At 37.2% G+C, this 71,622-nt stretch overlaps 4 protein-coding genes and 5 long non-coding RNA genes across 14 annotated transcripts; 8 read left to right on the forward strand and 1 right to left on the reverse strand.

Annotated features, from left to right (window-relative positions):
- Positions 1-5,818: 5,818 nt before the first annotated feature.
- Positions 5,819-7,186, forward strand: LOC127152073 (uncharacterized). The gene is made up of 3 exons (XR_007825028.1): positions 5,819-5,845; positions 6,078-6,098; positions 6,509-7,186. It is a non-coding gene; the product is annotated as an uncharacterized LOC127152073 (long non-coding RNA).
- Positions 7,187-9,603: 2,417 nt separating this feature from the next.
- LOC127152072 (uncharacterized) lies at positions 9,604-10,794 on the forward strand. Its single transcript, XR_007825027.1, has 3 exons — positions 9,604-9,700; positions 9,803-9,829; positions 9,932-10,794. It is a non-coding gene; the product is annotated as an uncharacterized LOC127152072 (long non-coding RNA).
- Positions 10,795-12,894: 2,100 nt separating this feature from the next.
- LOC127152074 (uncharacterized) lies at positions 12,895-14,343 on the forward strand. Its single transcript, XR_007825029.1, has 3 exons — positions 12,895-12,994; positions 13,464-13,548; positions 14,015-14,343. It is a non-coding gene; the product is annotated as an uncharacterized LOC127152074 (long non-coding RNA).
- Positions 14,344-19,908: 5,565 nt separating this feature from the next.
- Positions 19,909-24,286, forward strand: LOC127152083 (protein Hook homolog 3-like). Of its 5 annotated transcripts, none has more exons than XR_007825032.1 (7): positions 19,909-20,070; positions 20,267-21,460; positions 21,900-22,001; positions 22,772-22,915; positions 23,058-23,451; positions 23,571-23,609; positions 23,944-24,286. XR_007825032.1 is itself a non-coding variant. In XM_051092496.1 (7 exons), the coding sequence occupies exons 1-6, from the start codon at positions 20,049-20,051 to the stop codon at positions 23,597-23,599; spliced, it is 1,608 nt and encodes a 535-aa protein (XP_050948453.1). In that variant the 5' UTR covers positions 19,909-20,048; the 3' UTR covers positions 23,600-23,609; positions 23,944-24,286. The 5 variants fall into 5 exon arrangements, 4 of the variants coding, with proteins under 4 accessions (XP_050948453.1, XP_050948454.1, XP_050948455.1 ...); XM_051092496.1 differs by having other exon boundaries at positions 23,058-23,174; XM_051092497.1 differs by having other exon boundaries at positions 23,058-23,135.
- A 5,496-nt stretch (positions 24,287-29,782) lies between these two features.
- On the forward strand, positions 29,783-34,480 carry LOC127152698 (uncharacterized). Its single transcript, XR_007825126.1, has 5 exons — positions 29,783-29,896; positions 32,306-32,417; positions 32,771-32,812; positions 33,180-33,282; positions 33,875-34,480. It is a non-coding gene; the product is annotated as an uncharacterized LOC127152698 (long non-coding RNA).
- Positions 34,481-37,184: 2,704 nt separating this feature from the next.
- On the reverse strand, positions 37,185-40,550 carry LOC127152880 (CD59 glycoprotein-like). The gene is made up of 4 exons (XM_051093760.1): positions 40,497-40,550; positions 40,291-40,404; positions 37,852-37,983; positions 37,185-37,657 (listed from the first exon to the last, which is right to left on the reverse strand). Exons 1-4 carry the CDS (start codon positions 40,543-40,545, stop codon positions 37,524-37,526), a joined length of 429 nt encoding a protein of 142 aa, XP_050949717.1. The 5' UTR covers positions 40,546-40,550; the 3' UTR covers positions 37,185-37,523.
- A 20,266-nt stretch (positions 40,551-60,816) lies between these two features.
- On the forward strand, positions 60,817-62,942 carry LOC127152066 (histone-lysine N-methyltransferase, H3 lysine-79 specific-like). Of its 2 annotated transcripts, XM_051092469.1 has the most exons (3): positions 60,817-60,835; positions 61,223-61,278; positions 61,707-62,942. In XM_051092469.1, the coding sequence occupies exon 3, from the start codon at positions 62,044-62,046 to the stop codon at positions 62,728-62,730; it is 687 nt and encodes a 228-aa protein (XP_050948426.1). In that variant the 5' UTR covers positions 60,817-60,835; positions 61,223-61,278; positions 61,707-62,043; the 3' UTR covers positions 62,731-62,942. The 2 variants fall into 2 exon arrangements, with proteins under 2 accessions (XP_050948426.1, XP_050948425.1); XM_051092468.1 differs by lacking the exon at positions 60,817-60,835 and having other exon boundaries at positions 61,142-61,278.
- Positions 62,943-62,995: 53 nt separating this feature from the next.
- On the forward strand, positions 62,996-63,804 carry LOC127152988 (uncharacterized). The gene is made up of 3 exons (XR_007825157.1): positions 62,996-63,252; positions 63,392-63,415; positions 63,691-63,804. It is a non-coding gene; the product is annotated as an uncharacterized LOC127152988 (long non-coding RNA).
- A 528-nt stretch (positions 63,805-64,332) lies between these two features.
- LOC127152199 (ribonuclease Y 1) lies at positions 64,333-65,821 on the forward strand. The gene is made up of 3 exons (XM_051092696.1): positions 64,333-64,876; positions 65,197-65,334; positions 65,568-65,821. Exons 1-3 carry the CDS (start codon positions 64,333-64,335, stop codon positions 65,603-65,605), a joined length of 720 nt encoding a protein of 239 aa, XP_050948653.1. The 3' UTR covers positions 65,606-65,821.
- Positions 65,822-71,622: the final 5,801 nt, after the last annotated feature.

The following is a 71,622-nucleotide window of genomic DNA, read 5'->3' on the forward strand; positions in this document are numbered from 1 at the left end:
TTCAAGCAACAAAAATGCTTAATTTTTATTAGTTCTAGTTAGTAATAACAACAATGTAAAAGTAGGCAAACAATTAGTAAGCTTTGCTTTTGCATTGCTTTTATATTTATAAATTCATATGCCATCCATATGCTGCAGTTTTTCTGAAAACATGTTTATGGATAGATGACATAGTTATGCTGCAGTTAATCTGCAGCTATTATTGCAAATATTGTATAGTACTGTATACACTTATGTCGGTTTTAAAAAGTTTTAATGCTCACCAAGGCTGCATTTATTTGACCAAAAATTCAGTAAAAACAGTAATATTGTGAAATATTATTGCAATTTCAAATAGCCGTTTTCAAATATGCTGTAAAATGTAATTTATTCCTGTGATCAAAGCTGAATTTTCCACATCATTACTCCAGTCTTCAGTGTCACATGATTCTTCAGAAATCGTTCTAATATGCTGATTTGCTTCTCAAGAAACATTTATGATTATTATTGTAGCATCTGGACCAATCAGACATACAGTTATTTGTTACATTTAACAAATAATCTTCAAAACCAACAACCCAGCTATATGCTGGAGTTTTGGAGACAACCCCCCAAAGCAGCTAACACCCCAAAAGGGCGTAGTTGCCAGGGTGACCATCTGATATCACAGGTTTTATTGCCCAGAGGAATGCACTTTTGCCCATGCTACATAGGAAAGACACAATGCCTATAGAAATGGACTCTTTCCTATTCATTCACAGACAAACCTCTCTTTGACCTTCCTATCACACATAGCCCAGGTCATTGTGTACAGTATTACCGCATTGTATTTTAATTTTGTCTGTTGTATTTGTATTGGTCTTTCTACTGTTTTATGCATGCGTTATGATAGATGACTAGTTGTATAACCCACCTATGCCATGTTTGGTTTCTTTGAATTTTGATGATCTAAAAGATGGTGTATATTATATGTTATATACCTATGCAACATATTAGTGTTTTAAGAAACCTTAGTAGTTTTTGCATCAACATCCAATGGAATTACATATGCAAAATACCATGCTCACAGACAAAGCGTCGTAAACTTTCCCTCCAAAGGTGAAAGTTACCATTGGTTCATGGACCTCCTGGAGGCACAGCCTCCAGAGAGCTTAAAGGCATCAAATGATTGATCGCCTCCCTCTCTCTTCACTGTCTTCTTCGTCTGCAACGTCTTCCGACTGCTGCCCGTGTGGAGGAACCCACGGGGAGCCTGAGCCGGCACGGGGCGTGCCCGGTGGGCCCGACAGGCCCGACAGGCCCAACATACAGAGCTGTGGCTCTTGACCACAAAGAGCCAGACAGTTCCACTCAACCCTGGAATTCATCTTCATGACTCGCCTCAGTCAGTCAGTGGTTCTTTTAGAACCCAAGAAGATGAGCTAGAACTCTTCAGGACTTCCCTAAGCACGCGCCAGGCCTTGCGGCCTTGTCTTTCCATTCCCCAGAGATTACAGGACCTCAGCTGGGTCCCTCTCAGCTCTTGGTTCTTCTTCAATTTTCACATGGGAAGAAACTCCCAGTCACCATCAAGTCAGAACATCTTTGGAGTTCATCACTCTTCAGACCCAGAAGAACGTGATCACGATTCCAAAACCACCACTGCTCCAACCATCAAGACTTTCACCCGAGACTGCATTCGGACACTTGTTCAACGACCAAGGCAATGCAAGTATCGTACACTTAACTAAACAAACAGAGGTTTAGTATAAGCTGTAGACAGCACTGATGGTTTCACTCAGGTGGTTAACTGACTCTTTTCATAGCTTAATTTCCTTGTCTCTCTCTAACTGCTTCTCACTGGCCCTTCCCCCATGTATGAGTGATTTCATGTTTGTTTGTTTAGATTAGTTATGTGTTAGTCCTTCGTTAATAAAACTCTTGTGCACAAATTACATGAGTGTTGATTCTGATTCTGCTTTGCAAATTAATGTCCCTTCACGATTCCAATTCGAGCTACATGCTCCAATGCAATGGTACTTTAAGAAAGTTATTTTCTGTGGCCAAAAAAATATAATTTCTTAGAGTTGATATAAAAATTATACTGAATGTTCGCTGTGCGAACAGATTAGTTGATGGAAAATTAATTCTGCTAGAGTTACTACTGGCAGCTGATATAAATAATTGTAATTAATCATAATTAATTGTAATTATTCATATACATTTCCCTTTGAGCTAAATTCGCAACATTATCAATGTTGAAAACCGTTGTGTTGCATAATATTTTGTGGAAATGGTGACTTGTTTTCAGGGTCAGGTGTTGGTCAAATGGTCACACACAGAGTTTCTCTGATGCTTTTCCTTCTCCTGCATTTTTTAACTTTTCCTCTCCCTGTTGTTTTTCTCTTCTGTCATTTTTAGGTCCACACACAGTTTTATATCTTATATTTCCTCGCCCCTTATCTTCTGGTGTGCATGTATTTCTTGGCATGTGAAGAAACTCCTGCTAATTGAAGTTCAGAGGTCAGAGGTGTGAATCTGCAGTCAGTGTAGTGGAATGCATCATTTCTCTGAAAGCCGAAGAGATTTGACATGAACCACCCAGTTTGTTGCTTTTTTAGATGCTTTGTATCTTCTTTGAATGGAAATCAGGCTGAATGATTTGATTTGGTTGGTGAAAAAGTGTCTCTATAAATGTTTTTTCTTCATAACATCATGCATTGATGTCTCATTCATAATGAGATCAGAAGCATGTATATTGAAGTAAATAAGGTACGTTTGAAATTTAAATGAACATCAGGTTGTGTCGGGTCACAGGATGAGGATGTTTGTGTGGGATAATCATTTTTAACCTCAGATTCCTGTAACAGGCTCATTCCAGTGGTAATCGATTGATTGGCTGATGGGAAGGCCGTTCCATCTGTTTTCAAGCATCTCAAAGCACTCATTGTGTCGGGTTGACTTCATTTCTTTTGCGTGCCACGAGTTTTCGGACACGGGTGTTGTTTTTGACCAGATAAGACTAATGGCAGCAAATTCCTTCTTGGGAAATGATAATAATTATTCCCTATTTGCATTTAGGGCTGTAGCTTTCAGTGAATCATGTGCACTCTTAAAGGAACAGTTCACCCAAAAATTTAACTTTTACCCCTTCAGGACATCCAATATGGTGATGAATTTGTTTCTTCATCAATTTTGGAGAAATGTAGCATCAGTTGCTCACTAAAGGATCTTCTGCAGTGAATGGGTGCCATCAGAATGAGAGTCCAAACAGCTGATGAAAACATCACAATAATCCACAAGTAATCCACATCACTCCAGTCCATCAGTTAATGTCTTTTGAACCCAATAGCTTGTTTGTAAGAAACAAATCCATCATTATGGTGTTTTATCTTTAAACCATTGTTTCTGGCTAAAATATGACTCCATAATCCATAATAACGCTTCCTCCAGTGAAAAGTAGTCTTGTCTGAATCAGGAGAGAAATATGCACAGATCAAGCACTGTTTACAAACAAAAACAGTCCAAAACAGCTCTAAACAAATATGTGGGTGTGTTTTGATGTGAGAGGACAACTGGAGATGGACTTGAGGAAGCGTTATTATAGATTATGGAGTTATATTTTGGCTAAAAACAATGGTTTAAAGATAAAACGTCTTAATGATGTATTTGTTTCTTTAAAAACATGCAGCTTTTGGCTTCTCAAGATGTTAACTGATGTTTACTGGAGTGGTGTGGATTACTGTGATGTTTTTATCAGCTGTTTGGACTCTCATTCTGACGGCACCCGTTCACTGCAGAGGATCCATTGGTGAGCAAGTGAAGAAATGCTGCTTTTCTCCAAATCTGGAGAACTCATAAACATCTTGGATGGCCTGGGGGAGAGTAAATGTTCAGCAAATGTTCATTTTGGGTGCACTATTCCTTTAAAAATGGTTCCGAAAAAGGATTTTTTTGCAGCGATGCCATCGAAAAACCATTTTAGGTTTCCAAAAGAATTTCTAGATGGCAGTTTCTAAGTGAAAACATCCTGTTTTCCATCGCATGATATCAGATCTTTGTGTTTTATGAGAATCCTGTGACACATGAGACCTAATTACAAACAACATCTACTCTAGTATGTTCTCAAATGTTAATTTTTGGGTGCACTATTCCTTTAAAAATGAAGGTTCTGAAAGAGCATTTTTCACAGCGATGCCATAGACGAACCATTTTAGGTTCCCGAAAGAACTTTAAGTTAACAGTTCCGAAAAGAACTATTTTCTTTCTTAGCCTAAAGAGTGTTTTAATTATCTAAAGAAATGTTTGTTGATAATATATGTTCTTCACGAAACCTTTGATGCCATTTAAGAGCTACTAATTTTATTAATGATTAAATAAATGCTACTGTTTCCATGTTATGTAGGGAGTTAAGCGGTAAAACAAGAATTTAAAGATGAAATACTTCTAAAGGGAGTGTTTGAAAAGAAGCAGATCTGTGGAGGAAAATGTTACGCTAGAGCGGTCAGTGCCTTAAATGTGTGCTTGGACTGTACAAAACATCTTGTGTTAGAGAGGCTGTATTTTATACTTCTGTAGCATTTTTTTTCTCATCAAGATCTCTTGCACCAAAATGGTTGTAATTTAGTTAAACCTGATCATTTTCAGCCCTCTCTCTGACCTTTTAAACTTGTGAGCTCAATTCCAAGTGCACTGTTTTCCAAACCACAGCTCTCAAATCTCATTTGCACTTACTTTTAGTCTATTTCACTCACATATATTAAATAGTGATCATGCACAATGTGATTTTGAATATGCATTAATGCAATTAAGGCTGTAAAACTCTGGTGGTGGGGAAAAATATGTAATAAATTAATTATAATTAAAAAAAAAAATTATACTTGCCTGCCTTTAGAAGTCTTTGAATATAAATTGTTTAAAAAGTTTTGGTGTTCTACTTCAAAATTGCATATTTAATTAAATGTATTTGCCATTTTTGTGTAATTACGCACTAGCAATTTCTGAGTGAAAATATCCTGTTTCCCAACACATGATACCAGAACTTAATAAAAAACTGGCAGGATCTGTATCTTTGTGTTTTATGAGAATCCAGTGACTTTCTCTGTTGGTGTGGTGATGAACCATATGTGATGTTGTTACCAGGAAGACACATGGGACCCAGTTGCAAACAACATCTACTATAGTACACTGACTCATGGTCATTCAGGCTGACCAGGATTCATTGTGTTCTTTAGTGTTACATTGTAACATTGTCCAGCATTCTAAAATGATGTTCTTTAGTGTTACAGCCTATAGGGGAGACTGTGGACGGTCAGTTGTAATACTTCCAGTTTATTGTGTCTGTGTAGATATTTTTCATGCAAGTTGTTAGTCCAAATGTTTTCCTGTAAGGTGAGCTACAGTAGTTCATGGATTGTTACATTGAATTGTTACATTTCACTCCTCGTGTTTGAAACTAAACCATGCATTTTCTGCTACACCATTTAATTGCAGACACTTGTAACTAGTTTGAAACACATTTTGAACGCACTGGCTTAAAAGAACTCCAAGATACAGACAGAAATGTCAAAAATGTTACAACCAACCCTGGTCTCCCCTATAACTACTAATGCAAATATAATATAAACCAGTGGTTCTCAACTCCAGTCCTCGGGGTCCACTGCTCTGCACATTTTGTGTGTCTACCTCATTTAACGCATCTGATTTATATCATCAGCTCATTAGGAGAAAGATCCATGAACAGAACTGAGTGTGTCAGATTCAGAAACATACAAAAAGTGCAGAGCAGTGTGCCTCGAGAGCTGGAGTTGAGAAGCCCCTGATATAAACAACAAACCTTGATTATTATTTTTTTATTTCGCAGGTCACAAAGATGAGACTGAAAGAAGTGAGTTGTAATTTCTCAAATAATTTATTTCAAACAATAATAGTCATGTTGTATGTATCTCATGTGTTTATTTATAGAACCTTTTAGTCTTTACAAAGTGTGACATGCATGTACAAAAACATTCACATACAAAAGAAAGCAATAAGAAATATTTTTCAAATCAATATATGAACATTAGAGTTAAATATACAAAAATCAGGCTGTTCTTACACTGTCTTACTTTCTTCTACAGGTCTTCTCTTGAACGATGATGGTAAGTTGCCTAATTTATAGGAACTTTTTTTTTCATAGGTTTAAGAACTTAATTTGTTTCCAAGTACCATTTTAGAGTATTGCTGACTCTATAATAATTTCAAACAAGAAAAGACACATTCTGAAATATTTGCTTGTGCACAATCTGACAAAATAACACAAGTTAAAGTAGTGAAGAGAAAAGATCCTACAGGTCACTTTACATAAACACACACAAGTGTAAATAATGGAATTCCATTCAAATTAAGTGTCAGTATAATTCATACATAATTTAAAGTATAAATGTAAATTACATGCATCCAAGATTCTGGTCTACACCAAAAGCTCTGTGTAATAGCCAAATACACCATAAATAGAACCATAGGTTTCTATTTTGTCTTGCAGTTTAGCTTTCTATGCTCTTTTCAACAGATGATATATTGACAGATGAAGCTGGAAGCTCCACAGCATCCAATGAAAAGCTGAGATTTATGCTGCTTGGAGGTGATGATGTTCTTATGGATAAAGCATGTGCCACAATCCTGGGAGAAAGAGAGAACAGGGATGCATTTAAATTTGGAGAATTGATGCCCAGGAAGGCTCAAGTTTGTGGACGACAGGTTTCTGTATTAAAAACTCCATCCTATTGGCTGGAATGCTTGAAATCATATTTCTTTTTCAGCAAAGGAGTCAAATCTTTAAAATATGACCTGGAGTTCCCTGAATCAATGATGTTTCCTGGGCCTCATGCCTTACTGTTTGTACAGAGAGATGTGAAAAACTCTGGCAAAGAGAAATGCCTTTTGCATGCTCTCATTGAAGTGTTTGGGGAGGAGGTTTTGGACTATTGCATGGTATTATTTATAGATGAGACTGTGCACAAAGATCAAAAAAAGAACTCCTGTTTGAAGATGTGTGGAAATAGACACCACATTTTACAGAACACTGACGAAAGTGTTTAACATTTATTTAAAAAAACAGCGAAAATGACACAGTGGAAAAGCAGTGTTTTTTTCACAAATCATTTGGAGTGTTTCAGAAAAGCTGAAAATCATTTTGAAGCTGAGTATAAGGAAAAGGAAAATAAACTAAGAAGAAGTTGAATGATTCCAAAAACAGAGAAAGACAATTAAAAGATGACATTGAGAAACTTCAAAGACAAATGGAAACAGCTCCAACACAATGAAAAACAACCTGAAAACAAACTGACTGAAACAACACTTAAAGAAGATTCTCTGCCTAGTGAATATCAGAGACCACTGCAGCTAAAAGGTGAGGATCTTCAACTGGAGGAAATCTGTACATCTCACTGGATGAAAGACTTACTTATATACATCCATTTATTCTCTATATTGTTGGAGGGACATTGTCCCTGCAGAGTTTAGCTCCAACCCTAATCAAACACACCTGAACCAGCTAATCAATGTCTTAGTTATCTGTACTTGAAACTGGACAGGCAGGTGTGTTAATAAGCCTGTCATTATATAATTATACATTACTACAAATTCAATTAAGAGACCCCTGCTCTTAAATGTTATGGGACCCTCAGTGGGCCACATCATAGATTCACCTGAATAACCTTGGTCTTTCATTTTTAATCTATGCAGCCAGGGATGCAAATCAAATTACAAATGTTTTGATAAAAAGCAAAACTGAACATAACAGAAAACCTGAACAAACTTAGTTGTTCCTGAATAAAAACATTTATTTTGAACCAGGTAATAACTGGGTAATTCTATTGTAATAATTTTTCATGAAATTAGAGGAGACTAAATAAATTGCTCTAAAAAAAATGAAAATTTTCTCTAGAAGAGATTCCAGTGTTGACAGATATGTTAAATAGCCTGTTGAGAGTTCTGTGGGCTATTGCTTATTGTAAACAAATAAAATGAATATTAAAATACAAAAACAATATTAAGTAACTTCTGTTTCTGACTGAAGCTGTAATGGATGTCACTGAATCACAACACTGTAAAATCGAATGAAATAGGAATAGTATATTGTACTGACAAATGCTTAGTTAGTATAGTTTACTTACACGAGAGTTCTAGTAACTAAAAAAGAACTGTAGGGGGTACTTGATCCTTTACTTTAGACTTAGTTTAGACTTAGTATAGCTACTCACTGACTCCCAGAGTGCATTGCGGCATGAATAAATTATGCAATTGCTTTGTTTTACTGTTGTTGTTTTTATTTGCTAATTTTATTTACTGTTTTGTGTCAGTAGTAGCACAACAAAAAAAGAAAAGAAAATAATAAAATAGTTATTGCCACAATTAATAAAAATAAATAAAATTGAATTGTTACCATTGTTGTGATTCACGTGCTGAATGTTAAAGTCTCACTTTGACTAGAGCACATTACCACAAATATCAAAGGATTGTCTTACTCTAATTAAGTTTCTCAAGGTGTTTATGATGAACATTGAAATTGTTAAAGATCATTTATAAATATAGTAAACAATATTAGCTAATTAATTAAGTTATTAATTAAGAAAAATGAGTGGATTACCTTCTAAAAGTAATGTACTTATTATTTTTCTGCTCTTGAAATCAAAAATTATGATTTCATGTTGCATTGCTGCATCAAGAGAAAAAAAATTATAACAAGATAAACAAAAACAAAGACAAACCCCCCCACATTTTACGAAAATCAACATCAATTTATGAAGTCAGCTTATATGATGTTCTACCAAATATTTCAGTTGTATTGAAACAACATTCAAGATGACTTTGGGAAATGAGTGAATATAACTAGTGAAAAATAATTGCAGATTAAAAATTGCCCCACCTCGAAGACTTTTCTTCTTCTTCTGTTTTTATTTTGCAAATTAGCAACGTATTAGTGCACTGCTGCCTCTCACTGGTTTATTAATGTCATTGGTTCCTTTGTGGCTACTTGAATATTTTAAGTAAGCGTCACTCAAAGTAGTAAGTAAATTGTTTTACTTGCCTTGAAAGTAGATGTAACTTGCTAGAACCTAGTAAGTATAGCATTTAAGTAAAGATAACTAATTATATCTAAGTAAGGTAAACTATTGGATTTTACAGTGAAGTCTCATTTCATTTAATAGGAACTTGTAGGCTAATTAAAATAATTTTATATAGGCTATACAGTTTATTAATATAATATAATTTTATTTTAGAAAGCTGAGGAAAAAAATGGGTTGAATCCAAAGATTTTTGAAATTGTTATTCGGAGCCTAAAGGTGCGATCTGAAGGCACATGTCTGTGCTATTGACACTATATAACGTAAAGTGTTAAATATACTAAAATATTTGGTTACAACTTTATTTGTCTCTGAAAAAATTAGCAGTGATTAATTTTATGCAATTTTTATTTAAAAGCAGTGTATTAATGCAATGTAGTACTCATTATAAAAAGAAAGCTATCAGCCTTTTTTTAATCTTTTATTTTGTTGTAACTGATAACCTTTTGGAAGAGAAACTAAAAACAGCCTACCATTAAAAATATTACTAAGAATAATTTGAAATGGAAAACTTCTTCTAATTCTTGATGTTGCAACAGGTGCTGAGCTGAAGAGCACAGATAGTTCACAAGCCAGTGGATCACTTGAGATCCAGAAACCTGTAAGACGAAACAGCATGGAATTTCCACCTAATAGTAAGAAATCTATTAAAAATACAACTTAATGTTACTGCTGAATCGTTCCTTCAAAAGATTAACTAACTGCTGTAACATTAATACAATTTTCTTTTTTTGTAGTGTCACAAGACATAGATTGTGCTAAAGGTGAGTTGAGTAGTTCACACAAAAAGAAAAGTCTGTAATTTACTCACCCTCATGTTATTCCAAATCTGTATGACTAAGAATTTTTGTGACACTCTTTTCTAGACAAGAAGTTCATCGTTAAAACATTTGACACGCTCTAAAAAGGACAAAAAACACCATGAAGTGGCATAACGGTGGTCCATCTGAGAGAACTTGCCTTCATGATGCTATGTGTGGGTTTGTTAAAGGGAACATGACTCTCATTTTGTTCATATGTGACTGCTGGTGAACACAGGTGTTAAATTTAGCCCCTCCCACACTATAAATCACACTTAAATGTGTGTCAATCAAATTCTGCATAAGATTTTCTCACAATGTACTTTCTGAAGTACTTTTGCAATGACTTTTAACCTGCTGTTATCAGGGTAATTTTTCCATTCCATTCCATTCCAATGGCATTTAATATTCCAAGAATGTTCTCTGTTACTGGATAACCAACTGGATAACTGTAACATAGTTCTGTTTTGTTGACACCACAATGTGCTTTAAAACATCAAAGCATTTTAGAATGCATCCTGGAATAACTGTTTTAGAACGGTTAAAAGGGAGTTCATTCTTCAGTCATAAATGAACTGTGTGTAAGTCAACACTGTAGACACTGCAAATAAACAATAATGTTTATGATATAATGAATGCTAAGAACGTAGATATTTAAATTGTGTTTAAAATATAGATATTTTTATTTGATCATTGAACTAATCTGAATGTTTGTAAAGTTTATTCTAATATTCACTTTAAGAAAACCTGTAGTGTAGCTTTAATTATACAATTTTTAATGGAGCAAAGAAGAAACTCCAGTGTGGCTATCTACATTAAAACAACACATGCTTAAGACTAAAGAAAAAATCTAAAAATATGTTTCCAAGTTTGTGCTGTTTAATACTAAAACTGTTTATGTGATATTATGTAAATCGGAGTTATGTGAATGTAATTATGTCATGTTTATTAAAATAAAACTTTTGTGTAATTGCTTTGCCCCTTTGTATCTCAAACTAGTGTTAACTACTACTACTCACAAATCAGGTAACCAGCTGGACCTTATTTACACACGAAACTGCTCCACTGATCATGTGCTGGTTACTCCACTGCACACCTTGGATCACATCCTCCTCACTCTTAACCTCAACATGTTTACTGACAGATCACATTTTTCAACAGGGTTACGTCTTGTTTAGACACTGCCTGCTCCCTGTCTTCCAGGCCAGCTTGTACCATCCCTTCTGCCCGTGGACTATCTGATGTTCTCCGCGAGCACTGTTCTAAGCTCAGGGCTGCTGGGAAAGTGTGCTCTAGGTGCATGTTTTCAGCTGGGGCTGGACCACGAGACGTTGCAATGTTCCTGTGTGTGAGTATCCCCTGACTGAACTGATTAATCTGGTTAATTCTGTTGTAATCATTTTTCATGAAATCAGAGACAAATTGCACTTAAAAGTGTATTTTTTCACCACTTCCTTATGAAGAGATTCCAGTGTTGACAGATTTGTTTTAATATGCTATTAAAAATATTGAAGGAATTTTTTTTTTGTAAACAAACAAAATGAATATTAAAATACACAAACAACATTAAGTTACTTCTGTTTCTGAATATAGCAGTAATGGAGGTCACTGAAACATTCTTATTAGATTTAGTAGGAATAAAAATCAAAAACACCTACATGGCACTTGTAGGCTAAATAAAATCATTTTATACAGTTTATTAATATATAATATAATTTTATTTCAGAAAGATGAGGAAAATAAAATGGGTTGCATCCAAAGATTTTTAAAATTGTTATTCTGAGCCTGGTGCCATTCATCAACTGACGGCACATGTCTGTGCTATTGATACTATATATATAATATAAAATGTATACAATTATACAATTATATAATTTCACTATTAAAATATTTAGCAACAGGTGCTGAGCTGAAGAGCATAGACTTTTGGCAAGCCAGTGGATCACTTGAGATCCAGAAACCTGTAAGACGAAATGGCAAGGAAATAAATCCACCTTATACTAAGAAATCTATTTCACATACAACTTAATGTTACTGCTGAATCGTTCCTTCAAAAGATTAACTAACTGCTGTACCATTAATACAATTTTTTTTTTTTTTGTAGTGTCACAAGACATAGATTGTGATAATGTCACGACCAGGACTGTTAGAGGGTCAGAGTATTAACCCTTACGCTATGGAACAGTGTGGACCCAAATTTGCAGAGAGTCACTAGAGGCAGGATTTGAGGAAAACAATCAGTCTTTACTTAACACAACAAATCACGCATCAAAAGCTGGACTGAGGAAGGTACAAATCCCACTTGCAGGCAATATCCAATAACAAAAACTAGTTCTCAAACATGCAGGTCAAGATCTGGGAAGTCCTTCTAAATAATCCAAGCATGGATTCCAAGAGAACATGCAATAATTAAAATGTATCAGACAGGGAACTTCAAGACTGAGCAAAGTTACAAACTTGATACTGGTCTTAAATACTCTCTCTCTCTCTCTCTCTCTCTCTCTCTCACACACACACACACACACACACATGTTGTGTTTACATGTTTTATGGGGACATTCCATAGGCGTAATGGTTTTTATACTGTACAAACCCTATTTTCTATCGCCCTACACCTAAACCTAGCCCTCACAGGAGACTGTGCACACTTTTACTTTCTCAAAAAAACTCATTGTGCATGATTTATAAGCCTGTTTCCTCATGGGGACCTCACAAATGTCCCCACAAGGTCAAAATTTACTGGTATTACTATCCTTGTGGGGACATTTGGTCCCCATAACGTGATGAATACCAGGTGCACACACACACACACACCCTAACAAGCCAGGCCAGGCACAGGTGATATCACGGAGGATGTTGTGAAAGGCCTTGTGCTGTTGGTTTCCCTCTGCTGGACAGATGGTGGTGTGACAGATAAAGGTGAGTTGTGTAGTTCACACAAAAATAAAAGTCTGTCATGTACTCAGCCTCATGTTATTCAAAATTTGTATGACTAAGATTTTTTGTGACACTCTTTTCCAGACCAGAAGTTCATCACTAAAATGTTTCACAAGCTCTAAAAAGGACAACAACAAACAAGAAGTGGCATAATGGTCGTCCATCAGAAATAACGTATTTGTGATGCTTTGTGTAAGGAACATACTAAAATACACAGCATTCCAATTTGTTCTGAACATGTGTTACATTTAACTCCTCCCACACCATAATTCACACATAAATATCTAAGTTGATTTGGGAATTGCCTGAACTTGCCTTTGAGGACAATGCTACTAGCTTCCAATACAAAATGTTTAGTAAAACTGGCATCATATTGAGAATAATAAAGGAAACAAAAACATTATCATTCAATTCTTAGGCACGTCCTGGCATTTGAGAAGGGTAGAAAAAAAAAAAAAAAAAAAACAAAAAAAAAACATTTAAACTATAGGTAGTTAGCTTTGAGATTTGAAAACCTCTTATATGTGTAAATATCATTTTTTTTTTCAATGTCATGACCCTTTTATTTTCACTAATGGGAAATCAAGAGCAACCTATATTCTAAACTCTTGAAATGACAACTATGTGAATATGTCATAATCACAAGCATTTTCATTCACAGGAAATGATGACAGAGTTTGAAGATACATCACATGCAGGGCAGTCGACAAGGGTGGACAACTGGAGACATGTTCAAGGAAACCAATGTATGCCTTTATTTATTTGATGATAAAACCTAGAATTTACAGTATTAGTTTAAAGATAACTTGGGCCCCATGAATTGAAATGACAGCCCTGAACATACTGTTTTACTTTCTGTTAAATTTAACACATCTTGCTCAAAAATGTACTATTTAAATATAAAAATTCTGCTGAATATACAAATTGCAAAACTATCAAGAAAAATATTAATTCATCTTTGTATTTTGTATAAGACAGTTTGATATTTGTATTTTAATTGAATTTTTATATTTGAATTATATATTTTCCTGTGTCTGGTTTTATTGAAAATTATCTCCACAGTTGAAGAAAAAAATGACAGTACAATTTTAAGTGTGAGTAAAATCACATTATATCCCATATCCTTAGACGTCAAGAGAAGATGCTTTCTAGCTTTGCTCTCTAAATGCATTTGTCATTATATTTACTTTTTCTTTCCCCCTTTTTTATCAGATGGGGCATTTACACATGAAGCAAGACAGTATTCACAGAAAAGTTTTTTAAAAGATTTATACTGCTTGATGGTGATAACAATCTGGTGAATCAAGAATGTGATACAATCCTCTGGATCACAGAGAGAGATGATACCAGTCATCACAAAGCATGTGAGCTTAGAGTGGGTCATGTTAATGGACACCCGGTATCTGTGTTAAAAACTCCATCCAATTGGCTACAACAGTTGAGATCAGCATTATTTTTCAAGCGTGCATTAATTTTTAATAGGAGCAACGAAAACTTAAATGATTACTAAATGAAATAAAACTGCAGTTAGATGCAATATTTTGAGCAATTCAACAGTATCAGTAATCTTAGAAAAATATAAAGCAAAAACATAAAAGCTGAAGAACGGCTTTGATAGGCCTGTGTAGCAGAGGGCAGGTATGTGACAGAACCGGTAAGAACAGGCTTTAGTCTCATTTCTAAAGTGAAAAAGCATGTTTTCAGAAGATTGTCTGATTACTGTATTATTAAATTTTCTTTGAGTTCTTATTTTGTTGCTTCATTTTTGTTCATTCTCTGCAGTATGGCACAACACAGCACAGGTCAGTAAAAACCTAATAGACTTTTTCTCTCACTTTTGATCGATCATAATAATTCCTGGTCATTATGGCATATATAATGACTAATGCAAGTATATCAATTAAAAAAAATTGCTTATTCTGTGTCTGACATGTTGACATTAAATATAAATTAGGTAAAAAGTAATCTAAACGTAATCAAAAAGTAGTCTGATTATATTATCTAAAATGTGTAATGTAATGGATTAAGTTACTAATTACATTTTTGTCATTTTGTCATAATTTGGAATCAGTAACGGATTACAGTTTTAGAGTAATCTACCCAGCTCTTTAGATAAAAGATTGTTCTTTAAGTTCAAATTATTTTTGTTGATTTTTTTTCTCTTACACTGTAAAAAACAATTTGTTGAGTCAACTTAAAATAATTTGTAACCTGGCTGATTAATTTTAAGTTCAGTCAACTCAAAAAAAAGTTTATTCAACTTGAAATGTTAAATTATACTAAGTGACAACTTAGATATTTGAGTTGAATCAGCTTAAAATTTTAAGGCAGCTGGGTTAGTTTGGTCATATGTTAAGTTTAGCAAACACAAATATCTAAGTTGTTACTTAGTACAATTTAACATTTCAAGTTGACTAAACTTATTTTAGTTGACTGAACTTAAAATTTTAAGGCAGCAGGGTAACAAATTTTTTTTTACGCTGACTCAACAAATTGTGTCTTTTATTTTTTACAGCGTAGGCAGTGTTTTATGCATTTGCTTGGTCCACAGGAAGCATTGAGATGCTGAGATTTATGGTGCTTGGAGGTGATGATGAACTTATGGATAAAGCATGTGCCACAATCCTGGGAAAAAGAGAGAACAGGAACACATTTAAATTTGGAGAACTGAAGCCCAGGGAGGCTCAAGTTTGTGGGCGACAGGTTTCTGTATTAAAAACTCCATCCTATTGGCTGGAACACTTGAAATCATACTACATTTTCAGCAATGGAGTTAATTCTATGAAATATGAACTGCAGTTCTTTGAATCACTGTTGTTTCCCGGGCCTCATGCCTTTCTGTTAGTACATCGAGATGTGAAAAACACTGGTAGGGAGAATTACCTTTTACATGCTCTCATTGAGGTGTTTGGGGAGAAGGTCTCAGACTATTGCATGGTATTATTTATAGATAAAGCTAGGTATAATGATCCAAAACAGAACTACTGTTTGATGATGTGTGGAGGCAGATACCACATTTTACACAACACTGACGAAAGTGTTCAGCAGTTATTTGATAAAACAAATAGAATGACACACTGCAGAAGCAGCAGTTTTTTTATAAATCATTTTGACTATTTCAAAAAAGCAGAAAACTATTTTAAATCTGACTATGAAGAAAAGATGAACAAACTAAGGAGAGAATTAGAAAAAAATAAGGAAAACCAAAAGAAGGAAATTAATGATATGAAAAAACAGCATGCAAAGAAAGTGATAGAACTATGTGAGAAAATCAAAGATGATCAGAAGAAGTCCAAAGACAAAGAGAATGAGTTACAAAATGACTTGGATGCTCTCAAAACCCAGATGATGAACGACAAAGAGAAATTTCAAAAAGACAAAGAGAAACTTCAGAAAGAAGTGGAACAGCTCAAGGACAATGTAAAAAACCTACAAAGTAATCTGACTGAAGCAAAAGTTAAAAAAGAGCTGCATGAGGAAGAGACAGATCTTTATAGAAGTCTCAAGGAACTGGATGACAGACAAAGAAATCTGGATGAATGAGAGAAGCAGCTGGAGCTCGAGAAATGAAAGAGAGATTGTGATGGCTGAAACCACACTTTATATAAAAATTAAAATCAAATGCACTGTTTTTTTTCTTTTGTTATTGTTTGCTTGAAAGTCTGTATTTAGTTTGATTTCTTTTAGGTTATTTACCCAAATATTTGTTTAAGAGGTGGGAGGCTATGTTGTCTATGTTGCAAAATAAAGATGAAGAGAGATAGCACCCATGTATAATTTGTCACTAGAGAGGTTAATAACTGTCAATAACTGCAGCGTGTACCTGCCTGTTATTAAAAGGTGTCATTTTTGATGTCCTTTATATCTTTGATGGGAATTACGGAAAATGTAGGTTTTGGAACTATGTGTGTGGGATTGTTAATCAGTAGTTTGTGTGTTTTGATATTTATTCATTTTTATTCATTTTTTATTTTTTATGACATTTTCACTATTGCTTATGGCCAAGTTGATCCTTGATTTAATCTGGATGTAATCTGAATGATTATTCAGTTGACTTTAATATTGCAAAAGTGTTGTATACTTTAAATAAAATAATAAAACCAAGCCACACTTGCTGTATACTAAATATTAAATATATTAAAATGATTTTATGTGGTTTAAAGTGTTTTATTTCATTTATTAATAACTATAGCTATATTTTACACAAATGTGACAAAAGTTTAAACCAGTGCGGTCTTCCGCTACCATCCAGTACCACACTATAGTGACTTTAAATAGTTTAAAAGATCTCATTTTAAAATACTGTACTGAACACAGACACACACCCGGAGCAGTGGGCAGCCATATTGCTGCGGTGCCGGGGGAGAAGTTGGGGGTTCAGTGACTTACTCCCACCTCAGTTTGTGTTATTGAAATTGTTGATATTTGATTGGGAGATGGTCCTATTTATACCATGGATTCATACAACAATATACAGGATGTCTTGGGCATCCAAGTAAAATGTGCGTGCGAGCATAAGCATGTGTGTTATGGTGTGTCCAAGATCTAGATCTTATTTTATCTAGGTATGTCTGATTTGCAGATAACAAAAGTAAGTTACACAGGTTCAGTTAAAAATGGAGCCTATGAAATAAGAAAATATTACCAATTTTGGAACACTACCACTCGCTAGTTTGGAAAAATACACACAAAATTATGCCAAAATATTTTGTCTTAAGCGAACGTAAACAGTTGGTAAAGATAATGATTGTAACAAATGCATTCTGTCTTAAAGTGACAGCAGCATAATAATCCTGCTGCTGTCTGTGTCATGCTAGTCAAAAAAAAAAACTGAAGAAAACCACACACTGATCTTGACTAAACTTTTATAAGGATTATATTAGTTAGTCCAGTTGTGTTTGTTTCAGTAATTTTGATAAAAGTTCCTTGCGTAAACAGGCTGCTGATTTTTTTTTCAGTGTTCATGGTATTTTTAACCTTAACGGAATCTAAATGTTAAGAATTTCAAACACTACCCAAACAATAGCCAGCCCTACCATTTTTATTTTACAGAATATAAAGTCTCCAAATGCCTTGGTGTCCTTTGTTGTTACTTGTAATATGATATGCACATATATGTAACAAGAAGGAAAACAAGGGTTTGATTCTCAGAGGTTCACATTCATGCTTTCTTCAAATGCATTTTACAGCTACCCTTAAATACTGTTGGTAATTTCACTGACAAATACTTAAACATACACATACAGTGGATAAATGCATGATTCTTTCAATGAATGAATGTAAATGTAAAAGTATCCATAAGAAACACTTTAAAAAATATAATTGTAAAGCAGTCAAGCGGGAGAGCGATGGAACTGGATAAAAGAGCGAAGGAACTGGAGACAAGAGCTCCCAAGTGTAATAATTATGTTATTGATTCACATTTTGATTATATGATGACAGAATAATAGAATTTCATAAAACACACTAGCAATTTCAACCAAATAATAGACACGGTGTAAGGCTAGCGACAGTCATCTCTTTGATACGTTGTCTTTCAGAATGTGTGCTTATAATAAAAACAAAGACAAGATTTAAAATTTACTTTCACACACAGACTCAGAAACAACTCAGGCCAAACATTACTTACATTACTGTTTTTAATTTTATGCATTTTTGATAAATTTATCATGCAGTTCAAACAGTGTTGTTTTGATGCTCTTTCATGTTGTGTGTGACAGGTAACAGTTGCTGCATCATTCAAATAGCATCACACAACAGAGATGATTCAACCAGCATGATCAATTCACAACAAGTACCAAAATGAATCCTAAATTAAAGGTAGGGTAGGTGTCATGATCACACCAAGCTCTCCCTCACTCATCAGATGGTCACACTCACCAGACTGCTGATCACAAAATACATCCCTGGGACCTAACCATGCACACCTGATACTCATCAGCAACCATCAACAGCATCAACACAATTTCTGTCATTGTATGGCCTTGGCTGATGCTACAGGCCCCTAATAAACCAGTCTGCTTGAATTAACTTGTTTCTGGTTATTTTGGTTTGTATTTGTGCCAAAACCTTCTTCAGTTAAAAAAGAAGGAAACAGCAGTCATTGCATTTGGGAAAAAAAGATGAAGTTCTCAAGGTGAATGCATACCTTGACTCTTAAAAAAAAAAAAAAAAAATCAAGTCAGGAATCTTGGTGTGATTCTGAGGTTAGACCTTAGTTTAGTTGTCATGTGTCAAAGCAATAACAAAATATCATCACATAAACATTGCAAATATTAAATGTTTTGTTTCCAGTCAAGACTTGTTTCCTGTAATGGACTCCTGACTGGTCTAATATAAATAAAAAAAAATATTAGAATGCTGCTGCCAAGATTCTGACTTGAACCAAAAAATCTGAGCATATCACACCAGTCCTCGGGTCCTTACACTGGATTCCACTTGAATCTAATTAGGTCCTAACTCAAAACACATCTGTTTGTCTTTCATTTACTGAATACATTTAAATTTGACTGATTGAACTGTATTTCATTTATGTATCCTCTTTCTTATCCTATTCTTAATTTTTTTTAATTAATTTTACATTTTTTTTAATATAATTGTTATTCTCTATTTATATTTTGTATGCATCTGTTGTTTTTAATTGTTTATATTAATTCTTTTTTATGAAAAACACTTGAATGTGCCTTTGTGTTTGAAATGTGCATATAAATAAACTTGCCTTGTCTTGCCTTGAAAAACATAATATGGTGCAGAGTGAGGAAATGACCATGTGAAAAGCAAAGTGTTGCAAAAGCATGTGAACAAGTCAGACTTCATCTGACCAACATGATTCAACAATTATACCAAAGCAAATGGAAAATGGAAATGGAAATTTACTACTTCACAACATCATCCTGTGCCGTTAAAAACCTTGAGATGGAGACATTCCTTTTTGAAGACAACATGGCACAATATTTATGATTAAACACCAACAGAAAAATTATATACATTTAAATTAAACTCTCTTGATGCCACACAGTAATGCTTCCTACTTCTTGGTTTGACGTCTGTATGTTCACACCAAACCACATCCTGCTACTTCAGACTGTAGAATGAACATGGTTTAATTTTCCTAACATTTGTCTTGACATCAGGTGGATGGAGTGTTCATTTTGCTCTTTCTGTTTCTTTTTTTTTATTATTTAACTAATATTAATTTATTAATAGCTTTATCTGACTTTTTATAAGAATTTTTTTCACATTCAACATGGCACAAAGACAGAAGAGAGGTAAAACTTTCAGTTTGACTTGTTGACTTTGTGCATTGATGTATTTTTTGACAAGATAAAATGATTACATTTTATTTAGACTTTTGAGTTTCTGAAATCTATTTATTGGATATCAGTCTATTGAGGCACTGAACATTACATTGTTCAGATTTTAGATTATTTTTACTGTTATCTGGTCTTATTCTCTTTGTAACAGATGGAACATTTTCATATGCAGCAAAACAATCCACAGACTCTATTACAAGGTTTAGATTTGTGGTGTTTGGAAGCGATGAAGTTCTGATAAATGAAGCTTGTGATATTATTCTTAGGTCAGCAGATAGAATGAATAGCACTAAACATGGGACATGTGAGTTTAGAGAGGCGTGTGTAAGCGGACGCCATGTCTCTGTAGTAAAATCTCCTGCTTATCAGCTGGAACACTTGAAAATGTACCTGTCATTCAGCAGAAACAGGTCTATTAAAAGAGACATGGAGCTTTGTTACTCACTGGTCTTTCCTGGACCTCATGCATTTCTGTTAGTGCTTGGAGATGTCCGTAACTCTGGAAAAGAACATTACATTTTACAAGTTCTCAGTGACGTGTTTGGCCAGGAGGCATTAGACTACAGTATGGTGTTATTTATGCATGAATACAGGGACAGTGATATAAGCAGGAACGTGTGTGTGAGAAAGTGCAGAAAAAGGTTCCACATTTTAAAAAACAATGAGGAAAATGTCCTAAAGTTATTCCATGACACTACTGAGACGATGATAAAACAGAGAAAGGGGAGCTTTTTTACAAAGCATTTTGACTTGCTAGACAAAACTGAAGCTTATTTTAAGGTAGAATTTGATGCTAAATATGAGGAGAGGGAGAGTACACTAAAAGGAAATTTGGAAGAAATGAAAACATCAGAGGAAAATCTAAGAACAAAAATGACAGAAATGGAAAAAAGGAATTCTGAAAACACTAGAGAATTACAAGATCTGCATAAAGAACTGGATGCTCATAAAACCAGAGAAATTCAGTTAAGGATGGAATTAGATGCTTCCATAAGCAGAGAGAATCGTTTAAGTCAACAGATTGATGCTTTAAAAAAGAAAAAATATGAATTGAAGGAGGAGCTGTATGCTCTCAGGTATTATAAAAGACAGTTAAATGAAGAACTGACTGCTTTCAATGAAAGAGAAAGAGAAGAATTCCTGCTCACAAAAATACAGTTACAGAGGAACAGACTTCAGGAGCAAAAAGAAGTAGGCTTGCAGGCTTCCGCGCAAAAGGTGCATGACAGACAAAAACCTTTGGATAGAAGAGAGGTGGAGTTGGACGAAAGTGAAAGAAAACTGCTGCAGACCACTGGATCACAACACGGCGATCACATCTCCACAGCTGGTCCTCTCTCTCGTGGTGAGTTTTTCACCAAAGCGATGGCCGCTTTCGAAACACTTCATTGTAACACAGCTTTCAAACCTTTGCTAATCTTTTGTTTTGTTTGGATGTTGTATAAACATCATACTGTATATAATGGTTTTAACCTTAACTGACCTCTGTTCAGTTTTATAATGCTATTAAAAGTTAATGAATTATAATGGACATTTATTTATACTGATACAATAAAATTCATCTTCAGTGCTGCATCTAATGATGTTGTGCCATTTAAAACTCTGCAAATTTTTAGCAAATGTTGTCCTTATGAAGTGGCCATCTTTCTTTATAATAAATGGTCTTCACTTTTATTTTTTTTCAATTTAATGAAATTTAGGGATTTTGTGGTTAAAGTGTCCAATTATTCGGTTCTCATAAAATAAGTTTTTGGTTTTGAATACAAAATACTTTTCCATCATAGTGTCTGAAGACAAACTCAAACCTCAAGAAGACACTGGATCACTTGAGTTTGAAGGATTAAAACTTGTGAGACAAAACAACAAGAAATCAGATCCACTTGATAGTAAGAACTCCTTTGTGTATTCGTAGAAAACTATGCAAATCAAATGGCTAATGATTAGAGATGATCATATGATTAAAATTAATAAAAACAAAGAACATACACTACCGTTCATAAGTTTGGGGTCAGTACATTTTTATTGTTTTTGTTTTTTTTTTAAGAAATTAATACTTTTATTCACCAAGGATGTATTAAGTTAATAATTAAAAGTTTATTAAAAGTTAATAATAAATAATTTACATTGTTATAAAATATTTATATTTTGAATAAACACTGTACTTTTTAAACTTGTTATTCATGAAAGAATCCTGGGAAAAAAAAATCACAGGTTCCAAAAAATATTTGGCAGCACAACTGTTGATATTATCCAACACTGATCATTCTAATAATAAATCCGCATATTAGAATGATTTCTGAAGGATCATGTGACACTTAAGACTGGAGTAACAGCTGATAAAAATTCAGCTTTTCATCACAGGAATAAAATCTATTTTAAAGTATGTTAAAATAAAAAACATTATTTTATATTGTAAAAACATTTTGCAATATTACTGTTTTTTTCTATATTTTTAATCAAATAAATGCAGCCTTGATGAGCATAAGAGACTTCTTTAAAGACTATTACAAGTCTTACTGACCCCAAACTTTTGAACGGTAGTGTATAACAAGATGATCTCTTAAAGTAACGCACACACATGTGGGCTGCTATTGGGAATCCTCAGGTCCTTCAAAGTACTGTAACTGAACTCAAGATGTCACTGTGTTTTAATCAGTGTGTGAAAGCAAAATCAAGCCTCTGAGTGAAAGAGAATGTGAGATGGAAAGTGAAATAGCAGACTCACAATCCAGCAGATCACTTAAAGGTGAAGGACTGAAACCTGTGAGACAGAACAGCAATCTGCAAGATCGACCCAGCAGTAAGTATATCAGTACAACTGAACAAGAACAACCCCCCTTCATATTTTGTATGATGACATTCAGACATTTTGTGGCCTAAAATGTTGCAAATACTTCCAAATAAGTTTTTAGTTTTAAATATGATGTTCTTTTCAATCACAGTGTCTGAAGACAAACTCAAACCTCAAGAAGACACTGGATACCTTGAGTTTGAACGACTGCAACTTGTGGAACAAAAAAGTAAGGAATTAGATAGCGAGGAATCAGATCCACCTAATGGTAAGAATACTTTCATGTAGAAATATGTAGAAAATGTTAATTAAGTAAGATGTTGTTACTCATTTCATGGGGGTAGTGGTTCCCAACCACGTTTCTAGAGCCCCCCAACACTGCAAATGTTTTCCATGTCTCCTTAATCAAACTGATTCAGATCATCAGCTCATTAACAGAGACTCCAAGATCTGAAATGGGTGTGTCAGACAAAGAAGAGATGGGAAATGTGTTGGGGGGAATTCCAGGAATGTGTTTGGGAACCACTGACATAGAAGTCCTAAAGGTAGAATGTATAAAATGTTGATCAAAGCTAAATCACTATTTTCATCAAGAAATCTATTCTAAAACATTTGTAGGAAAAAAAAGATACCTAAAATATTCTGTCTGTCTCTTCCTCTTAAGAACTAAGTAATTCTATAAGTGGACTGTGACTGAACTACGGTGAGTTTTCGGGATTTTTCACGTTCCCTGTTAAGTTTTAATTAAACAAAATGGGCAATATAGACCTATATAAATCAGTTTAAAATTAAAAAAAATGTTCTCTACACAGTCTTTGCAACATCCTACAAACACATGAATGCTCTACTGTGCTTGTAAATTGTTAAATTCTTATGCTTAACTCTTGCTTTCTCATCATCGACAAAATTTTCCGACATTTATGACGCAATGTTTTCCGGCAATCCATTTTGTCACTGATAGGGGGCATTCTCTAACACCATAGTTAAGTGAAAGTATGTGATGTTTTTTTTCTATCTCTCTTCCTCTTTTTATTCAGTTTCCTGGAGTGCAATGTGCCAGTATCCCTCAGTACTAAATTAACATGTGACTGATGGGAAACACTTCATCTGATGGCAGTGCATGTGTTTCATAACTAACTGTATTAGTTTTCTTCAGCCAAGTGGTTTAGAGATTAAGCACAAAGTGAAAATCACATGATCACATTCCTGTGTAACGGTTCACATCACTGTGAAATAGAAAACCTTGTCTAAAGTACACTCACGAGTTTTAAACTTTTTTTTTTTAAACTAAACTGAGCATTAATGTAATGTGAATATTTTTATAAAGACTGTCACAATTTTGTATGATTGTACAATGAACCTATTTGTATATAAGCAATGTAATAGGCACTAATAAACTTTTTGTTTCAATCTATTGTAAACTTATCTTGCTTTTTTCTGTGCAGATTGTAAACATCATTAATGCATTCTAGAATAACTGACATTGGTACAGTGCCAGAAATGAATGCACAACTATTTAGAAAGAGTATAATTTATTTTGTCTGCCTTTTTCAGAAATTTCAGCTGTGAACACAACTGCATTAACAATGACTTGAAAGAAAAATACAGAAAACCATTATTAAGAAAGACACTGAACTGTCAAAGACACAGCACCTATAAACAATGAGTAAAAGTACAAAACAGTGTTGTTGTCACGTTGTTGCTGCAGGATGGAAGACAGGATACAACGTACGGAACAAATCTAATTTTAATTACTTTCACGAGGAACAGACAGGAACACAGAGCGATATCCACACACGTAGAAACACACTAATCAACAATATGCAACAATACTAAAGACCGACCGAGAACTCAACACAAGGTGGAACTTAAATACACAAACTAATCAGAACATACACAGGTGAAGACAATGAAACACTCAGGAAGAAACAAGGAGGGCGTGACTAGGGTGACGAGAGGGCTGAGTCCAGGGAGCACATGGTGAAATCACAACAAAAACACACGATGACAATAAGGATACGTGACATTACCCCCCCCCCTCACAAGGCGCGACTCGCGCCGTAACACATACACTGGGGTGGGGGGGTGGGCGCCCTGGAGGTCCGTGCTGGACAGACACCGGGTACTTAGGGGCGTACCTCCAGGGCGGATCAGGGAGTTCAGGAGGCCATGGTGGATCCGGGAGTTCAGGAGGCCATGGCCGGGTAAACAGTTCAGGTGGCCATGGCGGATCTGGGGGCTCAGGAGGCCATGGCCGGACAGACAGTTCAGGTGGCCATGGCGGATCAGGAAGTTCAGGAGACCATGGCCGGACCGACAGTTCAGGTAGCCATGGCGGATCTGGGGGCTCAGGAGGCCATGGCCGGGTAAACAGTTCAGGTGGCCATGGCGGATCTGGGGGCTCAGGAGGCCATGGCCGGACAGACAGTTCAGGTGGCCATGGCGGGTAGCCCCCCCCCAAAATTTTCTTGGGGGAATTTACAGTACTGCCAGCCCTAGGGAGCGCTGGATGAGGTGCTGGCTCAGGAGGGCGCGCTGAAGGAGGAGCCGGCTCAGGAGGGCGCGCTGAAGGAGGAGCCGGCTCAGGAGGGCGCGCTGAAGGAGGAGCCGGCTCAGGAGGGCGAGCTGGGCAGAGCTCCGGCTCTGGAGGGCGAGCTGGGCCGAGCTCCGGCTCTGGAGATGTAGCCGTGACGTGACTTGACTCAGCCGTGACGTGACTTGACTCAGCCGTGACGTGACTTGACTCAGCCGTGACGTGACTTGACTCAGCCGTGACGTGACTTGACTCAGGAACCACAGCCGTGGCTTGACTTGGCTCAGTAGCTGCAGCTGCAACTTGACGTGACTCAGAAACTTGACTTGCCTCAGGACATGCAGCTGCAATTTGACTTGATTCAGTAGCTGCAACTTGACTTGACTCGGGGAACACAGCTACAACTTGACTTGACTCAGGAAGGCTGGGTGGAACCAGCGGAGGGTTAGGAAGGCTGGGCGGAACCAGCGGAGGCTCAGGAAGGCTGGGCGGAACCAGCGGAGGCTCAGGAAGGCTGGACGGAACCAGCGGAGGCTCAGGAAGGCTGGACGGAACCAGCGGAGGCTCAGGAAGGCTGGACGGAACCAGCGGAGGCTCAGGAAGGCTGGACGGAACCAGCGGAGCTCAGGAAGGCTGGACGGAACCAGCGGAGGCTCAGGAAGGCTGGACGGAACCAGCGGAGGGTTAAGAAGGCTGGGCGGAACCAGCGGAGGCTCAGGAAGGCTGGACGGAACCAGCGGAGGCTCAGGAAGGCTGGACGGAACCAGCGGAGGCTCAGGAAGGCTGGACGGAACCAGCGGAGGCTCAGGAAGGCTGGACGGAACCAGCGGAGGCTTAGGAGAATTAGGGGAGATAATTGGAGCCGTGAACTCAATTGGGATTGCCCTGTCCATAATGTTCATACCAGTTATCATGACTGGGGACTTAGGCGTGGCGGCCATCTTGCGAGCAGGCTCTGGCGTGGCGGCCATCTTGCGAGCAGGCTCTGGCGTGGCGGCCATCTTGCGAGCAGACGCTGGCGTGGCGGCCATCTTGCGAGCAGACGCTGGCGTGGCGGCCATCTTGCGAGCAGACGCTGGCGTGGCGGCCATCTTGCGAGCAGACGCTGGCGTGGCGGCCATCTTGCGAGCAGACGCTGGCGTGGCGGCCATCTTGCGAGCAGACGCTGGCGTGGCGGCCATCTTGCGAGCAGACGCTGGCGTGGCGGCCATCTTGCGAGCAGACGCTGGCGTGGCGGCCATCTTGCGAGCAGACGCTGGCGTGGCGGCCATCTTGCGAGCAGACGCTGGCGTGGCGGCCCGAGGGACAGGGCTCTGGGCGGTGGCCGGCGGATTTGAGCGCGGGGATGCGGCCGGCCGCATCGGGCTGAGGACAGCGGCGGAACTTCGGAGGAGGATAGGAGATTTGGGACTGGGCAGGCGTCTTGAGTCGTTGGTACGGTATGTGGGGGCTCTTGGCTCAGGATGAGCTGGCTCGATATACTGTGTCTCAGTGGGGACTGAATGACGAGACCCACCAATATTCTTTACTTCCTCTATTTCAAAATCTGAGCCATTTAAATAAAGAATAAGATTGAGAAGTTCACTTAAGGAGTAATTACAGGAGGGAGAATCACAACGAATAGTCTCGTCACTCAGCCCCATCAGAAACACAGCGCCGAGAGAGGCATCGGGCCAGCCCACCTGATCGGATAGCTCAATGAAATCCTCCACATACCGCTCCAACTCCCGGTCGCCCTGCCGCAGTCTCCACAGTCTTTCCTCAGCCCGATCCATCTTCTCTTTAAAGGGTCGGTCTTTCTGTCACGTTTGCTGGTGCTGGATGGAAGACAGGATACAACGTACGGAACAAATCTAATTTTAATTACTTTCACGAGGAACAGACAGGAACACAGAGCGATATCCACACACGTAGAAACACACTAATCAACAATATGCAACAATACTAAAGACCGACCGAGAACTCAACACAAGGTGGAACTTAAATACACAAACTAATCAGAACATACACAGGTGAAGACAATGAAACACTCAGGAAGAAACAAGGAGGGCGTGACTAGGGTGACGAGAGGGCTGAGTCCAGGGAGCACATGGTGAAATCACAACAAAAACACACGATGACAATAAGGATACGTGACAGTTGTGGCACTGCTAATATTGTTGGCTCTTTTAGGATAATTTACTATAGTTTTCTCCATTTGCAAGTCTGGTCAGTCTGGTAAATGAATAACTGTCAAATGTAATGTTCTTGTTTCTGGTGTGACACTTGATCTGTATGTTTTGTGTACTTGATTGTTTCTCAGAATCTACCAAGGAAGTACATTTACATTTAAAGCACTCCATCTAGTGGCCAACATTATGCTTCTCAAGCCAACTGGCTTCACTGGATACTGGTGAAATTAAAAAATTCTACATAAACAAACAGTATGCCAAAAAAGTGAATTGCTCACGAGAGTCTACTGAATCAAGAATTTTAGAGGCTTGTGTAGACTGTCAGATCTTGATAAATATATTTTCTTCTAATGCTCATGGATGTATCTACTGTGAAAATGAATTAAACTGAAGTATAAGGATTCGGAACTTGGAAAAAAGTGCTTTAAAAAAGTGTTTATCCATGTTTGATCATCGCATTCAATTTGAGAGGCCAAAAGGGACAATGAAAAGCTCCAAAATGAAGCTGAGCAACCCAAGACCATATAAAGTGAGCTAAAACAGATGAGAATGGAACAAAAATAAAGAGGAACATCCCACATGGAAAGAACCTATATGAGGATATATGCGCATATATGAAACCTATATGCGGTATATATGCACATATATGATAATATATATGCTGCATATATGCGTATATATGCCACATATAGGCAAAATTGAGGTGCATATATGTGCATATACAGGCCATATAGGTCTCCTGTATTGCTTCTTTATATGCCCTATATGTACATACAAGATATGTCTCCTATATAGCTCATGGCAGGATCTGGTCATTTTAGCTCATATCTCACTTTGGCAACTGTCATACATGATGCCTAGCTCATATTTTCTATTATCAAGGCAATAACTAAGAACTAACTAAAAAAAAAAAAAAAGAAATGCAAAAAACTTATGTGCGAACACGTGAAATTAGTATCACATCCCACACGGAAATAACCTATATAAACATATATGTTTTAATATAGGTTTTGATATAGGTTTTTAATATATGTGACATATATAAAATTGGCCGTTTTCCTATATTATATGTACATATATGTGTAATTGTTTTATATTAAAAACAAAGAATCAAGCCCTGCCCAGATTTTAAAAGTAACGCAAAAGTAACGTAACACATTACTTTCCATAAAAAGTAACTAACATAATTAGTTACTTTTTCAGGGAGTAACGCAAAATTGTAATGCATTACTTTTAAAAGTACCTTTGCCCAACACTGTTTATATAACGAGACTTGATTATGATCAATTTGTGTGTTCTCTTGTGTTTTATGTAGAAATGGTTTATTCTCTTACTAAATCAGTGAAACCCTATTCACACACGCTGTCTCCATTGTAGAGGTATGTTGCTAAATGTGACCCTGGACCACAAAACCAGTCTTAAGTTGCTGAGGTATATTTGTAGCAACAGCCAAAATACATTGTAGGGGTCAAAATTATAGATTTTTCTTTTATGCCAAAAAAATTAAGTAAAGATCCATGAATGTTCCATGATATTTTGTAAATTTCCTACTGTAAATATATCAAAACTTAATTTTTGATTAGTAATATGCATTGGAAAGAACTAAATTTGGAAAACTTTAAAGGCCATTTTCTCAATATTTAGCATTTTTTGCATCCTCAGATTCCATATACTGAAATAGTTGCATCTCAGACAAAAATTGTCCTATCCTAATAAACCACATCGATGGAAAGCTTGTTTATTCAGCTTTCAGATGATGTATGAAGCTCAATTTTGAAAAATTGACACTTATGACTGGTTTTGTGGTCCAGGGTGACAAATGTGTTGTTAAATATTTGTGTTAAATTGTTGATTCAAAATGAGTTGCTCAAGTTGTTCTCCGCTAGGTGGGGATGTTTCCCGTCACGGTGAGTTTAATTGTATTTCATTGAGGATCTGTATTCATCCATTTGTGATTTATAATTAATTGAAAGTGTGTATCAGCCATGTTCAAACTGTTAATATTTAGTTTTAAAGAATTTAAGTGACAATTAAAAAAAGAGAACTGTTTTAAAATAAACAATGAAGCATTGCTGTGGGAATGGTTTATTCTCATACTACATCAGTAAAACCCTATTCACACATGCTGTATCCATTGTGCAACTACACAGATACGGTAGAGAGGCCGCCCAGGCAAGACCGTCACACAAGCGCAAGGAAGTGCACAGGCTTGAAAAGTGTTTTACTGCTGCTCCTCCACTGCATAATTGAAAGAAACAAAGCCTGTTCATATGCGACATTCATCAAGTAAGTTAACATTTCGTGTATATTCTAATCTAATAATAGAGATATAGTAAGAAACAAGTATCATGATTTAGAACAATGCTTACTGTTAGTATGTTTATTTAGTTTAGCTTTTTTTACTGTATTTTAAAGTCAGAAATTTTCAGCCTGGTTGCTGTGGTTGACAGTGCGTGACAACAACATCCTGTGGTTCTGCGGAAAGTAACAGGGATCCATTTAAATTTATATCACTGAAGCTTAGAACAGCTCAAGTTTGTGACCGACAGGTTTCTGTATTAAAAACCCCATCCTATTGGCTGGTACACTTAAAATCATCTGAGGATTTCGGATGAAATATGAACTGCAGTACTTCACTGCTGTTTCCTGGGCCTCATGCCTTTCTGTTAGTACACAGATGTGAAAAACTCTGGTAGAGAGTGTTATATTTTACGAGCTCTCGTTGATGTGTTCGGGTGGAGGTCTTGGACTATTGCATGGTACTATTTATAGATGAGGCAAAGCACAATGGTCCAAAAAAAAATCACTACTGTTTGAAGATGTGTGGAAGCAGACACCACATTTTACACATGAAAGTGTTAATCAGTTATTTTAAAAAATGCACTGGCTATGACAGAGAATAAAATACAATAAAAAAAATTTCACAAAACATCTGGAGTGTTTCAGAAAAGCTGAAAATTATTTTAAGAATGCATTTATTGTTGTGTATGCGGAAGAGGAGAACAAACTGAGAAGGGAACTGGCAGAAAAGGATGAAACTGCTGATAATCTAACAAAGGAAATTAAAAATATGAAAGAACAGAATGCAAAGACATTGACAGATCTACATGGGACAATTGAAGAAAATCTAAAGGACTTGGCTGACTCCAAAATCAGAGAGAATCAGTTAAATAAAGAGTTTCATTATTTCAGAGAGAGAGAGATTCAGTTAAACAAAGAATTGAATGATTCTAAAGACAGAGATAATCAGTTAAAATATGATAATGAAAAACTTCAAAGACAAGTGGAACAGCTCAATGAGAATAAAAGAAAACCTGATGAAGCAAAAGTAAAAGAAGCCTTTGTGCTTAAAGAAAATCTGGATGAAAGACACAGTAAATTTTAACTGTGATGTTGTCAGGGTTATGTTTAGTTTTTGTCCCTGTGTTCAGTGAGTTTTCAGTTGGCCTGTGACTTAGTTTTCCTTTGTTTCCTGTTTGTTATTCTGTGCACCTGTGTATATTAATTAACTTGTTAGTTCCTTTGATTGCTCCCCTTCTTAAACCCTTAGTTCTCCAGTAGTCTTCGTCCGTTGTCTTTATGAGTTGTGTGTATACTAGTTGTCTTTTCAGTTATTATTAAAATTATATTGTTTAAAACTTCATTATCTAATCTTCATCTTCCTGCCTGCTACACACCGTGACAGATATGAAGAAGTAAAAAACAAAACAAATAAAAAGATATAGTATAGATATAGCCTAATATATGTTACATCCTGGAATTGGACAGCAGAAAACTAAAAGTTAATATTTGATCTCTGAGATAAGAAACTTTGCATTGTTTATTTATTTATTTTTGTGAGAGTTGTCTATATATCACATTAAGTATAATATCACAAATATCAAATATAAAGTACATTAATGGTAAATCAAGAGCGACTCATACTCTATACTCTTGAAATGTCAACAATATGAATATGTCATGAATATAATGCGCAAGCATTCATTTACAGAAGATGACAACACAGATTTTGACAGCTCTTGACACCTCTAATTTTTAACAGATTTAGGACCTGATTTGTACTGGTTGAACTGATACATTCATTATTTTTATGCGTTTCTTCTATATCCGTTAGGAGTTTTTAGCCTCAAGATATTTTGTGACATTGCCTCAGGCATGTAACATCATGCCTGGACACAAACTGATGGAGATTCTAACTGCTGATGAATTCCAGTGTATTGAAGGATCAAGTATCAACTTGTAGATATATCCCACATTCAACTCTTTATGTGTGATATGATCATGTTTATGAGGCATACTGAAGTTATGCTTAAAATGTCTAAACATTTTTTGAATTATTTGAACCTTGAATTACTCTGAATGTTTACATAGTTTATTTTAATATTACTTTTAATACGTTTAAGTGATTTTAGTACATTTTTGTGCATGTAACGTTTTAAAGGATCCAGCTGAGCCACACTCATTGTACCAAACAATAAAGATATGAAACAATGCAAAAGTATTTTGATTTGAACGTTTCTGATTATACTGTTAAATATTATAATATGTATTTGATTAGAAGATGGGTCCTACCACAGGTTCATACAACAACACGCAGGATGTCTTTGGCATCCATTCAAAAACAAACAAGTACAATGTGTGTGTGAGGATGTGTTCTGGTGTCTGTCCAAGGTCTAGATCTTTTCCTTTTCCTAGGTACGTCTGTGAAGGGCACATAACGAAAAGAAGTTACACAAGGGTTACACAGTCAATCGTTTGATTGTTTTTCAAATAACCATTTTTATTCTTCACACACACAGTTAAGCAGGTAAGCTGAATTATTTGTTTCTTTGTGAACATAAACAGGTAGATAGAAAGTACATTTTAGTCTAAAGTGACAGCAGGCAAAAGTTCATTGCGTAGACAGGCTGCTGATTTTGTTCACAGTATTGAAATGTTTTGCAAAGATTTTTTTTTTTTACTGAAAAACTCCATATGCCCTAGTGTCCTTTTCTTGTCATATGATATGACCAGTTATGTAACAACAAGAGAAACAAGTGTTTCACAAAAGCATAAAGGACTTATACTGTGATTCTCGAAGGTTCACGTTAGTGCTTTCTTCAAATGCGTTTTACAGCTACGCTTATGATTGTCATTGATAATTTGACTGCACATTTACAGATTGGGCTGAAAAACGTCCAGCAGAAAATGGGGGCAGGAGGTGTAAGTCTACATATATATATTTTTTAATTTACACGTTTGACACAGCTAATGCGACTTATAAACTTAATAAGTAATTTACATTCATTCCATTGTTGTTTTAATATATTCATTTACATTTGTTCATTTAACAGATGTTAAAAAATGTTTTTAAAAAATGTAAGAGATCACTGACAAATTACTTAGAAAACTGATACAATGACACTGCATAAAGGCAAAACCATTTTTACAAAACAACTGGAGTGTTTCATAAGCATCTGACGCAAAGTGATACGGGGATAAAAGCATGCTTTTCTAAATGAATGAATGTAAATGTAAAAGAGTCCATGAGAAATCAAGTTTAATGCAAGTTTAATCTCTCATCAAACAGTCAAGTCAGAGAGAGATGGAGCTGGATAAAAGAGCAATGGAACTGGACAGGAGAGCAATGGAACTGGATAAAAAACAGATGGAACAGACAAGAGCTCCTAACTGTAAGAATTATGTTATTGATTCACATTTTGATTGATGCATATGATGACCGAGGGTCATAAAATAATTATACATTCATAAGATAGCTAGCAGACTAGCAAACCGAATCATAGACACGTATTTCCATATAAAACAAATGAAGAAACGTAAAGGACAAACAATTCCCAAACAACCCAGAGTCTAATTAACTTTTTGTACAACGATAGTGTCACACTTAATATTTGTGGGGAAAAATAAATAAATTTATTGAAATGTAAATTAAGAATAATCAAATTACATTAAAATAAATAAAATTAGACAATTTCTAAAATAAGGCACTATAATTTCCCAGTGTTAAAATGTGAACACAAATATTGAAAATAATGTACTTTTAACTGCACCCAAAATCTCTTTTAGAAATGTTTATGAACACTCCAAAGGAGTGTTTGAGGTTTTTGGGGTTGCTTATGTTAAGGGTACAACAGTCCCATAAAACTGACAAACCCTTTGGTATGTCACCAATATTTATGCTGAAAGTTCAAATGCTTGTCAAATTTATCATGCAATTCAAACAATGAGTTTTGTTTTGACGCTCTGGAATGTTGTGTGTGACAGGTTGCGGTTGCTGCTTCATTCAAATTGCATCACAGAAGAGCGATGAATCAACTACCATGATCGATTCACAACTTAGTAGCAACCAAAATAAATCAACTGAAACTAGGGTAGGTGTGACGATCAAGCCATTCCCTCTCATGTAAAAACACACACCTGAAGCTGATCAAACGTCAACACCAGCACTATAAGTAAAGCACCCCAGTCATTGTATGGCCTTGTTTGATGTGCCAGACCTCTCACATGCTACTTTCCTCCTTAATGTTCCTGTTTATCGCAAATTGCTACTTCAGTTACTTCATCTAAGTTGATCTTGATTTTCTCAGTTATCTTAAAGCCTGCAAGTACTCCTAGTTGTCTTCTAAGTATCCCCTGCCTTAGCTTGTTTTCCTTGTGTGTGTGCTCAAATGTATCCAGAAATGTTTATTCTCAACATCTAAGATTTCAATATTTGTAATTTACCTGTTTATGAAATGTGTTCCTATTAAAACATCTAGTAAACCAACCTGTGTAAGTTGATCTTGTTTCTGGTTGTCGTGACAGCAGGCAATGTTTTTCGTAAACACGTTGTTATACTGGTTAAAACTTGCTTCATCTGATTAGATTAACTAAGGGTGAAAAAAGGAAAAAAGTTGCTGTTTGTAGCTTCCATGAATTCTGTTGATTCTGTCAGACTTATGATATTTATTTTTATGCATAATGTTTGTTCATTAGATTAAAGCATTTTAGATGTTTAATAGCATTAGTGAATAGCAATATTGTGTTGAAATGACAAGGAATGAAGAATTACAAATATTTATGGATATTTTCTCATTTCTTCATTTATTTAGCTTGTTAGCTTGTTTACATAAAAATGTTGTTCTTTAAGAAGTCTAAAACATTTTTTTAAATATTTGTCTAATTGCAAAACACAATTGCTGTGTAGTAATGTATTAATATAGTAAATATTCTGTCATCATTCATTCACTTTCAAGTCATATGACTTCTGTTGACTGTGCTGTATATACCCACACAGGAATGCAAAAAATAAATACAATGTAATGAAAATGTAAGGACATCACAAATATTAAAGGAGAAGTCCACTTCCAAAACAAAAATTCACATATAATTTACTCACCCCTTTGTCATCCAAGATGTTCATGTCTTTCTTTCTTCAATCATAAAGAAACTGTGTTTTTTGATGGAAACATTTCAGCATTTTTCTCCATATAATGGAATGATATTGTGCCCCAAGTTTGAACTTCCAAAATGCAGTTTAAATGCGGCTTCAAACGATCCCAAATGCGGTTGTAAATGATCCCAGCCGAGGAAGAAGGGTCTTATCTAGCGAAACAATCGATTATTTTTATAAAAATAATACAATTTATATACTTTTTAATGTCAAATGCTCCTCTTGTCTTACTCTCTTTAAAAGAATAGAATGGTGATGTTTAGAAGATGCAGTATAGTATTTAAGCCTATAGGGGGCATAACTGCATTTGTGATGAGCTGTGGAAACACATGGTTTTTCTTGCATGTCTGTTGTTTGCTTCTGTTGTATCTTTTGGAAACCTGAATAAGTTTGGATTAAGAATCAGAAATGTGTGTGTAAATACTTTACTGACACAGATTTTCACCAAACGATGGAATTTATATGCATTTCCTATTTCTACCTTATTCCTCTGTTGTTTACCATCTTTACAGTATCTGCATTTGTTATTTTATTTTGCACTCTAATCTGTTGAATCTCTACTTATCTTTTCAGTGTGTGCAAATCTTTAGCAATTAAAGCATCTCATAGGTTTAGGGACATATTCCCACACACTGTATGTCATATAACCTAAAGTCACTTTGTTTGGAAGAGTATCTTTGTTAAAATCCCAAACCTAATAACAAAAATAAATCGACAAATAACAAATTTACATTAAAGTGATTTGGTTTTTGTTTTCTTTGTGCACAAAAAGTATTCTCGTAGCTCGATGTCACATGGACTATTTTAACGATATCCTTACTACCTTTCAGGGCCTTTAATGTGGTAGTTGCATTGCTGTCTATTAGGGCTGCATGATTATGACAAAAATCGTGATTTTCGATTATTCCCTTGAAATTGTAATTGCGATTATTAATTACAATTATCACAATTTACATTTAATGATGTTTTGAATAGCTTTATACCAGTGTTTGAAGCAATGCATTCCACCTTTTTATATATAGTTTCTAATTTAAATATAAAAAAAGTAAAAATTTGAAAATGAAAACAATGAAAAAAAAAAAAACAACAACCTTAAGATAACCTGTTTGAAAAACACCTTATCATAAACATCCTAAGCAAGCAGAATAATGTAAGTGGATTTTTTTTTTGTATTAATTTTTATTAATTTATATATATATATATATATAATTGTGGCATCTGTAATTATAATTCCGATTAGAAATTTAATTATTGTGCAGCCCTACTGACTATGCAGGGTCAGAAAGCTCTTGGATTTCATCCTAAATATCTTCATTTGTGTTCTGAAGATGAATGAGATGAGTAATAAAAGTAATAAAAAAGTGTTTTCCAAATATTTGTAATATTTTGTATAGAAATAAATTATGCATAAGTGAATATTGTTTAAATCGAAATACACTCATATACTCTGATGACAATCGCTGAAAGATGTCAAGAAAACAGCGTTACTTTTACCATAGTAAAGAAATTCAGAGTCAACAGCTTGTTCCTAAGTTATTCCTAAAATATTCCTAAGTTTAAAAAAAAAAAAAACCTCTAGAATGGGGTATATTGCTAAATATGAGACACAATATGGTGTGTCTCAAAACCAGCTAAAAGCCATCGGGGTCAAAAGTGAGATAATGATACTGAGTGAATGCTCCTGACACATAGTATATATTGTTTAAGTATTGATTAGTATATCTGAGAATAAATCATATTTGAATATGATAGTTTGGGTTTTGTTGTTAATTTTAGCCTTTGCAAAAAAATGCCAATAAATATTTTTTGGGGAAAAATGTATCCTTTAATATTAAAGTAATGAGTCAAGTGAAAGGTTTCATTTATTGTTAACAGCATTAGTTGTGAAATCGAATTGAAATTGATCTCATGATGTATCATAGTTATATTTTTGAACTTTCATGCTAATTAAAATATACTGAGTGAAAAATAACTGACAAGTATTTGCAATATATTACTACTCAACATATCAGATTTTTGAACTGGATTAGGTGAGCAGTTTTATTTCTTGCTTTTTTTTTTTTTTTTTTTTTATTTTGTGACTTTTTTTACAGCATGACAAGCTAAAAATAAACAAAGAAAACAAGGTAATGTAGTATTTTATTTTAAAACGTCACATCAGAATGTTACAGCGAAAATCAAAAATACTCAGCAAGTATCACTGTTGAATGTGAAGAGCTGCTGGATTCAGTGCAGCAGGATGAAGCAGAGCAGAGAACTGCAGAGGAACAGGAAGCTGTGAGTGACACTCTGAGCACCGTTACACAGGTTCCCCTCACAGCATGAGATCTCACTCATATAAGTAATGAAATCTGGGCCATTGCAAAGAGATTTAGAGAGACAACCTTTAACGTCTGCTGTCAGTTCTTTCACTGTCACTGATGAAAAGAAAGAAAACAAAGGTTTACCCAAGCTGGAAATTGATAAACATCAAATGCTTAATCAATTTTTTTTCCCCAGGGTCTCACCTTTTGCTTTAAAGCAGCGGTCTTCACTCCCTGAACAGCTCACTCTGTTTGAGCAGCTCTGTCCATCACAAGAGTAACATGTCTTCCCATTGGGGACTTTAGAGGGATCTACAGGATGAAATTGTATATTTTATTTTTAAATATAAAATCTAATTAAATAACACTCTGTTAGTTGCACTATTCAGTCAAATCACAACTGACAAGCTGCACTATTGTACTGTATTTCCTGATTGAATGTTCTTTGGAATTAAAATGAATGTTGCTTTTAAAGTCATTTGCATATGGTCAGGAAAGCACAATACCTGGAGCATCTTGGGCGTTGCACTGGTCGTTGTTACAGCACACTGAAGAAACTTTTGCAGGACTGTGGCTCATGGATCCAGTTGCACAGTCAGCAACACAGCCTTTAAACTTTTTTTTAGTACTGACGCTACCTGAAAACAAGAATTTAGGGAAGACCCGTTTATGGAGATAAAATAATGCCATAAAGATTTGCATATGAAGAGTAGGTGTTGTGCAAGTGTACATAAGACTGTAAGCGTAAATTAAATTTGCACGCGCAAGAGAAGCTTTGTAAAAGTGTAAATCGCGTTTCAAGCGTAAGACAAAAAAATTTGCAGCATTTTACTGTTACTCGTAAGTGTAATTCATGTATTGTGAAACTGCAGCTTCATGCTTTCGCAAAATAAATACGATCTGCATTCTTCCGACTTCCATTTCTCCGCGCTTACACTTTTGGCACGTTCTTTTCGCTAAAATACGGTCAAAAGCACTGCAAGTCTGTGAACAGTGATTTATACACGAAAACAACAGTTTAAAGATCTGCAAAACGGATTGACTGTGTAGGACCAATCTGTATGTGTAAAAAAACAAACTGTTGCAAATGTCTAAATGACTTGTTGTGTATGTAGCACACAAAGTTGCCAAAATAATCAGATATGTACAGCTCCGTCTTTCTTTTATCTGTGCTTACACTTTTGGCACGATTCTCTCACTCACTGAGTTTTGGGAGCTTGAAGGGGAGGGCGGGGCCACCACCTTTCTGTAGCCAATCAAATGAGACTCTCGCTGACTCCATTTACTCTTATCTGATTGTTTCAATAAACACATCACACGCCAAAACATTTATCTTCATTTAGTTCTCGCTGCCGGTGGAATGGTACTTTTAATGTAGACATACAATAAAAATAAAATAAAATAAAATAAAAACATGATATAAGTTGTGTACCAGGCTATGTGTTCATACTAAATTTCGAGCTGTGTCCTTTTCCTCCTCAACAGGCAATATATGATAGTTTACTGTAATATTGTAATTTTGATGATACCTAATACTAAAACTGCCACGGGGTATATTTTACCCGTGGCTGTTTTTTTAAATGTAGCCTACATAACAGACTTTAAATAAAACATTCAAGTCTCCCAGTCATTGAATTTTACTAAAATGGTGTAATTTACAATCCTCTAAAAAAAAAAAACGTCTTTTACTTACTGAATTAGCAGTTGAGATTCAAAAATAAAGTCAAAATTAGTAAAAGAAGGCGATTTATGGATGCTGAAGAGGTTAAAAGCAATAAATGCCATTAGTCTGAGTCAGCATCTGACTGTGATCTCATATTTAGATGTTTCTTCATGAAAACAGTGGCATAATACACTGAAATAAAATGTTCTTTAGGCGTGTAAAAACGGTAGTCGTGTGCTTGGGTAAAATTTACCCGCTGGAGGTTTTTAGGTGTACAGCGACCCCTGGCGGTGCTAGTGTTAAACCTGGTATCTGCACTAGCAGCATAATTTGTAATTTATAATAACATGCATAATTTCACCTGTCTACTGATCAGGGACGATTCAAATTTTTTAACTAAAATTTGGTTCAATATAGTGAATATAATATTTATTTATTTCTTTTCACTTTAACATGTTTTAATTTAAGGAGATTTTACAATTTTTTTTTCAAAATCTTCAAAAATTTCAAAGTATACAATTGAGTGTTAAATACAATAAACAATAACATCAATAACATCAGCTATATATTAGGCTACATTTGCAACAGTTTGTTTTTTACACATACAGATTGGTCCTACGCACTCAGTCCGTTTTGCAGATCTTTAAACTGTTGTTTTCGTGTATAAATGACTGTTCACAGACTTGCAGTGCTTTTGACCGTATTTTAGCGAAAAGAACGTGCCAAAAGTGTAAGCGCGGAGAAATGGAAGTCGGAAGAATGCAGATCGTATTTATTTTGCGAAAGCATGAAGCTGCAGTTTCACAACACATGAATTACACTTACGAGTAACAGTAAAATGCTGCAAATCTTTTTTTCTTACGCTTGAAACGCGATTTACACTTTTACAAAGCTTCTCTTGCGCATGCAAATTTAATTTACGCTTACAGTCTTATGTACACTTGCACAACACCTACTCTTCACATGCAAATCTTTATGGCATTATTTTATCTCCATATCCCGCGCATCTACTTTTGCAATAACGAACTTAAGCGTGCAAAATACGCGATATGTAAATGGCCCCTTAAATGTCAAAGGTTGCATTTTCTTATTTTAAAGATTAATTCAATCTTAATATCAATTATATTGTTAGCATAAACAAATTAAACAGCATAAATCTAAACAGAATATTCCATGATTATAATTATAAATTCTGATAGGAAATTAGCAGTTCTGTGAGAAATTCCAGCATCTCCATTGGTAAAATATAACAGTGAATTTCAATCCATCATATTGAACTTACGTAATGTTGTTGTTACACTCAAGCACTTGGAGGATCCACTGGGACATGTTTTTACTGTTTGATGTGTACAATCACCCAACAGACCCGAACACTCATAACAGCTCAAAGAGTGTCCTAAAACAAAGAAAGGTAGCAAGAGAGAGAGAGAGGCATTAGTGATCTGTATTTGTACCCAGTAACATAACAAACACTATTTGTCTTTGTACCTGCAGTAGAAAGAACGAACAGAAGAAAAACTGAGATTTGCAGATCCATCTTTGATCAGGAGGTGAATGAAATAACATGTCTGTTTCAGTGCTCATTTTATAGCTTTTCAAAGGGGAGGGTCTTTATGAGCAAATGAAAGTTTAACAGAAGTAGACATTACACAGTATCATGTATCATCAAGTATTCATCTTATATGTAGGTAGTGGTGACAGTATTTGGGTTTTTTTATGTTTTGTTCAGCTCTGGTTTATTTTATTTTATTTATTTATTTAATATTAATCTAAAAAAAAAAATCTAAAAAACAAAAAACAAAAAACAAAACAGTAGACATTACTATGAACAGATACTGTAAAAAAGTAATTACAATGTATAAGTCTGCTTAAACCAATCCTCTTAAAGGGATAGTTCACCCCAAAATGAATTTTTTTTTTTACTTTTCATCATTTGTTCATCCTCATGTATTTCCAAACCTGTTTGACTTACTTTTTTCTGTGGAATGCAAAAGAAGATATGTGTGATATTCTGATATTCTGTTTCAGTTAAAATGGTGTCAACACACAGAATAATACTGTGTATTTCAAAGCACTTCAGTGGACCTTCAAGTACAAAAAATGTATAAATGGTTACTGTTGTTGTTACCGTCACTGTCACCACTGCTATAATAACAACAATACAAAATGTTCAAGTGGGTTAATTGACAAGGGATCTTTAAGAGAGGAAAAAAACAATAGTAAGAATGATGATAATCTTAATAATATAAAGTAGAAAAATAAAATAGGATACAATAAAAGAATGTGAGAGAAAGGGGGGATGGGGTGGGATCAGGGGAGATCATACACACTGTGTGGTACATGAAACATCCTGTTTAAACAGAACTGTAAGTTTCATTTTCTTGGAAATCATAAATAATTAGACTAGAGACATTAGAAAGACAAAAACTGAGCCTGTAATGACCCAGAACACACCACATTCTCAAGCACAACTAAAATTAGTGTCATTAAAGTCATTATTATTATTTTTATTATAATCGTTTTGCAAGGATCATACCCAGTGACAATAATTTTCTCTTTATGAAATATTACTTGAGCAACAACGTAATTTGTGTAAAAGGATGTGGTACATTTTTATGGCAATAGTAAGTGCAAACGTTGCTCTTTAGTGACAAAATAATAAAAGTTAATTTTCCTTTTAATTAATTAATTTAGTAGTTTTATTTTAAACATGCAAATAAAAAACAAAAACCTTTTGTTCCTTTGCATGCATTTTTACACAGCGACAAACCAGTGTTTAAGGAAGTGGTGATTGCTTTTGCTTTGATCATTTTGTACAAGAAAAATTCTTTAACCACTGGATGTTTTTAGGTGTTGCGACTGGCAGAGCTGGGCATAAATTAGTGCTGTCAATCGATTTTAAAAAATTAACTAATTAATTGCACATTTTTTCTGAAATTAATCGGTTAATAATAAAATAAATTTATATTGGTTAAACATGTCTGCTGTTATATTGCCCACTCTTATAGACCTTTCAGTACCAGATGTAAGCTCATTCTCTACTTTTGATAAATCTTTTGCAAGGCAAACATTGAGCGGTTTTGGCATGTGTTAGGCATGCATGCAACGTGTGTCTGTGGTTAAGTGGCTGTCGCCAGAAAAAAGATCATAATGCTTTTTGTTAGTCTGTATAGAGAGTGTGAGGTTTGTTGAATATAACAAATCTAAACCTTTTTCAGCATCTCTTGTTATGTTTTTTGTAATTTTCATCCTGAAGGCAAAACAAGCCAGCTTGTTGGATGAGTTTGTTCCACAAATGTCAAATGGAATACAAAAGTGCAAATACAAAATACCCTGCATATACTGGAGGACTGTATTGTATAACCTTACAAAACAGCATATAGTAAAATAAAATATAATATATAATATATATAAAATAATAAAATTATTATGACCTAATATTTTGTCTTAACATTTCAATGTCAACCTGTAACATGCAACAATGTTTACTTTCTAATTATTGCTATATTCAAACTGAATGTTTGAAGCTAACTGCTGAAAAACTATTTGTTTGGCAAACTCTTTTTGAAACTGTATTTTTTAAAAACTCTTTATTATATTCTATAATAGCTTTTTAGGAAAGTACACATTGACTGCAGATATCATGTTTTTATTTTACATTTAGTCTTTTATAGTGTTGCAGTATTTTATTTCAAAACAAAATCATGGTGAAGAGCAGCAGACCAACAAAACAAGCTTTTTAAGTAAAGTGTGAATCAAAACGCACATGACATTTGCGGTTTTCTGTGCTGCTGCAATAGAATCTGAAGTGCAGCTGCCCTCAATGAGACAGGAAGCAGAATGCAGAGGACACAACAACAGGAGGAAGCCCTTAGACACGCCATCTGATCAATCAGTGCTACTACTAATAATACATATTGCGCAATCTTATATTCAAGAGTGCTCTCTTAAAAAAAAAACTCTTTAAAAGTTCTTTACACATATTTTTATTATTTCTATTTAGGATTCTTTATTCTTATATTTCTATATTTATTGTATCATAATATGAAGATTTTAAAGGTGCAGTGTGTAATACGAGGATCTATTGACAGAAATGCAATATAATATACACAACTATGTTTTCAGAGGTATATAATAATCTTACATAATGAACCATTATGTTTTTATTACCTTATAATGAGCGATTTCTATCTACATACACCACGGTTCCACCTACATGGAAATCGCTATTTTGCGCAGCCATGTTTCTGCAGTAGCGCTAAACAGAAGAACTGTTGTAGATGTGTTTCATCACCAGTGTTGGGGAAAATTACTTTTAAAAGCTATGCATTACAATTTTGCGTTACTCCCTGAAAAAGTAACTAATTATGTTACTTAGTTACTTTTTTGGAAATTGTGTTACTTTTTAAATCTGGGCAGGGCTAGATTCTTTGTTTTTAGTGTAAAACAGTTCTAATGTAAAATAACTCTCGTTACTTATCTGAAAGAGTAACTCAGATTTTTCTTAGAAATTAAAAAGTAATGTGTTACTTTATTAGTTACTTAAAAAAAGTAATATTATTACGTAACTCGCGTTACTTGTAGTGCGTTATCCCCAACACTGTTCATCACAGAGTTATTCTTGCGAATAAAACACTTGACACGACAAACAAGCAACAATAATATTCGCAATAACATATCGATTCACATATTGGTTCACAATAGCTTCTCTATGTGCAATTTGAAACCTCACTGCTAGATACCACTAAAATTTATATACTGCACCTTTAAATATTCGAACTAGGAAAATCCCGCGGTGGAAGGCTACCCAACTTGTCACTGGTATAGTTTTGAGTGGGAGGAAAAAACCCAATATGGCGAATAAGCCCCGCCTTCTAAATGAAAGAGCCAATTGTTGATTAGTGAAGTCATCACATCACTGCAGCTGCCGTTGGAAGCCTTTTTTTAACGATATTGGAGCATGTGAAAAAAACTATTATGAGGTGGTTGTTGTCAGATTTCATTGGTGATTTCAAATATGTAATTTAATCGTAAGCTTGGTGAACCGTTTTGAAGAGTTTTATGTTTCCCTATTCAATGAGACAGGAGCTGCACTTGCGTGCACGAGAGGCATTTCAAAGATGGCGGCAGAGTGAAATGACTTACCTTAAAGGGACTTTGGTAAAATCCACTTTAAGTACACTTAGTACACTTCCATAATGTACTTAAAGTGCTATATTTTCTGACTGTACTTAAAATCAAATGAAGTGTTAGTGCTAATTATAATGAGCATTTATATTAAGTGTAGCACAGTTGGCAAAATGTACTTATAATAACTTTTACTTCACTAATATATTTTAAATAAAATCAATTTAATTTAAACTTAGGATAACTATATAAAAGTGCACTAACACAGAACTAGTTTTTAAATCATTCCAAAAAAAAAAAAAAAAAACACTTTTATGAAATATACTAATAAAAGTACTCTGTGTATTTTTTGCAGTTGTACAACTTTTACAAATTTATTTAGCACAAATATTCCTGTGGCCATAGTGGTCAGGCCAGAGGCCAAGGCTCCTGAACTACTTGCTCCGCCATGGCTTCCTGAACTGCCAGCTCTGCCATGGCCTCCCGAGCTCCCTGATCCGCCATGGCCTCCTGGACTGTTTGCTCTGTCATGGCCACCTGAGCTCCCTGATCCGCCATGGCTTCCTGAACTATCTGCTCCACCATGGCTCCCCGAGCTCCCTGATTCGCCATGCCTTCTTGAACAATCTGCTCCGCCATGGCTTCCCGAGCTCCCTGAGGAGCTCCTCCTCCTTTCCGGGAGGGGTGAATTATGTCACGCTTTCTTTGTGTTTTTGTTCCATTTTCCCTGTTCTTCTGCTGTTTCTTTTCTCATCTGTTACTATGTTTTTTTTAAGAATTACCCCACACCTGTTATTCATTTCCTCTCATTTGTCCTAGTATTTACATCCCATTCTGTTCAGTCTTTCTTTGTCAGTTCTCAGTCATCATAAGTTGTTTGCAATCCCGTTCTTCCTGTTTTTTTCGTTATTATTAAAATCATTTGTTTAAAACTACATTCTCCTTCGTCCACCTGCCTGCCTGCTACACAACACCCTGACAAAAGTTATGATAAGATAAAGTAATGTTTTATGGTCTAATGGCATCATCTAGTGAAGCTGTGTAGTATTAAAACAGCAAATATTATGTCGTCATTTATTCACTCTAAAGTCGTATGACTTCTGTTAAACATAAAAGGGAAAATTCTGTGTGACTGTGCTGTATATGCCCACACAGGGATGCAACTACAAAAATAAATAAATAAATAAATAAAATGTAATGAAAATGTTAGGGCATCACAAACATTAAATTCATTTAGCAGCAGTCGTCAGCTGATGTCATGCGCGTTCACGTGCTGGGCAGAAGATATTCAGCACAACAGTGGTCGCAGAGCAAGAGAACGTGGACTTACACCGAGAGAGACTGATAGGCATTGAATTACCACATTTGCTTACACTGTGTATCCTGTAGTTAAAATAGGATAAACATTAGGCTACACTTCATACTGCTGCTCAGGATCCTGCATTAAAAGAGGTAAGAACAGTTTTTGCTTTTACTTTCACTTTCGTTTTAGAATTTTTCGATTTAGGTTTGTAATGGGCTGGTTTATTGATTCTTGTCGAGGGTTTGTTCGGTGCACGCTAGAGTGCAGCAGGTATTTGTGAAGGTGCACGTGTTGTGCTTATTTTATTAGTATCATTTTACTGATTTATTCATTTATTGTCTGTAAATAACTGTCATTTAGTTTTGGCGCCATCTTGTGTTGTAGATTATACCAGATGCCCTGACTAAACGTACATATTTGATGCGACAACATGAAAAACAAAACATTCCTAAAAATTTGCGATGTGCTAACGATGGTTGTGAAAACTGGCAGAATAATAATCCGAATAATCCGAAACTCACCTTGCTAGAGTGATTGAGAAGAGAGAGTAATGAATTAGAGAAAGAATAATTGCTTAGTCATCTATGAGCATAGGAAAGATAAAAATAGACTGCAGCAATTTAGCAAGACCAAATGGTGTATTTTTTAATAGTGTGTAATTAATTCTAGTGTATAATTATAATTAAGGCAAAACACTAAGCGAAACCTTTATTTATTCACACACTGATCACAGATTTGGGGCTATTTGGCTGTTCATATAGTGTTGTTTCAGTCCATGTATTTCATAAAGTGTTTCAGAAAACGTGTTTATTTCATTACACTATTTGTTTATGTTCGTCGGTAAATTTAAATTTCAATGCATATCTTTAAGGGCATGATTTTTTTCTCCACTTACATACACCGAACTTGTGCCAAAGTAATTGTCATGATCGGGGCTGTGGGTCTTCCCTCAGCCTCTCGAGGTCGCTGTTCCCCTTGCACTGCACTCCCCTGATTGTTCACGTCTGTCTTGTCATTTGCACTGATTACACTCACAGCTGTTCACACTCTGGACTATTGTATAAGAACTCTCACTTCTCACTCCTGTTTAGGTCTGCATTGTCTATTGTCTATTGTCTTCGTGTGTGTTCCTCTGTTTTGATTCTAGTCGTGTTGTGCCGTGTTGGCCTTCTGGTTTATGTTTATTTGTGTTTTGTTTCATTAAATTTTCCCTTCCCCTGCATTTTGGACCCTCACCTTATTTCTCTGTTACGAACGTGACAGAATGCAGACCTCAAAGATGGGTCCAGCGGGGAGGAATTTTTTCGGGGAGGCGGCGTCCCCCGTTTAGCGGCGGCGAGCGCCCGCTTGGGGGCGGCGACCACCCGCTCTGTTCCAGATACGGCGGGGATGTCTTTTGAGGCGGCGTCGGCCGCTCGTTTTGAGTTTATCTACGCCTGTCTGGCGGGGATGGACACCTGTAGGGCCGAGGCTGCGCAGATGCGGCCCTGCTTTCTGGCGGGGGCGGAGACGCTCTTCCGCGGGCAGGCGGCGGCATCCGCTATCTCCGTTCCTGACGCGGCGGTGACCGCTCTCTCTGGTCCGGACGCGGCGGCGACCGCGCTCTCTGTTCCGGACACGGCGGCGACCGCTCTCTCTGTTTCTGACGCGGCGGCGACCGCTATCTCCGTTCCGGACGCGGCGGTGACCGCTCTCTCTGTTCCGGACGCGGCGGCGACCGCGCTCTCCGTTCCTGATGCGGCGGCGACCGCTATCTCCGTTCCGGATGCGGCGGCGACCGCTATCTCCGTTCCTGACGCGGAGGCGGCTGCGCTCGCTGTTCCTGACGTGGCCCTCATCGTGCCTTCTGTTCCGGACGCGGCGGTGACCGCTCTCTCTGTTCCGGACGCGGCGGTGACCGCTCTCTCTGTTCCTGACGCGGCGGTGACCGCTCTCTCTGTTCCGGACACGGCGGCGACCGCTATCTCTGTTCCTGACGCGGCGGTGACCGCTCTCTCCGTTCCGGACACGGCGGCGACCGCTATCTCCGTTCCTGACGCGGCGGTGACCGCGCTCTCTGTTCCGGACGCGGCGGCGGCCGCTATCTCCGTTCCTGATGCGGCGGCGACCGCTATCTCCGTTCCTGATGCGGCGGCGACCGCTATCTCCGTTCCGGACGCGGCGGTGACCGCTCTCTCTGTTCCTGATGCGGCGGCGACCGCTATCTCCGTTCCTGATGCGGCGGCGACCGCTATCTCCGTTCCGGACGCGGCGGTGACCGCTCTCTCTGTTCCGGACGCGGCGGCGACCGCGCTCTCCGTTCCTGATGCGGCGGCGACCGCTATCTCCGTTCCTGACGTGGAGGCGGCTGCGCTCGCTGTTCCTGACGTGGCCCTCATCGTGCCTTCTGTTCCGGACGCGGCGGTCACCGCTCTCTCTGTTCCGGACGCGGCGGTGACCGCTCTCTCTGTTCCTGACGTGGCGGTGACCGCTCTCTCTGTTCCTGACGTGGCGGTGACCGCTCTCTCTGTTCCGGACGCGGCGGCGACCGCTATCTCCGTTCCTGACGCGGCGGCGACCGCTATCTCCGTTCCTGACGCGGCGGTGACCGCTCTCTCTGTTCCGGACGCGGCGGCGACCGCTATCTCCGTTCCTGACGCGGCGGTGACCGCTCTCTCTGTTCCGGACGCGGCGGCGGCCGCTATCTCCGTTCCTGACGCGGCGGTGACCGCGCTCTCTGTTCCGGACGCGGCGGCGACCGCTATCTCCGTTCCTGACGCGGCGGTGACCGCGCTCTCTGTTCCTGACGCGGCGGCGACCGCTATCTCTGTTCCTGACGCGGCGGTGACCGCTCTCTCTGTTCCGGACGCGGCGGCGACCGCTATCTCCGTTCCTGACGCGGCGGTGACCGCGCTCTCTGTTCCGGACGCGGCGGCGACCGCTATCTCCGTTCCTGGCGCGGCGGCGACCGCGCTCTCCGTTCCTGACGCGGCGGCGACCGCTATCTCTGTTCCTGACGCGGCGGTGACCGCTCTCTCTGTTCCGGACGCGGCGGCGACCGCTATCTCCGTTCCTGACGCGGCGGTGACCGCGCTCTCTGTTCCGGACGCGGCGGCGACCGCGCTCTCTGTTCCGGACGCGGCGGCGGCCGCTATCTCTGTTCCGGACGCGGCGGCGACCGCTCTCTCTGTTCCGGACGCGGCGGCGACCGCTCTCTCTGTTCCGGACGCGGCGGCGACCGCTCTCTCTGTTCCGGACGCGGCGGCGGCCGCTCTCTCCGTTCCTGACGCGGCGGCGACCGCTCTCTCCGTTCCTGACGCGGCGGCGACCGCTATCTCTGTTCCTGACGCGGCGGCGACCGCTATCTCTGTTCCTGACGCGGCGGCGACCGCTATCTCTGTTCCTGACGCGGCGGCGACCGCGCTCTCTGTTCCGGACGCGGCGGCGGCCGCGCTGCACGGGCCTGGCCCACCGTCCCTCCCCCTGAGTTGCCTTCCTCCGTACCTCCTCCCTCCAGACTTTGGGAACGTCTGGAAGCCGTTCCGTAGGGAGGGGGTACTGTCATGATCGGGGCTGTGGGTCTTCCCTCAGCCTCTCGAGGTCGCTGTTCCCCTTGCACTGCACTCCCCTGATTGTTCACGTCTGTCTTGTCATTTGCACTGATTACACTCACAGCTGTTCACACTCTGGACTATTGTATAAGAACTCTCACTTCTCACTCCTGTTTAGGTCTGCATTGTCTATTGTCTATTGTCTTCGTGTGTGTTCCTCTGTTTTGATTCTAGTCGTGTTGTGCCGTGTTGGCCTTCTGGTTTATGTTTATTTGTGTTTTGTTTCATTAAATTTTCCCTTCCCCTGCATTTTGGACCCTCACCTTATTTCTCTGTTCCGAACGTGACAGTAATGCCTCGTTTGCACAGCTAAACATAACATTTCAGGAAACTTGTTTACAATTCTTAATGTAACTAAGACTGTGGGGAATATTAGTTATTTTATCCTATTCATCTGGGGTGTCTCACTTTAATTATCCTATAATTTTTTATATCCTTCTGCAAAAATATCTCACATGTACAAGTTGTTATATAATTGATAAATCATGCCTTTATGCTAAAAATATCAGACTGAGTCCTGGATGCCAATTCCTGTCAGAAAATAACCGTTTTGTCTGGTAATAGAACAACTAGTAACAGAGTTGTCTAATGCCCAAAACCTGTAAATGGCAAGTCTTGTCTGGTACCTAAAACAGTATCAACAGTCTTCTAAACACCTTGAAAAGGATACATTATCTTATCACTTACTCATGAATGCAATATCCCTTGAAACCACACAATTATGAGGCTAAACAACAACAAAATAATATAAAAATATAAATGACTAATCAATGAATTGAAATCGGTATAAATGGTTTAAATGGTTATTCTAAATTAATTTAAGATTAAATGAAATAAAATAATTAAATGATAATTATAAATGAATGAATGAATAACTGAATAAAAGAAAGAAAGTAAAACGCAACACAAATGTACAGAATCCTTAGATCCTTCATAATTCAACTCTAGTTCTGGAGCCCCCACAGTGCACATTTGACATGTCTCACAAACCCAGTGAAGCAGCAAGGCAGCTTTCAGACACAGTTAGTGAGATTTGACACCACAGTTCTAATCTGTTCTTGAGAAAAAAAAAATAAAAATACAGCACCACAATGCCTTGTCTATATTTCTGTTTTCATTTTTAAGTTTAACCTTTGATATTTGCATTTACTTGTGATGTTTTTATATTATTTGGATGTAGTTTTTTTTTTTTTTTTGCAAATTATTGATCATTGTGACAGCTGTATTTTTATTTTTTAATTGCAGGCGATAATGGGAGGATCAGAGGTGAGTCATGTTTAAAGAAAATGTTTACACTTTATATATATATACATTCTTAGATGATAACGTTGTTTTTAACAACAAAATGTTCTGATAGTAATTCTGCTTATGTGATACTATACATCTACATTCATTAATTTAGCAGATGCTTTGAACCAGTGTGATTTAAAAATGAGGAATAGGCTATGTGTAAATATATTATTGAACTTACTTTTTAAGGTACTCATGTTGTCCAACACGTTCTCACTCCCAACTCATCACATATTGACGTTTGGTCAGGACCCTTTAGCGTCACTTTTGACGCTCAGTGTACCCCTTAAGCGTTATTTTTCGACTGGGTCCCCCAGTGCTTTAAATAAGAATCCCTTGGCGTCAGTGTGCTGATGCGAAAGGCACTGGGAATTTTATCGTCATGATTACATTTTATATTGGGTATTAATATTGCTATTATTGCATATATGTTGGGGTGTGATTTTTTTTTTTCAGTGCAAACAGTTTAATTTATAATACACTATTTACACATTTAACCCAACCCCTGCCCCTAAACCTAACAATTTGTCGACAAAACACAAGATATAACAGGCAGATACAACTATATTTATAATTTATTCAAAAAGTATTAATATTTCAAGTGTTCCGAGGCAAAACGATTGATTTGTGAGAAGAATAGACGCGATCGCCGTCTCCGTCCTGTGTGCCGCTGCAGTCTGTCTGACTGTTCGCGAGTTCAAAAAATGCCGACAGCCTTTCTACCAGTGTTGCCAACTAATTTTCAGATACAGTTGCTAAAGGAAGGTCGATTTGTTGCTAAAAGTTGCTAAATGATGTTGTGATGTCATTGCCTAATCACGACGCAAAGTTGTCACAACATCAAATCTTAACAAAAAAAAAAAGTAAAATAATATGCATAATATAATGTCAACATATACATAACTGTATTTTTAAATACACTGAATTATTGAACACTTACACATTTTTAAATGATTACAATTTTAGTTTATCTTCTAATGACTAGTAAACTAATAATACTACAAGAAGTTCTCAATAATTCTGCTTTAAGCAGTGCATTAGTAGTTAGTTAGTATGCTACACTCTAAGGAAAGTCTGTAAAATAGGGCACAATCTACTGTTAATATGAAATTTGTATTGTTTTTTTTTTTTTTGTTGTTGTTGTTGTTGTTTTTTTAATTATGCATGGTGTTTTCGGGTTATAGGGTTCCAATGGATAATAGATAATGGATAATGTCCTGGAAAATTACTAGTATATTTTCCATTTTTCTTACAGTGTATTAACTTGTCAACAATCACAGGTACAAGCTACTAACAAAGTGTATCATAAATGAACAATTATTATTATTAAATTGAACAATTGCAAAGAGCAGCAAACTCAATTTGCGTGATGTGTGTACTGCTAGGCATCTTTAGTTTCCTCTTTTTGTGTAATTTGGATGGAAAATGTGTGCCTTTTTGTCTAAGTCACTTATCAAAAGTTGCTAAAAGTTGCCAAATAAATTTTAAAAATTGCTAAATTTATTGCTAGGTGCTGTTGGAAGAAAAAGTTGCTAGGGTAGTCTGAAAAGTTGCTAAATTTAGCAACAAAATTGCTAGGTTGGCAAAACTGCTTTCTACAGCCTTGGTTGTGAAATGTTATTGGCTCTTGGGTGTCTCGTGACCTAATGCGTCACGCTAATGTTTGGAAGTATCTTTTTGAATGAAATGTGAGCGCGTTAACGGAGTGGGATCATTTTCAGCGATTAAAACCTTCAGTCTTTGCATAAAGAGAGCGCATGGCTTCAGCAGACTTGAAATGCAATATGGCTTGTTTGTAATGCTTTTATACTGCTTGTTTATGGTCAGTTTTTGCAATAAATACCTGTGACTGTACTTATATCTGTCTGCTACGTCTTTTATATTGTTTAGAAATGGGTAGGTTTAGGGTAGGGGTGGGTTTAGGCATTTTTACAAATGCATGCAAACCATTAAATTAACACAAACAACTGAAAACAACGGAGGACCCTGTGCATCGAAAAATGACGCAAAAGGGTCCTGACCAAGCGCCAATATGTGATGACCAGAGGACACTCCTGTGTTTTTTGTTTGAGCCCATAGCTTGTCACGTGTTTGTTTGTGCCATGTATCTATTGTCTTGACCCCACCCTTCTTGTTACCTGGTTATTGCTTCAGTTCATTCACCTGTCCTCCCTTGTTACCCACCTTGTTTGCTTCCCTATTTATTCTCCCCGTGTGTTTATCCTGTGCTAATCTGTCATCATATGTTTCCTCATTGCTGTCTTGATCTTAAGTTTTCCCCCCTTGGGGTTGTTTTTGTTTAAGTTTATTAATTAATTAAACCCATTTCATTACTGTGTTTGAGTCCTCACCTCATTGCTACCTGGAATCCTGACACATGTAGGTTGAATTCAAGTAAATTGAGATGCTTTTGACTTTTCAATGTCAAAAAGTAGCTCAATTAAGCTAAATTTATCATTCATTGCAGCTGACATAATGGGTACACTTAAGGTTTTGGTTTGCACTTAATGAAGACTGCAATACTCATACATGTATCAGAGACTTATCAGAGATCTCTGAGAACACAGTTAACAATACAAGACACTACAAGACTTTTTTTCACAAAAATTTTGGAGTGTTTTAGAAATTTAAAAACATTTTAAAAATCTATCCTTACCTATATTTACCTATATTTATTATAGATGCACTATCGCTTTAACATATCTTCCATACATTCAATTCCCCTGTATAATTTGTATATAGAACATCTGTACTTACATTATATTGTCTATTGTTTATTGTCTTTTTACATATTTTATTCTAATCGCTTGTTTATTTATCTATTGTTTGTGTCTTTTCATATATTTATTCTAATCACTTGTTTATTTTTGTTATCTGTGTCTTGTCACTTGTGATCCTGTCTGTGCACTGCAGCTTCTGTCACCAAGACAAATTCCTTGTGTGTGTAAACACACTTGGCAATATAAAGCTCTTCCTGATTCTGATTCTGAAAATCTAATGCTGATCTCACAGGAGAACTTAACTATTTCATGTGGTGGTGATTTCATATGACTTTGATGTGAACTGTCCATTTTTAGAAAAAAATGTGAGCATGAAAGCCTCCCCTAACCTCACTGGTAAGCATAACCGTCTCAGCAGCATAAGCAAATTGTACGAAAACTTATGAATGACATCATATAAATTCATATGAATTGACAGAATTTAGAAGATATAAAAATGAAGCTGTATGTTTCCAAAGGTAGAGAGATGACAGGATGAGTAGTGTTCCTTTAGATTAAACAGATTGGAATAAATTAAATTCACTGTAAGTGCTTTGAATAAAAGAACAATTCTCTAAATGACTGAATTAAGAGTGAATGTAAAATAATCTGTGAGAAACAAAGTATAAAAAAGCACATAATAATTATGAAAATGTAATGTCACATCATACAGTCAACGCCAGGGCCTCCACCTGAGGAGAGGAAGACAGAACTGGAAAGAAGAACTGATAAGAAGAGAGAGAGAACTGGAAAGAAGAGAGAGAGAATTGGAAATAAGAGAGAGAAACTGGAAAGAAGAAAGAGAGAACTGGGAAGAGTAGTGACAGAACTTCGTACAAAACTTGACACTGTATGTTATAAATTTCCAGAGGCAGCAGCAGCTGACCAGCCAGGTAAAAGCACAGGTGTGATGGCACAATGCACTGAAAAAAGAGTGTAGGATTTAAATGTTTACATAATGTACATTGGTTACACATGAATCAATTAGGTTAAACAAACATAATTTGTTTATGTAATTTCAACATGATAGAATGAAGTAAATTTTAAGTGACCTGATTAAGTAATCTCAAGTTGATTTTACTGTGTATGGTTCCCTGACAGAATTAATTCATTTGGTTTTTATATTTTTTGTCACATGACTGAATTATAAGATTGTACAAAGTAGATAAGAAGCTATTAGTTAACAATAGCACATCTCAGCATACTAAATGCTAAGCATTAAATGCATCTTGAGCAAAACTGAAATAACATGCACTGTATCAGCCTACAGCCTTAGCAAATGCTCCATTCTTGTACAAAATAGTAACCCAGTTAGTTTAAATGGTTCTAATAATTTCAAAAATGTAAAATAAAATGCTATAAAGTTTCGCTCTTTTGAATCTTACACAAAAACATAAAATAACTGTCAGGGATCTGCAAGAAATGGGACCCAGACGCAAATGAGCAGACAAGGGTTTTTTATTAACAAGACCGTAGACTACAGTAGTCAGCGTTTAAAGTGGATCAAAAAAGTTCATCAAAGTTGTCCTAAGACAAGAACAGGTATTGTTTTGGTTTTAGGACAATGTAGATAAGAAGTTATAATCCACTTCAAATGTTGACTACTGTAGAGCAGCGTTTCCCAACTCCAGTCCTTGAGAAAAAATCGTTTGCGACAAGCCTCGAACGTTCGTGGGTTTGAATTTTAAGGCTTAAAATCAGCCTTAAAATTGCTGCCAGCTTTAGAGAGCTACTGCCAGGCAGTAGGGGTCAGTGGCCAGGGAAATCTGGATAGAGGGCAGGACAGAACCAGACACAATAACAAACAAGAGGAGACTCAAAACAACCCAACAGGACAGGCCAAAAGAAACAACAAATAGGAAGGCAAAAAAAAAGAGAAGAACAATGGGTAAAGGGACAAAATGTAAAAAAAAAAAAAACAAAAAAAAAAAAAAAAAAAAAAAAAAAAAAAAAACACACACACACACACACACAGGATAACCAAAACTAACCAAAGAAAAATTAGTAATACATAAATAAATAAGAGCCAAGATCCTATAGAGAACTGAAATTGCAGAAACAAAGTGAAAAAACAATTCTAAATCAAAAGGAGAAACAAGACTAGAATGCACAAAATAAATAAAGAGTAGAAGAGGACTAGAGAAAAAAAATAGAAACAAGGGAAAAGGAGAAAATATACAGGGAAAGAGATATTTATTTAAAAAAAAACAGGAACCTGACAATAACACTTCATTTTATCAGTTTTATGCTCCTCATTAAGTCCAAAGCAAAGTATGAACTACAGTTTATAAGCAGAAATCATTTTTGAATACTTGATTGGGTCACTTTCATCCTATATATTTTAATCTAATACATTAAGCACAGAATTACAAAGCAAAGGTAACAAATTTAGAAGAAATAAGTTTTAGAAAATAGGCTAATATGTTTTAGGTGACTGGATGATATGTGTTTTCCTGTTTTCTCCATGTGGATGAAACACACAGAACACGTGGTACTAACTTTACTGGAGTATCGCAGACATATATTGGAGGCACAACAGATGCTGACTCAAATACTGAAAACTATGCGACGTGACAGCAAAGAACATAATCCCCCGAACAGTAAGAATTATTTAACCTATGCACATTTTAGTGAACATGATGACAAAGAATCATGAAATAATTATAATTTCATAGGATATACCAAACTTTCACTTTTGGGCTTCTAGTGAAAGAATAAATAATGTTATTAAATCACAACTCTGTACAATGGATTAAAATAAATCCAACATACATTTAACATACAGTACACCTATAATAAGACCTGTATTTTTACTCATTGTTGGAAGCAACACATTACAAGTAACACACTGTTTTATTTGAATATATTTACTGATAAAATCAATTGAAAACCTCTTTCTTCCCACAGCGTTGTCAAATAGACCTATGCAGTGCATGAGTTGGGCAAATATCTGCATGACATCCGTTGTTTGCTACTAAATCTAACGGTTTTCCCCTCTCCTGAACCACTTTGCTTTCAATTCTTCACTGTTTAATAATGTCAAACAAGCTAGTGTAAACACATTTTAGTGTTATAGTCACATTTGAATGCAAAGTAATAGTAACAGAATAATGTAGCATCACATTTACAAGTAATGTTTCCTAACACTGCTGTTACAACTAACGTTCATGGAAGAAATAAACATATGGCATCTAAATATTCTGTCTGTCTATCTGTCTATTTTCATCAGTGCCTGAAAGTGAGCCAAAACCTCCAGCTACCCCCTGAATGGACCACGACTGCACTGAAGCAAATTAAGGGATTTTTCAGATATCCAGTGAAGATTACAGATGATCAACTGATTAATCAGCTGATCAATATATGATATGATATATATGATTTATAATTAGTGTGATTAGTGTGATTACTGTGTTTTACTGTTTATGTAGTGGTGTTTTCTGTATATAGTTATACAGAGATTACAAGTTGTTATCTACTTTCAAAATGCTTAGCATGAACCAAAAAAGAAAAGCAAAGTAAAAGAAAAAAAAAAAAAGCTGCCATGGGGCAGTACCCTTTCAAAAGGTATAGATGCCATTTAGGTACTATTATACACCATTTAGAGGTAAATACTGTTTTTGATCACTTGTGTGTGTTTTTTTTTTTGTGTGTGTGTTGTTCTGAAACTTTTAACAGTATTATGACCCGGTTTTTAACGTTGCCTGTTGTTGTTTGAGCTGCTGTTCTTTCCAATAAGATGAGATCATTTCCTGGAGGAAGATGTTATCATTGAGAGGGACACAAGCCAAAAATCTTAAGACAAAACACTCTATAGACAGGGCTCAGATTTTGCAAGTTCATCAACTGCTGAAAGTGACAGAGGCCAAAACACCCGCATATGTAAAATTAGAGATGAAACTGTTACCGGTTTGGACAATAAACCAAAAACAATTTTTTAAATGTAATAAAAAATGTAAAAAATGTAATTATTATTAAAAAAAAAACATATTTAACGTAAAATACGTATAATAAAACTAATTCTAATTTTGAATACTATTTAAGACGATTTGGGACGCTGCAGTAGTGTTTATAAGCGCGGCATTGCTTTGTTTACAGTAGTTCTGTCAGACAGTGAATTTACGTTTTCATTCAGCCTGTCTGCAACTTTTTGTTTAGATGAATGTGAAAATTGGACCACCATCAAGGAAAACAAGCTTAGGTTAATTTAAAAAACGTAATACTTCGGCAGCCAATGTAGAATTGTTTATGGAGCAGATAAAGTGTATAATTTGTCTCATCCTTAAAAATGATTTAACCCTTTAACTGTCACTCCCATTTTTGAACATAGACATAAAAATGCACTATTTTTTATAATTCATGAATGAAACATTTTGTAATATGATTTTGATGTACATTTTTCATGGTAATGCAATGTCTGATTTTAAAATGCCTTTCAAATGATGAATTTTGAAGATTTTAAGTTTTGAACTATAATTATGATATCTAAAGCTTGATAAGGAAAAAGGAAACGAAGAAAGTCTTTTTAAGGTCATAAGTCATGTTATGAAGTAGATTTTTTTTTTTTTTGCACTCTTGATATATATTAATATATTACTTTTCCTACATAATTTGTAACACAAAAATATGGTAAAATATCTATTTAGGAGTCTTTTTCCAATGATGTATAGTTTGTCATGATTAGATTAGGATTAATTTGTAAGAGTGGATGGTGACAGTTAAGTGTTAAAGGCTGAAATGTGAGGTTTATAATTTTTTTTTTTAATAAACTTTTTTGTTGTTTTTGTTAAAACTTTATTTCAACATGTAGTACATGTTAGTAGATAACATGTAATGTTGTAAGTCAACCAACCTATATTTTTTTTTTTATTTGTTTAAAACCTGGCCATTATTTTAATGTCATTATTTTAACCTGGAGCTCATCACGCTCAAAACTGTAGAGATGACAGTGGACTTCCGGAGAAAGCCCCCTGCACTCACCCCTCTCACCATCATGAACAGCACTGTGGCTGCAGTGGACTCATTCAAGTTCCTAGGAACTAACATGTCCCAGGACCTGAAGTGGGACATTCACATTGAAACCCAGCAGAGGTTGTACTTTCTTCGTCAACTGAAAAAGTTCAGTCTACCACAGGCACTGATGACACAGTTTTATTCAGCTGTTATCGAATCAGTTCTGTGCTCTTCTATAACTGTCTGGTTTGGGGCAGCCAGCAAATCAGATATAAGAAGACTGCAACGGACTGTTAGAACAGCAGAAAGGATCAAGTGAAGAAACGGGCAGGAAACATCATCCAAGACCCTTCTCACCCCGGACACAACCTGTTTGCACTTCTCCCCTCAGGCAGACGCTACAGATCTCAGAGCACTAGAACATCTAGGCATAAAAACAGCTTTTTCCCAAATGCCATCTTCCACTTTAAACAGATAAAACATGAATCATTGCCTGGGTTCTACGATTCATTTCTGTATTTTTTTCTCCATTTCTAATTATTGTCTCTTTCTGTAGTATTATTATGTAAATACACATGCACATCTCTTATTTATACAGCTGTATATAGAGTAAATAATGCACAAATCTGTACATAAATCTTCTGTTCCAGATTCATACATATTATTATTTATTTAAGTTTTTATTTTATTTAAATGTTTTCTCTGTTCTCATGTCAGATATGTATGTATGTATGTATATATGTATGCATGTATGTACCAGGAGCACCTTAAAAAAAAAAAAACACAACAAATTCCTCTTGTGTTTCCGCACACTTGGCGAATAAAGCTAATTCTGATTCTGATTCTGATTAATGTTTATGAGAACAAAAAGTGTAGAGTTTTGCTAATTTATTTGTTGTTTGTCAATTTTCAACATAAAATATTAATATTGATAACCATTATCATTTTGGTCACTATTATCATGATATGAAACTTTGATACCCTTTTATCTTTTTGTAAAATGCCTCACAGATTCCAATATAATTTTTGTGGCTTTTGGGGAGCTGATATAAAGTCAATATTAACATAGTGGAGGAAATATAAATAACATTTGTGAATGTTTAAAGACAATACAGATGCATAACATCTTCCTCTTATGTTTTTATACCACTGATAAGAAGAAGATTAAATAAGGAAAGAGTGTAAATTTGTATTTTTGCTATATGAATAAATGTAAATATACAAAGATGTCTTTTTCATTGATTATGACATTCTTGTATATAGTCTAGAGACAATGACAAAGGGTAACACTTTTTGTTACTGAGTGTCAATTTCTCTTTCCTGGACCTCATGCTTTTCTGGAGAAGAAAATGATTAATCTGAATGCTGAACAGTGAAACAATTGTCTCTGAAGAAAAATCAACTTCAAAAAGATGTGGAGCAACTTCCAACCTGGATGGAAATTGTAGAAAGTGTCAGAGTGAAATAAGATGTTTATGACATTAATAACTTTTACACATGAAATAAAAAAGCGAAAAGGGAGAGTGGGCAAATGCAAACGGAAGGTCAATAGTCCATTGAATCGAAACATGAGCTTCATTCTTCTGGTTGTAAGTATTTATGACTATACATTTAAGACCAGATATTTTAACAGTAATTATTAGTGCTATTAAAAGTGCCAATTAAATTAGGCTACAATTTAATATGCAAACATCCAGTTAGACCATTCATAAAATAGCTGATATGCTTAATTTTTATTATAGCATCTGAGCACAATGATGAAAAAGATGGAGAAGCAAAGGAAGTGAATCACAACAGGATGATGACATGGGACAGCATGAAATCAGATGCGTCCATTAGTAAGAAATGTCTGATTTTTACACTTACAGCTTTCATAAGACTTTAATCAGTAATGCAAGGTATTGTAGGCCTAACAAAAACGTTTTTTCATAGGGTTAAATGAACTTTCTGAAATAATAAAGTACTGGCAGATCTTTATACACTTATTCTTTGCATTAAAGCATTTTAGATATTTAGCAGCATTAATAAATTGAATGATAAAATACCAAGGTAATTTCTTCTTCATTTATTTTAAAAGATTAAAGATTAAGACATAAAATGTCTTGTTCTTCATACTTTTGAATGGCTAAATAGTTTTCTTAAAGCAGCAAGTAGGCCTAATGTTTTCTGTTTTATTTAGACTATATGAGTAGCTCTTTCTTTTAAACAATGTCTGTTCATTGGATGAGCACATCTTCAGGCTGCTAATCTACAGAGTGACATAATCATATAAGAGTCAAATAATAATGTTAATAGAAATAATTCAGTGCAGGGTGTAACTGTATTTTGATTATAATACTGTAGTCAGATTAGAGAGTGAAATACCTGTGGTACAAGATAGAAGGGTAAATAACAAGTAACGTTATATGGTCTAATAGCGCCATCTAGTGAAAATAGCAGTGTATTAAAACAGCCAATATTCTGTCCTTAATGAGCTTACTTACCCTCATGATTTCTGTGGAACATAAAAGGAAAGATGTGACTATGGTGTTTTATTTATACCCACATAAACATGCAATAACTACATACAGATAAATAAAATAAATTAAAATGGAAGGGGATCACAAACATAGACTATATTAAATTTATTTAGCCGCATGCATAAACTGACGTCATGCGCGCGCACGCGGATAAATAAAGAAATTCGGCAGCAGGCTGCAGCTCAAGATACTGATATGACTCATAAACAGGCAAGAACGACTTTTCCTTTCACTTTTGATGTAAAAATGATGAGAATGCTGATGTTTGTTTTGGGGTTGTTATGGTCGTGTACGCTATTTTACCTATAGGTTTTTTTGTTGTTCTTGTTGATGATGACGATGATGATGATGATGATTCGTGTCCTTGTTGTGTTTACAGGCAGCATAATGTTGCCAGATCTTGCATGAGTCAGAGTTTTGAATTATAGAGGAAGAATTGCCAAGTCATTCTGCAGCACAGGAAACGTAAAACAGACTGCATCAATTTAGCAAGGACAAATAATGTATTTTAATAATTAGAAATAAGGTTCACTGCAGACCGGATTGGTCATTTTATGAGATTTTGGCAATTTGGCTTCTAAGAAAGTGTTGTTTCAGTCTAGTGGACTAAACTGTTTTTTGTTGTTGTTGTTGTTGTTGTTTTTAAATATAACACTTTATCTATTTGCATTTGCAGATTTCAGTTTCACTTCATATCTCATATCACTTCATGTCAAAATGGGGGCATCAGAGGTGAGTCATATTATTTATAGTCATTCTAATACTATATTAATATAATGTTATATAATTTACAATTATTAGTTTATAGTAATTTTGATGCAGCTTACATATTCACATTTATAGATGATGCAATTGTGATACAGTAGAAAAAAAGTTGTGATGCAATAATTCTGCATTTGTTCATAGCAGATGCTTTGGTTCAATGTGACTTACAAATGAGGAATATGTGTAAATATATTATTAAACCTTTAAAGTTACTTATGTAGGGTGAATTCAGGCAAATAGAGACACTTTCGACACACAGAGAGAAGACACAAACAGAGAAGAATATATACATTGAAGTGACTTTGGATAAAAGCATTTTTTTTTTTTTCAGTGCATGAATGAATGTGAATGTAAATCATAAACGCTACAATAAATTGTAATGTCACATCATACAGTCGCATGCAAGAGCTCTATCTGAGGCAAGAAAGAGGGAGCTGGAGAGAAAAGAGAGAGAACTGAATAAAACCACGGAACGAGCGACAGAACTGGATGAAAGTACAATGGAACTGTATAGAAGTGTGACAGAACTGGATAAAAGTGCAATGGATCCAGATATTAGAGAGAGAGATCTGGAAAGAAGAGAGAAAGAAGTGGAGAGAAGAGAAACAGAACTGGAGAAAAGACTGATTGACCAACATAGACCACAGATGTGCTGGTTTTTAAGCGAGACTGTACTGGGAAAAAGAGAGATGGAACCTAGATATTAAAGAAATAGAGCAGGAGAAAAGAGCAATGGATCCAGATATTAGAGTGAGACAACCAGAGAAGAGAGTGATGGAACTGGATAACAGAGAGAGAGAACTGGAGAAAAGAACAATGGAACTTGATAGAAGAGCGATGGAACTGGATGGAAGACTGATGGACCTGCATGTGGAACTAACTAGAAGAGCGACAGAAATGGATATTAGACAGAGAGAAATGGAGAAAAGGGCAGAGAGAAGACAGACTGAACTGGATGAAAGACTGATGGACCTGCATGTAAGGACGTATAAGCTGTATATAAGAGACAGAGAAACAATGGAACTGGATGGAAGAGAGATAGATCTGAAGAAAAGAGAGATGAAACCAGATATTGGAGAGATACACATGGAGAGGAAAGAAATGGAACTGTATATTAAAGAGAGAGAACTGGATTTTAGAGAGAGAGACCTTGATAGAAGAGAGAGCGAAATGGAGAGAAGAGTGAGTGAAATGGAGAGAAGAGAGAGCAAAATGGACAGAAGAGAGAGCGAAATGGAAAGAAGAAAAAACGAAATGGATAAAAGGGAAACCGAACTGTATAGAAGAGAGCGAGAACTGGAGAGAGAAGAGAGAGAACTTGATAGAAGAACTGAAAGAATGAAACCTGTGAGATGTAGCAGCAATGAGTTAGATCATCCTAACAGTAAGAATTTTGTTATTTATGCACATTTTCATTGATGCATATGATGACAAAGGATCGTGAAATGATTATAATTTCACACAATAGACCAAACTTGACTTTCATTTTGAGACCACACACTGGATAAAATAACGAATAGTTTTATCATTTCGTGACTCAATCTTAAGTAGACCTACAATAGATCTACAATAGATCCGGCGATACAAACAGAAGGTAACACTTTCAGTATTATTAAACAATAATCATTACTGATCTGCATTCTTTTTCTGAATTTTTTTTTTACATTTTCATTAGTTTGTTTTTGATGCTTTGTAGTTTCTATTTTGTAAATTTAGTCATTCCTGTAGATTAGTTTCTGTTACAAACTGTGCAGCTCATGAACACATGGCTGTTGTTGTGACGTTTAAGGATGTTTAATGTGTGTGTTTTTTTAGAGCAAAGTGAAGATTCAGATTTGGGTAAGTAAACCGTAATCCCACTAGTTTCGTTGGGACTTTAATAAAGAGCACTAATATTTTTTGTGCCTTTTTTCTCTTCTGCAGCCCCACTCATCAGTCACGGTGAGCAGTTTGTTCATTTCAGAAATGTATTTTTTACCATAAACTCAGTAAACAAACAAAATAATAATATTGAGTGTGTGGTAAATGGATTTTATTCTTCTTTATGTAAAGTGAGTTTTAACAACTTTGTTTCCAACAGAGCAACGTACAAACACACAACAATGTAAGTCAGATTTCTAATTTTATGACTAAATGTCTTTAATGTTACTTTGCACTGCTGTCCTTTTTTCATTAAATCCATGCAGCTGACATTACATTTAAAATACATTAAATTGTTAACATACATGAAAATTTTTACTTGTTTTTTGACCACACTTTACTACTAAGAAAAGCTGTAAACAAAAGCAAATGCATACATTTTGAAGTAATATCAAATTATCTTTATGAAATATGTAGTGAAGATTTTTTGTATGATTACATTTGACCTCTTTTCAACAGATGACACATTCACTGAATCCACTGGCTCCACTAATGAGCTTAGATTTATTATGCTCAGCAGCGATAAAGATCTTATGGATGATGCATGTGACATCATTTTTAGAGAAAGAGCAGAAAGAAATGAAATGTGCAAAGAAAAGGTCATGTGTTTGGCAAAAAGATGTGTGTTGTGAAAACACCTTCCATCTGGAAGAGTCACATGGCATCATGCTGTTTCTTTGAATTAAAAACCAAATCTATCAAACATGATATGGTAGATTGTGCATCTCTAGTCTTTCCTGGACCTCATGCATTTCTATTAGTTATTGACAACAGGAAAGTGACTGGGATGGAGGATAATATTTTAAAAGCAATAGCCAAAGTGTTTGGCAAAGAAGCCTTAGACTATGCTATGTTATTGACTATTGGAAGAACTGAACCAAAAGCATCAATCAATAGCATCAGGAAGCATGTGAAATGGTTTTATATATTAGAGGACACTGAGCAAAGTGTTCAGGGTCTATTTGTAGAAACAGCAAGAATGACACAAAACAAGGAATCCACATTCTTTATTCAACCATCAAATCAAAACCTCATAAAAGCATTTTTATCATGGGAAAAGGAAAGAGAGGCTGAAATACAAAAACAGCATGAACAAGAAAAATGGCTTTAAAGGAAAGATTTAGGCTTACTGAAAGTAATTATAAGAAAGAAAACGACTCTTTGAGAGACTTGATGGTGGACACTGTGAAACAGTTAAAGAAATACAAAAACTGTCAGGAGCAGAACCAGCAAGGGGCCTCATGTGCTCAAGAAGATCTGCTGTTTAAAGAATGTATCAACAACACCTTGAAAAACATGTTTCCATCTATCATTGATGATTTTACTGAACTTGAAAAAACACTGAATGAACAGCTGGCGGTTTGTAAAGAAACTGTGAGCACCTTGAAGAACAAGTATTCATTCATGTATGATTATATTTGTCAAGAGAGTCCAAATGAAAATAAGGATATCCAAAAAGAACTGCAGCAACTCAAACTCAAAGAAAAAGAGTTGGAACGGAAACTTAAGGAAGCAGAGGACAGATTAAGGCTGGAGAAAGATCTGAGTAGAAGAGAGAAGGATCTGGAATCCAAAGAGAGAGCAACGGTAAATAAAGAGCAAGACATTCAGCCTGGTGGAGAAGAGCATCTAACTTGTCCTGGGTGTAAGTATTGTTCAAGTAAACCTGACACAAAAATCTCAATGCTACAGGTTCAATCCAAGGTCTAGCAAGCTTTATTGGCAGCATCTGTGGCATACAGTAATTACCAAAGAAAATATTTGAATATTTCATGTTTACTGCACTTGCAACAAAAGTATACACAAGGTCTAAAACAGATTTAAGATTTTTACAGAAACATTTTTTTCTGGAGCATTTTGAGATTAGATTGCTTGGTAAAATGCACAGTAGTTCTCACATGTTAGTTTTTTTCCAGTTCATTGATAACTTAATGTTGATTTTGCTTTGTTCTACTTTATTCTTAGTGTCTAACACTAAACAGCGATCTGTAAATGAAAGAAAAGGAGAGTTGACAAGCAAAGATGAAGATTTACATGACTCTGAATCACCTGAGTTTGGAAAACCTGTGAGACGCAACAGCAGCCAATCCATGCCACCTGAAAGTAAGAATTTAGTTTATTTTCTATTTTGACAGTTCTTTTATGTTTGCCCTTTGTAGATACATACAAAATAAACAGTATCCTTCTTAACAGAAATCTCATCCTTGAGATTGATAAGAAGTGTTTCTTATTGCTTTTAGCACATTTTTAGATATTATAAGGTCAGTTTAACTTGACAGTGTTTTCAATTTTAATTGAAACCAAAACTCATAATATGAGCTTGTGTTTGCTCCTAGTGACTGAACATGAACATGGACCCCTAAACACACTCTGAAATGACAGGTGTCAGTTGGAGGATTCAACATCAACATTTCACTTCATTTATATTCAACAGACAACTCAAAATGTTGTAAAAGTGATATATCCAAACAATCTGCATGTGTGAAACACCTCACAGATGTCAAAAACATGGAATAACAACACAGCCTAAAATCACTGTGGTTTCTGAGCAGCTGAACAGGAAGTGAAATTATCATCATTCGCTGGCATGCTTCCAAAATAACTTTTTAATGATGAAGACACTCATCTAAAACATACCCATTGTATTTCTGTCTTACAGTCACACTGGTGTAAAGACTTTTATAAAATTTGCATCCTCTATAATTGTTGCATAAAAACATTTAAGAACACTGAAATCCTCATATTTTTATGTGATATTGAAGAATAAAAGTGAATATGAACTCAATTTAAATGTGCTTTATGTGAAAATGTATAATGTAATTTTGAAAGATGAGCCGAGTCAAATTTGGTAAAAATCTGACCAATGGTCTAGGGGGAGTTTAAATCATGATCAGAAATAACGTCTCAGGTTACGTATGTAACCCTGGTTCCCTGAGAGGGGAACGAGACACTGCGTCCTCTAGGGGGCGCTAGGGGGAACGCCGTCAGCGTGACCCGTGTCTGAAGTCTACATACAAAACAGCAACACAGTTGGCCGGCGACAGCCTATGACGTCACTGCCGGCGCGACTCGTCGCCGCCGGCGCGTCACTACCGGTGCGACCACAGTATAAAAAGGACACCGGTAGAGCAGGACGGCCGCTTCTTCGTCTGAAGCTCACATCCTGAAGCATGGCCCCGAGCCTAGAGGACGCAGTGTCTCGTTCCCCTCTCAGGGAACCAGGGTTACATACGTAACCTGAGACGTTCCCTTTCGAGGAACTCGAACTGCGTCCTCTAGGGCGCTAGGGGAACGGTTATACCCACGCTGCCATGCTGAGGGGAGTGCCTGACTTCCGGAGAGACAGGCACTAAGTACCAACTCCCTAGGTCTTAAGGGAGTAGCCCCTGGGATAAAGTGACGGCTGTCAGTGACATATCCCCTACGGCCAGAGCTTAGGCTGCATACCCAACTTACCTGTAGGGCAGATATTGGCCCGGGGTAGAGCCCAAGCTTGGAAACAAAGTATTCCTTTAAGGGGATACGGCCAGAGGCCTAGGATACCCAGGTTGGCCTGTCACACAGGAGCTACTGCAGCCCTGCACGACTCCCTCAGAAGTCGTACACAGAACGCAAGTGGTAACTCCTTGCTCAACCCGGTTGAGTGAGCATAAAATGCGCACTGGAACTAGGGCGCGTAAAAACCGTTCTTTTAGCCTGGCAGAAGCTCTAGAGATGGACCCGAGACGACCGGGTTTTAGACCACCTCGAGAAAGGGTACGGGCAAAAGCGCGTGAATCCCTACCATAAAGGATTTTAGAATGGACGCAGAACACCGGTGCCTTCCATACCACAGCGTGGATTTTAGAAAAGTGCCCAAAGGTTAACGTGTGCACTTACCATATACATGGATTTGAGAAAGCGCCCACAAACGTGTGGGCCTACCATAAAAATGGATTTTAGACGTACCGTTGAGAAACGGTGGAATAAGAAGACCCTCAGGGTGAGGGAGCACTGCCGGCTTAACAAGGCTCTAAGGGGAAGGCAGTAGGGCGCATCTAGCCGCCCAATTAAGTAAACTCACAGCAAAACCCTCAGAAGAGGGGAGCACAAAGATGCCAAGCAGATAGAGGCCGCGGCTATCTATCCACTAGAACTGCCAGGAGCCGATACACTTAGCCACACAGGATAAGGCAGTGTATCGCAACAGGCTTCTACTCCCAAAGACAGGAGGAGCCACCGATCCCCCCAGGGGGACGAGCTCAGAGACCCTTTCCGTAGAAAGGGGAGCATCACCACGCCCTGTACAGAAGCCTTGGATGAGATCTGATCCGCGAAAGTTCCCCCTGGCCTGGGGAAGGCAGTAAGGGCGAACCTCAGTTGCCCAATGGGGCAGTGCTCAGGTAAACCCTCGATGGGAGGGGAGCACCCTCTGCAGTAGCCACAGCTAACTGTCTAATAATACTGCCCTGATAGCTGATATACGTACCAAGAAAAGGTAGCATATCGAGACCGGGTTCCACTCCCGAGACACGGGAGGGACACCTGATCTTTCCAAGGGAGACGAGCTCTAGCAAGAAAACCCTTTCCGCAGAAAGGGGAGCATCGTCGCACCCTCCCAGGAAGAGCTACGGGGATCAGAAATGACGGGGAGCAGAAAGCAATCACATCCCCAGCCCTCAGGCTGTCCTGTGGTTAACCTCACGAGGGGCATAAGCCCTTCTCACCCCACACAGACCTAAGCTTACCTCCTCGATGGAAGCATGGGCCTTGCTCTACCAAGACCCGCAGAGCCTTGGGAGCAAGGGCCGAGAATGCTTAGCTGAAGGCTCCTCAGAGCACTCAGAGGGTTTCCACAGAAACAACTCTGACTAGAGAAACAGTGAAAAAGCGTGACCAAGCCCACTCCTCGGAGGGGCGACCACTAAATCACTAGATGGCATAGGTAGAAGGTCTGTGTGAAGGGCGGAAACCCCGCAACCAAAGCCCCTCAGGGCGGGACAAAGACCGAGGGTCTCAGTCCGGTGGTCAGTGTGTCTATCCAAAATGTCCAGGAGCTTCCTGTGAAAAGAGATTCTGAAGAGCTTACCCAGACGCAGGACTGAAGTCCTAGTTTTTCTCAGTGCTGTAAAGGGAACCTGAAAGCTTCCTATTCGAAAATGGGAGGCAGACCCAGGCAAGCAGCCCATAACCATGATTGAAGATCAGAGGGGGGGTGCTCGAAGAGGACCTACCAAGGAAGGCACAAAAACAGGACCCAATTGTATACAGCATGGTAGACACATTAAACATGAGTCGTACTCACCCCACCATGGTTCCTGCGCATAACTCCAGAAGCCTCAGAAGATCCTTCTGAGAAACCGTCCAGACCATTATTTTGACCCATCCATGGTTCCCGTCGCATCAAACTGTGAGAAAAGGCCAAAAGGCCGAGCCAGACCATCAGTAAAGGTTGCTTTTTAGCACAAAAAAGTCAACCTAAAACATCATAGGTCCGGCGGGGGTGCGCAGGAAAAAGTACCACGAAACCTCAGTCAGGTGGAGAGACTAATATTAGGGGGAATTAAGAGGAGGGAGACAGGAGCCCCCAAAGGAAGATAAGCAGAAGCTATCTTCTACTCTGACCCCGGCGAGCACGCTGTCTCGTTTGGATCACTTCCCTCAGGTCCTGTCTACCTCCTCTAGACCCACGCTTCGTCCCGGAACCACCCGCAGGTGGGGGAGGGGCGCGAGTGGCCACACTAGTCTTCTGGGCCTGTCTTCGTCCCTCGGAACGAGACGGGCCAGGACCCCCATACTGTTCGGGCTCAGATCTGGACCTTCGTGGAATGAAGGTTCTGAAGGCCGCTGAGCGCGCTCTCGCCTCCCTGAACTTCTCAACCACCGTCTCAACGGAGGTACCAAAAAGTTCGGAAGGCGAGACTGGTGCGTCGAGAAGAAAGCCCCTCTCTTTCTTCCCGAGGTCAGCCAAGTTCACCCACAGATGTCTCTCCGTTACCACCATGGCCCCCATAGACCTGCCCATGGCAGTGGTGGCCTGCTTGGTGGCACGGAGAGCGAGATCTGTGGTGCGGCGCAGTTCAGCAACCTCGTCTGGGGAAAGACCCTGACCCTTATCCAGATCTTTCAGCAAGTCAGCCTGGTAGGCTTGAAGCACCGCCATAGTGTGCAACGCACCCACAGCCTGACCCGCTGCTGCATACGCCCTGCCATTCAAACGAGATGTTACTTGAAGGGGAATGGATGGCAGGGAGGGAGTCTTTAGGGAGGACGCCTTACCTACAGAGAGATAGCTGGCCAGCATCTCTTCTACAGGCGGCATCCTCTGATAGCCGTGCTCACGCATCCCCTCAATATTCGCATAATTAGAGTGCGGAAAATTATGGATGCGTGAGGAAAACGGCCTCTTCCATACCTTCTCGATCTCCGTATGCAGATCGGGAAGGAATGGAAGGCTCACCTGGGCTGGGAGTTTATGATCAGAAAGATAGCGCTCATCGAGACGACCCCGAGGCGCCACCTCTCTGGCTCGCTTCCACGGCAAGTCAAGCCTTACCGTGGCACGATCCATAACCTCCAGCAGCTCCTCGTATGCAGGGCAGGAGATTAGAAATGGTTCAGCCTCAGCTTCTTCACCTTCCAACATGTCCTGCTCTTCTTGGGAAGGACCCAACAGAGCACTAGCTGCTGGATCGGATGATGTGAGAGAAACAACATCATCGTCAGCCAGCAGCTCGTCCTCGCCCGCGACTGACGCGCGTGAAAGGGAAAGTCCCTTTTTTAGCTCGTCAGCGAGGTCCACCTGGGATCCCCACGAGCTCATTTTTCTCCGTGCCTCGGCAGCGGAGGGTCCTGAGCCGCGGGGAACAGGTGGCTGTCCCTCTTCCCTCGAGAAGAGAGACAGACGAGAACGGAGCTTTCTCATGGGAAAAAGCTCACAGTGCACGCAGACTGCCCCCTCGAGGACGTCGCGTGCATGCTCCTCGCCCAAACAAAAGACGCAAAGATCGTGCGTGTCATCGGGTGTCAAATAACGAAGACACGGTTCCACGCACTTTCTAAACGCCTTACTAGTGCTAGCCATATTTTCTCCAAGAAAAAGGTCTTACCGTTTTGCTGCACACTCCAGACAAAGAGTCAATGAAGACGAAGAAGAGGCCGTCCTGCTCTACCGGTGTCCTTTTTATACTGTGGTCGCACCGGTAGTGACGCGCCGGCGGCGACGAGTCGCGCCGGCAGTGACGTCATAGGCTGTCGCCGGCCAACTGTGTTGCTGTTTTGTATGTAGACTTCAGACACGGGTCACGCTGACGGCGTTCCCCCTAGCGCCCCCTAGAGGACGCAGTTCGAGTTCCTCGAAAGGGAACCAGGTTCAGAGGTCGTCTTATTACCTACATGCATTATTTTTAATAGAAATAATACAGCATCCATTTCATTTCCTCCCATTAATGTTTGACATGAACATGAACATATAATGGTAAAAAAAATGCATTTTACGGTGAATGCAGTGGCCTAGGCTAAGCACACGTGACGTGCTGCTCCCCAATTTCACACCCATGCCCGCGCTCACCCTCATCACCCAGTGTTGACCAATGGGTGGTGGCGAGAAAAAAAAAAAAAAAGGGCCAAGATGAAGCCTGTGTATCACTTGTAAACTTGTTCATGTGAACCTTTTTGGGCTGTTGACGTTAATAACGTGTTTTAATGTCAGTAATAATTTTACCATCAACGCATCTGCCTTACTATTCTAGTTTCCATTGCTTAAAATGTATTAGGCTATATAAAAACAAAAGCAATAATGAATGGTTAATTAATAATAATCATATAGTTTAATTAAAAAACACTGTTAAAATACATAATGTAGGCTGATACAAAATAAACAATCATAAAAACATTACAAATGTATTATTACAAATACCTGCAAAGGGCATAAAAAGCCTAATAATTAGTGTTGTTACACTCACAGGACAATCAAATCCTTGTTTAATATTGACCAAACGTTTAATTTAAATATCCACCTAATCTTGTGATAGAGATGCTACAGCCTCTATAATTTCTTCAACACAAACGTGGGCATCATCACAACCCTTGCCAAAATCAACCATGGTTTTATCATAGTAAAACTGCTTAATTTTCTTTTGTGTGATTTCTGAATGCTTGAGACAATAAAATCAGTAAGTCAACTGTATTAATAAAATCATAGCTATAGGTAACTGTCTAGAGCTACAACTGTAATTTATAAATAATACAATTTAATTGCAATTTATTTATTAATTTACTATGTAAAATAGCTGCTTTCTATTTGAATATATTTTAAAATGCAATTTATTGCATCTGAGACGATGGAACACAAAGTTTTGGTGTCAATATGTCAAAGCTTTGCAGAGATAAAGCCTCAGACAGTCTGGCATC

This window comes from Labeo rohita, chromosome 21 (assembly GCF_022985175.1).
Source record: "Labeo rohita strain BAU-BD-2019 chromosome 21, IGBB_LRoh.1.0, whole genome shotgun sequence".
Classification (NCBI taxonomy): Eukaryota; Metazoa; Chordata; class Actinopteri; order Cypriniformes; family Cyprinidae; genus Labeo; species Labeo rohita.

Coding starts and splice junctions, on each gene's coding strand:
- LOC127152880 (XM_051093760.1), bottom strand. CDS start 40,545: ATGGATCTGCAAATCTCAGTTTTTCTTCTGTTCGTTCTTTCTACTGCA. Junction 40,405..40,496: donor GTTCGTTCTTTCTACTGCAG/GTACAAAGACAA, acceptor TCTTTGTTTTAG/GACACTCTTTGAGCTGTTAT. Junction 37,984..40,290: donor GAGTGTAACAACAACATTAC/GTAAGTTCAATA, acceptor TCTTGTTTTCAG/GTAGCGTCAGTACTAAAAAA.
- LOC127152083 (XM_051092496.1), top strand. CDS start 20,049: ATGGCACAAAGACAGAAGAGAG. Junction 21,461..21,899: donor AGCTGGTCCTCTCTCTCGTG/GTGAGTTTTTCA, acceptor TTTCCATCATAG/TGTCTGAAGACAAACTCAAA. Junction 22,916..23,057: donor TCTGCAAGATCGACCCAGCA/GTAAGTATATCA, acceptor TTTCAATCACAG/TGTCTGAAGACAAACTCAAA.
- LOC127152199 (XM_051092696.1), top strand. CDS start 64,333: ATGGCTTTAAAGGAAAGATTTAGGCTTACTGAAAGTAATTATAAGAAA. Junction 64,877..65,196: donor GCATCTAACTTGTCCTGGGT/GTAAGTATTGTT, acceptor CTTTATTCTTAG/TGTCTAACACTAAACAGCGA. Junction 65,335..65,567: donor CCAATCCATGCCACCTGAAA/GTAAGAATTTAG, acceptor GTTTGCTCCTAG/TGACTGAACATGAACATGGA.
- LOC127152066 (XM_051092469.1), top strand. CDS start 62,044: ATGGATCCAGATATTAGAGTGAGACAACCAGAGAAGAGAGTGATGGAA.